Source organism: Enhydra lutris, unplaced genomic scaffold, assembly GCF_002288905.1.
Source record: "Enhydra lutris kenyoni isolate GAN:26980312 unplaced genomic scaffold, ASM228890v2 scaffoldscaffold57, whole genome shotgun sequence".
Classification (NCBI taxonomy): Eukaryota; Metazoa; Chordata; class Mammalia; order Carnivora; family Mustelidae; genus Enhydra; species Enhydra lutris.
The window spans coordinates 8,395,771-8,464,032 of NW_019154141.1; the positions used below are offsets into that span (position 1 = coordinate 8,395,771).

General features: G+C 54.8%; 3 protein-coding genes across 7 annotated transcripts; all 3 read left to right on the top strand.

Annotated features, from left to right (window-relative positions):
* Positions 1-13,973: 13,973 nt before the first annotated feature.
* On the top strand, positions 13,974-39,381 carry LOC111158067 (sodium voltage-gated channel alpha subunit 4). The gene is made up of 24 exons (XM_022519876.1): positions 13,974-14,246; positions 14,336-14,454; positions 14,591-14,680; positions 14,976-15,104; positions 15,576-15,667; positions 17,323-17,673; positions 18,086-18,149; positions 18,389-18,530; positions 19,317-19,526; positions 20,121-20,274; positions 22,158-22,396; positions 24,163-24,336; positions 25,109-25,465; positions 29,470-29,949; positions 31,801-31,933; positions 32,584-32,738; positions 33,289-33,462; positions 33,550-33,672; positions 34,981-35,259; positions 35,533-35,586; positions 35,889-36,026; positions 36,441-36,545; positions 37,099-37,369; positions 38,156-39,381. The coding sequence occupies exons 1-24, from the start codon at positions 13,974-13,976 to the stop codon at positions 39,379-39,381; spliced, it is 5,532 nt and encodes a 1,843-aa protein (XP_022375584.1).
* A 6,027-nt stretch (positions 39,382-45,408) lies between these two features.
* Positions 45,409-48,804, top strand: LOC111158187 (CD79b molecule). 3 transcript variants are annotated; one of them, XM_022520096.1, is made up of 6 exons: positions 45,409-45,576; positions 46,272-46,316; positions 47,174-47,476; positions 47,726-47,844; positions 48,115-48,156; positions 48,268-48,804. In XM_022520096.1, exons 1-6 carry the CDS (start codon positions 45,513-45,515, stop codon positions 48,364-48,366), a joined length of 672 nt encoding a protein of 223 aa, XP_022375804.1. In that variant the 5' UTR covers positions 45,409-45,512; the 3' UTR covers positions 48,367-48,804. The 3 variants fall into 3 exon arrangements, with proteins under 3 accessions (XP_022375804.1, XP_022375807.1, XP_022375805.1); XM_022520097.1 differs by having other exon boundaries at positions 45,430-45,600; positions 46,284-46,316; XM_022520099.1 differs by lacking the exon at positions 47,174-47,476 and having other exon boundaries at positions 45,426-45,600; positions 46,284-46,316.
* An 8,383-nt stretch (positions 48,805-57,187) lies between these two features.
* LOC111158084 (somatotropin) lies at positions 57,188-58,862 on the top strand. Of its 3 annotated transcripts, none has more exons than XM_022519912.1 (5): positions 57,188-57,248; positions 57,489-57,649; positions 57,819-57,935; positions 58,113-58,274; positions 58,557-58,862. In XM_022519912.1, exons 2-5 carry the CDS (start codon positions 57,566-57,568, stop codon positions 58,755-58,757), a joined length of 564 nt encoding a protein of 187 aa, XP_022375620.1. In that variant the 5' UTR covers positions 57,188-57,248; positions 57,489-57,565; the 3' UTR covers positions 58,758-58,862. The 3 variants fall into 3 exon arrangements, with proteins under 3 accessions (XP_022375620.1, XP_022375619.1, XP_022375618.1); XM_022519911.1 differs by having other exon boundaries at positions 57,196-57,244; XM_022519910.1 differs by lacking the exon at positions 57,188-57,248 and having other exon boundaries at positions 57,392-57,649.
* The last annotated feature ends 9,400 nt before the right edge of the window (positions 58,863-68,262 follow it).

The window sequence follows — 68,262 nt, forward strand, 5'->3', positions numbered from 1 at the left end:
GCAGCTTGTGGCAAGGCTGGGCTGCTTTCCCGGACAAGTGGGGAAGGCGGAAAGCCTGTCCCAAGGGGAAGGAGATGGGGCCACAGCACTAAGGGGCCGCTGGGGGGTTCAGGAGGGGCCCTGGCGCCAGGGCAGAGCGCAGCCCCCTCCCCCTCCCTGCTGGCAGAGCTGGCACCCGGGCCTCCGGGGAAGAGGGGGCGGGCAGCCACTAGTTCGAGAAGCCGAAGGTCTGAGCGGAGGTAGGAGAAGGGGTTTGAGAGGAGTGTGGTGTTGCTTATCAGAGAGAGGCATTTGTTCAAAAGATTGGGAAGTCCCCATCTAGAGGGCCCTGAGGGTGGGATGGGGGCTTTTGAGACTTTTCAAGAAGGCACTGGTGTGGCACAGAGGGCCTGAGCGCCTTCCCAGTCCACCCAGCAAAGGCTAACCATGTCTTGCGGCCCCTCCCCCTGCCCGGGGCACCAGGCCCGGGCAGCACAAGGGTTCACACTGCCCCAGGTGGGGAGAGGGCCGTCCAGGTGGATCCTAAACATGGCCCCGTCCACCCATACCAGCAGCAGTGGGGGCCTGCCTGGAAATAAGTCACTCCAGAGCCCGGGAAGGGCAGAGCCCGAGGGAGACTGGAAGGCCCTTGAGTTTAGCCTCTGTGGAAGAGCCAGCTTGAGGAAAGTAGCTGGAGACCAGTTTGAGGCCAGTCTGGCTCGTCTGGAGAGGGGAAGGGTCTGACAGAGAGATAGGAAGAGCCAATGGTGGGTTCTGTTGTCATTCTTCTATGACCAAGACCATGATTGCCTCCTAGGGCCCTGAGTTGGAGAGCTAAGGAGACCTCAGGGCGGGCAGTAGTGGGGACACAGGGGGAGGACCGGTTTTCCCAGGACCCTCCAGATTCCTCTGGGGTCATCCCCAGCCCCCTGGCCGTGGCTGGCGGCCTCACTCTTGGAGGCCACATTGTGGACAGTTGAGGTGACCACATACGTATTTGGAGCCACATCACCTGTGTGGGCGATATAAGGTCCCAGACATAACCCAAGGGCCCACTCCCGTGTCCATGCCAGGCATCTCTCAGGGGATCGGCTGGGATTTTTACTGGGGTTTTGGGAAGATAATTAAGGGTCCTTCCTAGGTGCCCCTGTCCCAGCCTGGCTTTGCTTGTCATTTCTGGTTGGGAACCTGCCCGAGGTGAGGGCTTAGGACTCAGAACCACCTTCCTAGCTCTAGGCTGCCCTGAGCATCAAGGCCTGCCTACCCATTTCCCTCGCCTGGGCTTCTGGGTCCCACGCTTGGGCCCAGGTCCCGGGGAAGCCCGAGTTCAATACTAAAAACGCACATCTCTTGGCCAGACTATGGAGGCGGTCCTGACAAGGGCCCTGCCCAGAGGCTATTCGGGCCCCCAGAACAGAGAAAAGTGTAGAGAGTGGCAGGGAGGGGGTGGGGGGAGTCCAGCTGGGGATAGAGTTCAGAGAAGTCTCCCAGGGCCAGGCACAGCCAGAGAGGAGACAAGGGATTGGACTTTACCGAGACGAGCAGAAGGGCTCTCTCCAGGTGACAGGAGAGAGATGCATTGATGGGAAATGAACAATCTGAGGCCTGAGTCCCCAGAGAGCAGGTAGGGAGAAGGGAGGGGACGGGGGGGTGGTCGTCAACACCCAAGGTGTTGACTCCTCTTGAGGAAGGGTTCAGGCTCCGAGGGTCCTGTTCCTTGTCCAAGGCACACAGCTAGTGAGGGGTGCTGAAGCTGGTGCAGGGCTGGGTGGGGGGCAGAGCTGGCCCCTGAGACTTGGGGGCGGTGCAGGGGGTTCCCGTGGGTAGCCTGAGGGCTGGGGCAGGTGCTGCGCCTTCGGCAGGGGTCCCCACTCTATAGCAGCAGAGACAGGCCGTGGTACACAGGGGCTCCTTTAGGAGGTGTGTTCTTATGGGGCTGGGGGAATCCCAGGTTCCCTCTACCTCCACCACCCCTGCCCCAGGCCTTTCACGTGCTCTGGCCCCCCTTCTGCCTCGTCAGCAACAGCTATTTTTATTCCCTGAGGTTTTCAGTCAACAGCCATCATTGGGGGATGGGGCAGCAGGAGGAGCAGGAGGGGCTCAAGGAGCAGACAGAGAGGGGGGTGGCAGGGAGCTGTGCCCCTCGACAGGCAGGCTGCCCCTTCCCCTCAGACCTTACTGCCCTCTGCCAGGAGCCCTAGCATAAATGCAAAGGACAGAACCACAATGGTCACCAGACCCCACTCTGTTTTTTAACTGGTTTGTGAAGCCAGGTGCCCCTGCCTGCCTCCCCCCTCCCCACAAGTTAGGTGCTAGAAGGACATGGTCCACGTAAGACCTGGGTGACAATGTAGCTTAGTGTTCAAGTGCCAGGGTTCTCCTGAGAGCCCCACGGGCCAGGTTTCAGCCCCAGTCTACTACATAAATCACCTCCACCAAGTGACTTACCTTCTCTATGCCTCAGTTTCCTTCTCTGTCAAAGGGCATGACGATAGGATCATGGTGAGGAGTAAGAGCTCGTGAATGGGAGGTGCCGAGAACAATGCTTGGCGTGTAGTCCGTTCTACATGTTAACTAGTAGTTAATGATCATGGCTCTTACCAGGCTGTGACTCTGATATCAATGTCTCATCTTGGGGCGGGGGGAGGGTGGGCAACGGAAGGAGGGAGAAGAGTTATGAAGGTGGGTCTGCCGGGCAGGAGGCAGGACAACCTTCCCCAGCGCTGGGCACCCTGCATAGCTGGGATGGGGGATACGTTTTTTTCCTATCTGGTCTCCCTCAGGTGAGGGAGATCCTTTCATAAAGTGGATGGCAGACCCCCTTTCAGGAGGGTCCACGGTTGACTCATGTTGCTGTGAGGACGGTGAATCCAAAAACCAAGCAGAGTCCCTCTGGCTCCCATTTCAGCAAGATCAGCTTGTGACTCCGGTCTCTTTGGAGGCTTGTAAGATCTTGATTGGCCTTAACTGGGGAGAAGGACCTTGTACCGGAATTATTGGTGGGGAAACATCCCTAGAGCGGTTTCCGGCGTAGAGTGGAGTTCTCCAAAAAAGTGGCAGGGCCCCGCTGGCTGAAGGGGCAGAATGACTCCGCCAGCCTTCCTTGTGGGTTTCCGGTGATGGGACTAGGGCTCCACAGGCAGCAAGAGGATCACTCTTCCTGGCGCTGGTGACTGTGACCCCCAGCTCCCGGGACCTGGCAGGTGTGGGGGGCCCCCAGCGGGCAGGGCTCAAAGCCCACCTTACCTGGATGGCTGGGGGTTGATGGAGGGAACAGGGAGCCAGGTGGGCTCTGATCAGTTTTGAATAGTCTTCCTGTCGCCCTCTTGGTGGGCCTGTGGTAGGAAAAGAGACTCTGTGCCACGATCTGGGAAGAGTAAGGGTGTGGGGCAGCGAGAGAAGAGAACAGAGGCAGGCATCTCCTGGGGTGGACCGCAGGTCAAGGCAGGCAGGGCAGGGGAGCAGGCCGGTGTGCGGGGGGTGGATCTGCCCAAAGGCGGGGGAGGTGGGCACAGATGTGTCCAGGAGAGGGTGTGCGTGCATGGGTTTGAGGGGTGACATCCACAGAACCCTGGTGGTCATGCTTGGGGGCTCCTGAGAGTGAGCCAAGCTAGCAGAGGGCAGGAAGCCCCAGGCCTGGGTGGAACGAATCAGCCTCCCCACCCTTTGGAGCAGCTGAGAAATGACTCATAGAAGCAATGTGTGTGTGTGTGTACAATGGGCTGCAAAGGGACTTAGCGGGTACATGAGGGTCGACTGGTCTAAAAGAAACCCATACCTCAAGGAAGTCTCTTTACCAAGCTGTTGACTTATGGTCCCCACTCCCACAATTCTCAACACACACGGCCCCAGGAGGCCTGATTCTAGTCCTGCCAGGGCCCGCCAGATGCCCACCCCAACTGGTACGTTTTAGGGGCTTGGCCCAAGGACCGTGGTCTGCCCTTTGAAGAGGACAGACAGGTGAGGGTCAGGCCAGCCCAGTCCCCCAGAGGGCTGGGAGGAGGCAGCGTTTGTAGGAGCAGGCATGTGGACCGGCATCGGAGAGCTGCGTTCAAATTCTGCGCCTGCCACTTGTCAGCTGGGAGGCCAAGCCTGGAACAGTGCCAGGCACTCAGTAAGCACCAAATGAACAGATCCATGACTGCTTTTCTTCAAGAAATAATCCTTCAGCCTCCACTTCGAGGCTGTGCATGTCAGCAGGCTGGGTGAAGGGGCTGAGGTCTGGGGCTGAAGGAACCAACCTCCTTCACTCCCAATGGACTCTTCCCCATGCTGACTGAGGTGGGAATTTTACGTCTTTAGACGAATTCCTTTGATCTGAAGCTCAGTCTTGGGAGGGGAAAGCCCTGCTTCTAGGGAGAAAACGCTTCCAGGCTTCCAGAGCTGCTGACAGATGAGCTGGGAGGGGTTAGAAAGAAGGGGACACAGTTCACAAAACCCAAACACAGCCCATTTGAGGATTTATTTCCCATTTGTGGGTTTTTTATTTCATCAGGCCCCAAGCCAACCAGAAACACTCTGGGTGAAGACAAAGAGGTTTGAGAGGAGGAGGCAAGTTGGCGAAAACTTTTGAGAGCTGTTGGGGGTTGGCAGAGAATGGATCTGACTCGGGGGGAAGGGGCTGCTGACATATCCTGAACAAGAAAACAAACTTGGCATTCAGTAAGTACAAAATAAATGTGGTCACCACTATCATACTTACCCCTTGCAGCGGACACATTATTAGGCTGGTTGATTCACGTCCCTAAAAAAAAGGGGAGGCATTTTTTGGTCCAGTGAGCCCCACATGGAAAGTACAATCATCATTAGCCCACCCCTCACCCTTGCAGCACCCCTCATGTGCCCCTGATTGTTTCCGGAACTCTTGGGGCTCCTGAGTGTCCGGAGGTTTCCACTCCCGGCTCCAGGCCTCCCTCCAAGACCTCTTAGAGCAGATTTCCTCTGCAGAGTGTTAGATCAGGAGTGGAGGGCACCTGGGGTGACTTCCTCCAGGGCCCGGGCCTGCCAACCCTTCAGCCCTAAGTACTGGCAGAGAAACAACACAGCTACCCCTTTCCCATCCCCACCCCCAGGCTGCCCCAGCTGAGAAAAACTGTGACTTGAGATTTATAACGAGGGGGCATAGGGATCCATTTTGCATTCCTGGAGCTGGGCCACAGTGGGAATGCAGGAATTTGGGAAGTAGGCCACCCGGATGCCCGGCGCTGTCTTTGGCCAGGATAGAAAAAGTTTGTTCTCTTCCAGTTTCCCAGAAAGTTCTGAGTCTGAGCCCTCACTGCAGATGACGCTTAAGGAGGGGTCTCCACTGGCCACATGGAGCTCTGAAATAATCTTGCTTCCAGTCCACAGAGAAACAAAACAGCCTGTCCTTGGACTGTACTCTGCTGCCCAGGGAACGACATGGTTGGTTGGCAAGAGGCACAATGACTGGGTCCTGAGCAAGGCCAGCAAGCTACCTGCCATCTCTGCATCCACAGGGATGGGCCCTAGTCCTAGAATGAACAGGGAAGGCTTCGAGGGACAGGTCACATCCATTCTCAATCTTCCAGGAGAGTTCTCATAGTGGCTTTTATATCTCAGGCTAGTATGGCATGGCTGACGCTTCTTGGAGGATCTCAGGCCAATGCAAGTGCAGTGAGGTGGGTTTCTGGATGTTTGAAGGACCGTCTTTGAAGGCAAAGTTTCCTAGGAGAGAAGGTTCTAGAAGCATGTGGTGGTGGAGGGTGGTAGTAGTGATGTCTGAGTCATGTTTTCAATAATTTGGGACAGTCAGGATCACAGACACCCAGCTGTGAGGGTGTTGAACTGAGAGGAAAAAATCAAGATCTGATAGGCTTTCACAAAGACTAGAAGTAAGGGGCACTTGGGTGGCTCAGTCGTTAAACGTCTGCCTTCGGGTCAGGACATGATTCTAGGATCTTGGGATTGAGCCCTACGTCGGGCTCCCTGCTCAGCGCAAAAACCCTGCTTCTCCCTCTCTCACTCCCCCTGCTTGTATTCCCTCTCTCACTGTCTCTCTGTCAAATAAATAAATAAAATCTTAAAAAAAAAAACCACCAAAACTAGAAGTGAAGAGGTGCAATGGACAAGGGGAACTTGTAGAATGTAAAGTCCAACACCTAAATTTGTATTAATCTTGCATCTTGAAACCATTATTAGTTTCAGGTTTGGGGGATTTTTTTGGTCAGTTCTTTTGGATTTTGTACCTAGATAATCATGTCATCTGTGAACGAAGATTCTTTTATTTCTTCCTTGCCAATCAGTATACCTTTTATTTCCTTTTCTTGTCTTATTGCATTAGCTAAGATTTCCAGTATGATTTTGGAAAGCAGTGGTAGAAGGCAACATCCTTGCCTTGTTCCTGACCTTAATGGAAAGCTTCTAGGTTCTCATCATTAAGTACTATGTTAGCTGTAGGTTTTTTGTAAATGTTCTTTATCAGGCTGAGGAAGCTCTCTACTATTCCTAGTTTACTGAGTTGTTGTTATTGTTGTTGTTGTTGTTGTTTTATTATGAATGGGTATGGCTTTTTGTCAAATTCTTTTCCTGCATCCCTTAATATAATTCTATGTGATTTTTCTTCTTTAACCTATGGATGTGATGGATTACGTTAGCAGATTTTCTAATGCTGAACCTGCCTTGCATACTTGGGATAAACCCCACTTGGTTGTAGTTATACTGATTTTTATACATTGTGAGATTTGATTTGTTAATATTTTGTTTGGGGTCCACCTGGATTTAAAAGGGAAAAACCAATTGCACAATTTATAGGATAGGGAAGGTCTAATTTGACTATAGCTCAATGAGGAAAATATCCAGGAGTGATTGCAAATTTCACCTTATGAGTAGGCTGCTGAAAAAATGAATCCTATCTTGGGATGAATGAATACAAAGGGTGTCTAGGCCGGAGGGAAAAGGCCTCTGTCTGTGGTCAGACTATGTCTGGAATTGGGTGTTCCAACCTGGCAGCCCCACAGAGAAAGACAATGCTGGGCTGGACCTGCTCCAGAGTGGAGCCGCCTCGCCCTCCTGTGTCCTTACACTTGGCTCCCTGCCTATGGACAGCTGGCCCCAGCCTGGCTCCCCGACTCCTGACCCTTCTTCCCCCACCCTCATCCCTGTCTGCTCACCACCTCCAGGCCCCCAAGATGGCCTGACCTTACTCACCACTTCCTCCCAAACTTCCGTTTCAATGCAAGTTCCGTTGGGGCTTCTCACTTACTAAATGGACTCTGGTCCTGGCGCTCAGGGAGCTGGGTTTTATTCTTGGTGTGGCCTCTCATTTATCACTCTCTAAAATTATCTTATTTGCTTCCCTATTTATTATCTGCCTTCTCCCTCAGGAATGCAAGCTCAATGAGGACAGGGAGTTTGCCACCGTTATACCGTTATACTCCTAGAACAGAACCCAGGACAGAGCAGATGCTCAAGAAATGTTTGTTGAATGAATAAATGTATGATCTGGGGGGAGTTGTTGCTCTTCTCTGGGCCTCAGGTTCCCCATCTGTGAAACGAGGGAGTTGGACTCCTTGATCTCTTGAGTCCTTGCAACTCCAACGTTCTTAAATTCAGGGGGAAGAGGTTGTCCGGAGCCCCCTGCTGGCCCTCAGCTGCCACATCTGAAGGACAGATTGGGGGTGGAGGCCAGAATCTGATTTCTGGCAGGTGGGAGGAAGGTTCAAGCTGTCACGTCGGCCCCCTTTACTCCAGGTTGTAGCTGGAAGAGCCACATGGAGATGTGCCATCATGACACCTAACCCATGATATGGGGCTCTGTGGCACTTGTCCCTGCCAGGAAGCCACTGTGCACACATCCCAGATAACCCTTCATTCTTCCACTGGTGTCCACTGCAAACAATATAGCTTGTCCTGTCTATTCTGGACACATTGAAAGGGTGGACAGAAGGCACATACTTGCCAACTAACTGTGGTCTTATCTCAACCCACTGCCCCTGTGAGGGGCTCTCCAAGGCTGCAAGGTGAAGTCCAGACTCCCATGCCTGAAAATCGAGGCTATGTCCAGTGGTCCAACCCACCTTCCCCAAATCCCTGAATAGATTCTCTGCCCCACAAAGACTGACATACCTGCAGCTCCCTACGTCCAGCCTCTGTCTTTGCTCTGGCTGCTCCCTCTCCCTGGAAGGTTCTTCCCCACTATTTCTCTGTGTTTATAACTTAAGCATCCTTTGAGGCCCAACTGAAAAACCCCTTCTTTCTTTCCCTGACCTGGGAGTAACCATTCATTCACACGAACTCCCACAATGACCTCCCCTCTTTAGGGCAAGCATCGTTTTCTCCTCATGTCATAGTTACATGTGCTCGTGTCCACCTTCCCCCATCCACCAGCTCTTGGAAAGTAGGATGCCCAACAGGTGCATCTTTGTGTCCTATTCAGGGCGAGCTCAGCTTCTGGCTTATGAACAGGATGGATGGATGGATGGATGGGTGGATGGATGGATGGATGGGTGGGTGGATGGGTGGGTGGATGGATGGATGGATGGGTGGATGGATGGACGGATGGATTAAATATATCAGAATCCATTTTATCCCTGGGCAGGTCTGTATTCAAGTCTTCATCCACTCATTCTTTTAGCAAACATGTCTTGAGTGCCTACTGTGTGCCTAGTCCCAGGACTGGCTATAGCGAGCTAGACAGACAGCTTGTGTCCTCTTGGCATTTCAGTCTAGTGGAGAAGACAGACAAAATAAATTAGGCAAATTACTTGTTTAAGTAATTATCAATTATAACATATGTGACGGAAAACACAAGAGACTGTAATAGAGAGTAGAGAAGGAGAATGCCACTTGAAGAAGAGACATTTGAGCCTAGGCTGGGGGTGAGCTGGAAAGGGGCCAGTGGGACTGGGGCAGAAGGAAGAGGGAGGAATGAGGAGACAAGGGTGGAGAAGGAGGCAGGGACTGGATCGCCCGGGCCTTGTAGGTCACTGTAAGACTTTTGGGTTTTGTTCAAAGCACAACAGGAAATTGCTGGAGAAATTTAAGCAGGAGAAACAACATGATTAGTTTCTTGTTTTTAAAAGATCACTGGCTCCTCTATGGAATGGATTTGCAGGGGGCAGGGCAAAAAGTTAGCAGGAAGCAGGCTATTGCAAGAGATTATTGTGATACTGTCCCGGGGGAAAAGGTGGAGGTCGCATATATTTTGGAGATAGTATTAATGGAAATTTGGATGGGCTTGGTGTAGAAGGCGAGGGGGAAAAAAGCATTCAGGAGGCACCCTGATGTTTGCCTGGAGCAACCAGATGGATGGATGGACATTTTCTGGGTTGAGGAAGACTATGGGTTGAAGAGTTGAAGAGCATAAATGCTTCGTCCCAGACACCATACATAGGTTGGGATACCTCTTAGCTCTCCACATGGAGTGGTCCAGTTGGCAGCTGCATACATCAGTCTGGAGTTCAAAGGAAATGTGATGCTATTCTTGTCACACTACTTACAGTCCTAGGAATGATGCCATCTAGACCCAGACTGAGCTCTGAGAAACTTTAGAGATTGGGGAAGAAAGAGGAACAAGCGAAGAAATTGAAAAGAAGCAGCCAGAGAGGTAGGAGGGAAACCATGGATGTACTCTCAGGGAGCCTGAGCGAATAGAGCCTTTCCAGAAGGGGGCTGCAGCCAAGTGGGTTGAATACTTGTGAGAGGTTGAGGGAGGTGAAGACAGAAACGTGTTCAGCAGAGTTGGCAGCAGAGAAGGTGCTAGTGACTTGACAAAAGCCATTTCAGTTGAGTGGGGGGGGATGGAAGCCAGGTTGGAATGGGCTGGGGAGTGAACAAAAGGTAAGGAAGTAAAGACAGCTGGTGTAGACACTTTCTAAGAAGTTTCTCCATGAAGGGAAATCGAAAAATAGGGCAATATGAGGCTGGAAGGGTGGTTTCTGTCACCACCGCCATTATTTTTGCGATGGGAGAGCCTAGTCATAGACAGGAAGAAGTTGACGGAGGTAGAGAGAAGATAACTAGAGAACGGGGTCCTTAGGAAGGCAAGAGGGGTCAGGGCTGAGCCCACATGCAAGGCCTGGCTTTGGTGACTCCTCATCTTCCCTTTTAGCAGGATGGCAGGGGCAGGGGCAGCAAAGAGGTTTTTGTCAGTTAGACGGTGTGCGATGCTATGTTCTCATTGGAGGCCAGGAAAAGTCACTGCCTGGGCGCATCCCAGGGAGGAGCGTGGAGTGGGGGTGTTGAGGAAAGAAGAGAAGGCATGGAGTAGTTTTCTCACAAATTGGAAAAGTGAGGGCACCAGAGAAACCTGTACTCCCAGGACAAAAGTGAGGGCACACATGACATTTGTAACCACGACGTCAGCTGCGAACCCTGTCCAGCCCAGCCTTTGTTCCAGCAATGTTCAGCCACTCAAGGGCTGAGCCAGAAATGGCACAGCTGGGAGATGGGCTGGGGCTTCCCCAGATGAGTGAGATGGAAGGAGAGAGAAGGCCGGAGTCAAGAGTATTTTCGAGGAAGGATTGTAATGATGGTGCTTATAGGTAAGCTGGGTAAGTCAGAGGGTTCTGCTGGAGAGTTAGAAAATGCATGGACAAGGGGGTGAAGGCTGGAAGAATCCCAAGGATCACAGTAAAGGGCACTTGACTGTGAGCTGAGAGGTAGGAGCAGGGGAGGGACTATTAAAGAAGATATGGTCTCTGGTCATGATTTAGATTCAGGGTGTGCTTACAGGAAAGAGGGGCAAAGGTGGAGGGTTCCTCCCATTCATTCATCCATTCATTTAATAACCTCTTATGGGGCACCTGGCAGGCTCAGTCGGTAGAGCATGTGACTTGATCTCAGGGTTAGTGCGAGCCCCATGTTGGGTGTAGAGATGACTTAAAAACAAAATCTCAAAAAAACACAAACACTTTTGTTCAGCATTAGGCACACGGGTGGTACAAAGGAGAAATTCACTCAGGGCATCCAGGGTGGGTTTCTGGAGGCAGTGGTTCTTGTGTAGGTTGAGACTAGAAAGACAAATTAAAGTTCTCTGGGGTGACAAAAAGGAGGGGTGTTCCAGGAAGGCAAGCAGACCATAAGCAAAGGCTCGGGGGTGGTTATAAAACAGCCTGGCCCATTTGAGAGATGGCGTGGCACAGCCAGAGTGTGGGCACGTGCGGGGCAAGGGAGGGTGGTAAGGGGGGGGGATGGGGTCATGGTGAGACTGGGAGGCCAGGTGGAAGGTGTGGACACACTACTAAGCAGTAAGAAGCCACTGAAGGAGCAGCCACGTTTGATCAGATTTGTGATTACAGAAATGTGGGTGGTGGATTACAGTGGAGCCCAGTGGGAAGTAGGGAGGCAGGTGGGGGGTATCTGGACAGAGCAGGTGAAGGGTGATGAAGGAGCAAGAGCCTGAAGGATGGAGAGCCCTGTGGGTGCTGGACCTGGGATCGAACCAGGTATACCACCAGCCAAATCCATGCCTCAGCTGGCCCAGCCAGGGACGGCACTTTCCCCCTCCTGGAACAAGACATCCAGACGCCAAGGGGCTTCAGGCCTGGTGAAGAAGGCAGGACAGGAATTTAGGATGAAGTACAGATTTTGAAGGGGGAGATGCAGACTCTGCCTGGGCCAGCTGGAGTCAGCAGGAAGAGGTGCGAGGCCTGCCTGTGTGGGTCCAGAGCCTGGCAGGGGGAGAGCCCAGGGGAGGGAAGAGAGGCAAGGACTGGGCAACCATCTCTAAACAGACCTGTGCCAATGGACCAGGCACCAGATTCAGTGGTGACCCCAAACCCCAGGCTGTGAGGAGTCTGGTGGGGGAGACAGATACCAAGGGACAATCCAGCAAGCAGGAAGTGAATTACCGCTGACCTTAGAGCTTTGAAGACTCTGGCTGCAGGAAGGGAGCCGTGACTCCACTGGTCTGGGGCCATCGAGGAAGTGGGACTGTCTCTTAAAAAAAAAGAGAGAGAGAAGGAGGAGGAGGAGGAGAAGGGGAAGAAGAAAAAGGGGAAGAAGGAGAAAGCGGCAGCATGAGGTGCCTGAGGGGCGCGGGAGGGCCAGCTGAGAAGAAGCCGCAGGATTTGCGCACTGGGGGGCCTCTGGGGACTCCAGCAAGTGTGGCTTCCATGAGGGATGGGGTGGAGCCAAACTGTCTCTGGTTGTCTGTCGTCCCACTTGGGCCCCCGTGAAGGGCAGAGTGGGCAGTGGCAAGCCAGAGGATGGTTGCCAAGCGAGGCTTGTGAACTGGGAGGGTGCCCAACAGCCACGGGCTGTCCGCACGGCCATCAGGCAGGTCGGCGTCTTCTGTCTGGCCGTGTCTGTGGGCCCAGGGGTGGAATGAAGGTGGGAAGGTGTGCGGCTGGCGGCAGGGTAGGACCGCGGGGTGTGCGCATGTGTGTATGCATGCGTGCTTGCACACACACGCTCCCACGCCCACAATGGGGCCGAGGAGCAGCTGAAGGATGGGGTCAGCAGGGATGAGCAGAGTCATCCCCGTGGAAACACGACTCCCTGGGTGATGGCAGGGAGCAGCTGGGCTGCCAGGCCAGGGGGCGTGGCCAGCTCTGCCCAATGGCTCTGGCCTCTCCCTGGGCCACCCTCCCCACCTGTTGGCCAAGCCCAAGGAAGTGCTGTGCCGGCTGGGGCAGGGACACTGCGCAGGCATCGGAGCCCGCTGAGAAAGGGCCACCATCCAGTGGAGCTCCGGGGGCCTCTGGCGGGGTCTGTCTGAGCCCCTTCGGTGGCGAGGTGGCTCTGGGGTGTCTGTCTGGGCAGGCCTTGCAGTGGCTCGTGTGAATGGGCTGCCGCGGTCCCCCTGTGCCTGCCTGCTGATGTGGGTCATTCCCCAGGACCTTTCAGAGAAGTGACCCACCGCCTCCCTTCCACAGGGAATGGGCTCGGGAGGGCTGGGCAGGAGCGGGGCCATCAGGAGAGGCCAAGGGACAGTCCATACTGTTCTCACAGGCCTCTAAAGCTCCAGGAGGGGTGCACCCAGTCCACACAGGGACCACCAGCCAAAAACAGTCCCTGGGACCTCTAGCCCTGTCTCCACCATTGAAACTGTCCATGTCATTATCCGCATGACGTTGCCTTTGTGTCCTCCTCTTCCACATTAACATCTGCAGGCTCTCCTGCTGTGGCCACACACACACACCCTATATCCTCCTGCTCCAACCCCTCTCCTTGCCCATGGGATAGATCCCACAGGTTCCGTGGGCAGGAACTGGTGGGACCCTCTGCAGAGCCTGGGTGCCTTCCTTCTTCCCTCTCCTAATCCAAATCATGCTTTCCCAAAGCTCAGGATATGGTAGCCCCCGCCCCACGTCTTTCTTTCCCCTTCCCTCCAGACCAAGGATGGTAAATACAGGCAGATCCACTACATTCTCTTCTCTCGTGCCCTGGCAGATATCACTAATCAATCACAACAGTCCTTTTCCACCCAGGCTGGCTGCAGCCTGGAGGGTATCCACCCGCATCTCCAGGCAGCCCATAGCAGCTGATCTAGGTCAGCCCTGAAGATGAAATCCATCTGCCACTCTTGCTTTAGGGTTGCTCCCACTAGGCCCTTCCTCTTGACCCTCAGGGCCTCGAGCACATTCACATCTGACTTCTGTCCGCCTCGCTGCGGGACAGAACCCCCTAAGCATAGCCAGCTGTGGTTCTCTCTGTCCCCATAGGCTGACGCCACCCAGTTCCAGAGCTTGGGCGCAGGAGGTGGTTGAAGGCACTGGGGCACTGGCCCCACCGAAGAGGACCTGGTGGTTTGCTGTCTGTCCGGAGGGCAGCCCACTCCCTGCTGGGGAGAGTGGTGCAGGCCCGAGGGGGGATGCTCTTGTGTCCAGCACCTGCCCAGGCCTTGCAGGCACAGCTCCCCATCCCGACAGGGCTTGCGCGTCGGCCCCCCCGGTCTGGCCCCGGGGCAGACAGGAGGTGAGTAGCAGACAGCAGGCCCAGGGCCTGGTAGGCGCCTAGCCCCCAGGGAGCGGCACACTGCAGCCTCCCAGGCCACCTGCCACCCTCCTGGCCGCTGAGCCCAGGATGCGAGGATGGCGAGCTCATCTCTGCCCACCCTGGTGCCTCTGGGCCCTGAGAGCCTGCGCCCCTTCACCCGGGAGTCCCTGGCGGCCATAGAGCGGCGGGCGCTGGAGGAAGAGGCCCGGCAGGAGAGGAACAAGCAGATGGAAATCGAGGAGCCAGAAAGAAAGCCACGCAGTGACCTGGAGGCTGGCAAGAACCTGCCCCTCATCTACGGGGACCCCCCACCCGAGGTCATCGGCATCCCCCTGGAGGACCTGGACCCCTACTACAGTGACAAGAAGGTCTGGGCCGGTAGGGTTTCCTCTCCCCGCCTGTCCATTGTCTGCCTGTCTGCCTGTTCCTGGGTCTCACAGCTCCTTCTCTGCCGCAGACCTTCATCGTCCTTAACAAGGGCAAGGCCATCTTCCGCTTCTCTGCGACGCCTGCCCTCTACATGCTGAGCCCCTTCAGTGTCATCAGACGCGGCGCCATCAAAGTGCTCATCCACTCATATCCTGCCCAAGCGGGGCGTGTGCCGGGGCAAGAATGGGCTGGGGGTGGGCAGAGCCAGGTGCTATAGGCGAGGAGGCCCTCCACCCACCTCTGTTCCCACCTGCTCCCTCACTTTCCTTGACCCTCCCCTGACGCTGTTCAGCATGTTCATCATGATCACCATCCTGACCAACTGCGTGTTCATGACCATGAGCAACCCGCCTTCCTGGTCCAAGCACGTGGAGTAAGTCTCTTCCTTCCTCCTCCTCGGAGGCCCCCTCCCCCCACCCCAACCCGGTCTGGGACATAGCCCACCCCAGGGGTCTGAAATCTGAGGGTGCCCCGTGTGGCACTGCTCTTGTCTTCCAGGAAGACACACACTCTTACTGTCCCCCCCATCAACACCGCACCCCGGGGAGGGGGTGCACACTGTCACTCTCACCAATCAACCTCCCGGGCAGCATATTCCATTTTTGTGACCTCCCTCCTGGGAGGTCCATCATGGCCACGCCTGGCCCTGGCCACCCTCTCCCCACCAGGTACACGTTCACGGGGATCTATACCTTTGAGTCCCTCATCAAGATGCTGGCCCGGGGCTTCTGCATTGATGACTTCACATTCCTCCGGGACCCCTGGAACTGGCTGGACTTCAGCGTCATCACCATGGCGTAAGCAAGGCCTGGAGGGCTTCCCAAGGCAGAAGCTGAGTGGGCTGACCCTCTGGGAGGGGCGGGCTGCAGGGGTGACGGGCAGGTGTGCGGTGAGCTGCCTCGTCCTAGGGGCTGCCATGGCTGGGGTCTGGCTTGGAGGCTCTCCCGATGCCTCCTCCACGTGCCACCACGCGCCGTGTGCCACAACACGCGGCAGTGCTGGACCCCGATCCCATGGGCCTCACACACTGGGAGAGCTGAGCTACCCAACCCCCACCCCCATCAAAGTTCCTGCACTGTCTTCCCCAGCTCTCAGAGCCGAAGAGAAACCTTGGGGCGTCTGACATGGCCTTCCCCCTAACCCCTGTGGTAACCCCAACCACAAGGATTCCTCAGGAATCCTCATTCTGGGCCTAGAGAAGCTGTGACTTCTGCCCTCATATCTGCTCCCAACTCTGACACAGTCTTCACCCCAACCTCCTGGCCCAGGTACCTGACGGAGTTTGTGGACTTGGGCAACATCTCAGCCCTGAGAACCTTCCGGGTGCTGCGGGCCCTGAAAACCATCACAGTCATCCCAGGTACTGGGGAGGTGCAGGGACCCCCTGCCTGGGCCAGCAGGCCTCCCCCCTATGCCCAGGCCTGGAACCTAACATTCAGGTCCAGGAGCCTGACCCAGGGTCACAATGCTCTGACACCAAAACCTGGACATAGTCGGGGGGGCCCCATGGCCAGGGAGGAGAAGGAGCCAGAGGCTGGAGGATGGGCGTACAAGAAGCAGCACAGCAAGGTGGTTAGAGCACAGACTCTGAGCCAGATTTCCTGAGCTCAAGTCTCATCTCCACCACTTTCTAACTTTGACCTCAGGCAACTGGTTCAACCCACCTATGACTCAGTTTCCTCCTCTATAAAATGTGTGTGATAATAGTCCCACTCATTGGGACTCTATAAAATGTGTGTGATAATAGTCCCACTCAATTACGAGGATTAAGTGTGCATGGATGTGTGTTAAATGAAATGAGCAGCTGGGCAGAGCAGAGAACTCATCCTGAGAGAGACAAAGGGAACGAGTGATGGAAAGTCCCAGCCCCGAGAGCTTGATAAGGAACACACCACATAACCACTGAGCAATGAGGCCAGGGCAATTCCAAAGTAATGCATCAAGAAGTATGAAATAAATAGAATCCAGATCACCCAGACCCTCAAAAAAGCACGTGGAAAAACCGGACAAGCTTCATGAAAGACAGTCTGAAAAGAGACGGACCCTGGGAGGAGGAGGATTAGGTGTAAATGCTGGAAAGCACCATCATTTTCGCCTAGTCCAACACCCGCAAATGTGTCTGAGGAAAGTGAGACCCTGACAGGCCTTGGGAGGGGAAGTACTTCCTGAAGGCCACATTGCTCACTGGTCACTGAGTGAAGGCCAGAGTACACTTCCTCAATGCCAGGCTTCCAGCATCCTCCCAGCTCAGAGAGTTTTGATAAGGCAGTGCTGAGTGCCTGTTTTCTGCATCAGGATAAGAAAAGGAAATGAACTGATATGGAAGTGAGAAATGCTCTGAATAGGCCCAAAGAAGAAGTTATGGCTTTTCCATAAATGACGGGACTCCATCTCTGAAAGTTTGTAAGAGTTTCTATGCCTTGTCTGTCCAAAGGGTCAGGTTGCAATAATATCTCCAACTCAGTCTAGGGCTGCTATTCCTTGGGTATGAATAGGCATTGTAAGAAAAAGGGTTCTGTTGTCAAGTAAGTTAAGGAAACATGGTATTAAAGTGTGTTTGTTTCTACAGGACTTGTCAGAGCCTTTGTTAGGATAATCTACAGTCATGCTCCAAGAGCAAAATCTAGAACTGAGACTTGCCCAAACATTTATTGAACCCCTTCTTTTTTAAGGGCACAACTGGGGAGATCAGTGTTGTGTAAAACAGTTTGGGAGTGTTGACTTGGTGACATTTATTCACCACCACCATGTGCCTGTGTGTTGTTCTATGAGTCAGGCAACAGCCTGGAAGGTCCTCATAGTGCATTCTCCTCATGGCCAAGACTCTGTGCCATTCAAATGCTCCATATCAAGGATGTGATGGGAGAAGAGTGGGCTCATTTGGGAAGGCTTCAGGGAAGTGGTGCCCCTAATAAGTCAAGCCCTGAAGGAGATGTGGTAGGCAAAGACCTGAGGGGGGCAGGAGAAGGAGCTTTCCGCCTGCCCATTCCCTACTCTCACACTCCCTCTGGTCAGGGCTGAAGACGATTGTGGGGGCCCTGATCCAGTCGGTGAAAAAGCTGTCCGATGTGATGATCCTCACCGTCTTCTGCTTGAGCGTCTTTGCTCTGGTGGGGCTGCAGCTCTTCATGGGAAACCTACGGCAGAAGTGCGTGCGCTGGCCCCCGCCCTTCAATGACACGAACACCACGTGGTACGGCAATGACACGTGGTACGGCAATGACACGTGGTACGGCAATGACGCTTGGTACGGCAATGACACGTGGTATGGCAACGACACGTGGTATGGCAACGACACGTGGAACAGCTATGAGAGCTGGGCCAGCAACTCGACCTTTGACTGGGATGCCTACATCAGTGACGAAAGTAAGAACTCACCCTGGGGAGGCAGGGGGGAGTACTCCTTCTTCAACCTGGCCCCTGGATTCCGGCTCTTGCCACACTGCTCACCCCTCAGTCGCGCTGCCCGCGCAGGTGCATGGGAGCTGCGCGCATGCGCACGCGTACACGCAAGCGCCCTATCCCGCCGGCTCTCTGTGCCCCTGCTGCATCCCGACTGCCCACCCCACAGCGGAGGTGCGGAGCTCATGGGGCCCGCGGCTCAGCTCCCTGTCATGTATCTACCCAGAGACCTTACTGGAGGGGCAGGGGCAGCCAGAGACCCTCCTCTTGGTGTATTGGTGGACACAAATGTGCCCACAGGCGTGCAACGGGTGCGTGTGTCCACGGTGTGTCCACGTGGGTGACATGTTTCCTTTGTGGCCTCTGACTCCCAAAGGGAACTACTATTTCCTGGAGGGTGCCAATGACGCCCTGCTCTGTGGGAACAGCAGCGATGCCGGGTGAGTGTACAGGGAGGCGGGGAAAAGGTGTCCGAGGGGTGTCGGAAGACGGGAACTGATTAGGGACAAGGACGTGGGGTGGATGGGAACGTAAGGAAAACCCATGGACGTGAAAGGAATCCTTCCGTGTTTGGGGGGCGCAAACAGAACTAGAGGATTTTTCCTCTTGGGATCCCCCGACTGTCCCTCGGCTCGAGTTCTCTTCCGTCCCTAAAGCCAGCACCCCGTTTTATCCGCAGGCACTGCCCCGAGGGTTATGAGTGTATCAAGGCTGGGCGGAACCCCAACTACGGCTACACCAGCTACGACACGTTCAGCTGGGCCTTCCTGGCTCTCTTCCGCCTCATGACCCAGGACTACTGGGAGAATCTCTTCCAGCTGGTAGGACTGCCACTGCCCTGCCTTGAAGCCCTGCCTCGCAGCCCAACCGCCACCTCCCCTTCCCCTACCCCAGCCTCCTCAGGGCAGGACCTGCAACAGGGCCCCCTCCTCCCTGAGAGCCCTCTCAGGGCCCCAGCAGACAGCTTCTTGGAGGCCTCTGACACTGGGGACCTGCCACATCTGAGGCACAGCCTTTTCTTCCTTCTCTACCTTTGCCTTAAGCGCTGAGATCTGTGCCTGGAATAGACCCCCAGGCCTCACAGCAACCAGTAGGGTAGCTTAGAAATTCAACATGGCCCCTACACAAGTATTTAGCTTCTACTGTTTGTATAGGTGGGCAGGTGGCCTCTGGAGCAGCAATGCCTTCTAACACGGATGATATTGATGATGATAATAATAATGGCAACTATTGTTTGTTGAGCTTGTATTAGATGCCAGGCACAGCAGCAACGGTAGGATTCAAGTTGACCCCAAAGTCCGCGTTCACCATTTTAAAAAATTTTCTTTTATCCTGGCTCTCTGATCTCAAGATATCTGTCTCTGGTCCTCAGGGCTCTCTGAGTCAGGAGACCAGGAAAGTCTGGGTCTCAAGTGTGTATTTTGAAGTTCCCCAGAATGTGGCTTAGCCTGCCAAAGATGGCTATCCCCTGCCTCAAGGTCCTCAAGTCACCAAGCTCTGTGAGCGACCCTCCCTGTTTCTGGGCAATGGGTGTGTGGAGAGGGGTGGTGGGTGAAAGTAGGCAGGGGGCCATGTTACACTCCCTCTCCTTCTCCCCCTCTTCCCAGACCCTTCGAGCAGCTGGCAAGACCTACATGATCTTCTTTGTGGTCATCATTTTCTTGGGCTCCTTCTACCTCATTAACCTGATCCTGGCAGTGGTAGCCATGGCGTACGCAGAGCAGAATGAGGCCACCCTGGCCGAGGATCAGGAGAAAGAAGAAGAGTTTCAGCAGATGTTGGAGAAATTCAAAAAGCAGCAGGAGGAGCTGGAGAAGGTCTGGACTCAGGGAGAGGAGGCCAAGGGTTCTCCTGGGGAGGCTGAGACTGGGGGAGAGGCATGGGGTAGGGGGCTGCAAGGCAGGGTGAATATAAGGCCCCAGGCTGGGGGCTTCGGTGGGATGAGAGGCATCCAGGCAGTAGAAAGAGTATTTTGCAGCTCTCTGCCTCAGTTTCCCTATAAACAGCAAGGGATCTGGAGGAGTTAAACCTGAAGTAACCTTCCAGCTCAAATATCTGTGGTCTTGTGATTCTTTCTGGGCAGGATATAGGTCCATGCTGGGGGAGAGGTGTGTCCTGGGGAGGCCCTGGGGTGAAGCCCCCTCATTGCCTCACCACTGCCTGAAGTGTAGGGTTTGTCAAGACTTCCAAGAGTGGGGGAGTCTTCAGGGATGAAGGTCTTCAGCCATTTTGGTTCCTACCCTGTCAATCCCATCACCACCGAGGTCATCCCCCAACCCGCACCAGGCTCAGCACAGGACAAGAAGAGGGACCCCATCCTAAAGGACTTGGAAAGAAGCTCTGGGAGTTTCTTAGTCCATCCACCAGGCTCTGAGGTGGACTCTGTGCCCACCACCCTTGATGATCCACAGGCCAAGGCCGCCCAGGCTCTGGAAGGCGGGGAGGCCGATGGGGACCCAGCCCACAGCAAAGACTGCAACGGCAGCCTAGATACCTCGCTCGGGGAGAAGGGCCCCCCACGGCAGAGCTGCAGTGCAGACAGTGGTATCTCAGACGCTATGGAAGGTGAGTGCTTGACACCCCTAAGGCATCCTATTCTGCTTGTCCTGCCCGTTAGGCCACTTGGACTCTTGGGGTGGGGGGCAGGTGGGGCCTGGCTGGGCCCAGCTTTAGAAGGACAGTAACTTAATATAGGCATCGAAGAAACGGCCGTGATAAATACAGTCCTGGCTTAGCCAGGCCCAGTTCTGGCTGCAAGGCCAGGCTGCTGTGGGAAGTGGGGGCTTCCAGGAGGGCCTTGGGGGTTGCCAAGACAATGGGGAAGAACAGGAGGATCATACTAACCAGGAAGGCCCAGTGTTCTAGAAACTGGAAATCCTGCTCCTCATATGTCTTCTGAGCAGAAACTAAAGGTCAAAGACAAACTCTGCCCAGGTAGAGGTCACAGATTCCTGCAAATCCCCATACTGTCCTACAAGTGTCAGGGAAAGAACAGGATAAGGTAACAAGGGCAGGGTGGATAGACACAAACACGGATGGATGGATGGATGGATAGGTGGGTGGGTGAGAAGATGGGTGGATGGATGAATAGGTGTATGGATGGGCTGGAAGATCAATGAACGGGAAGAGACATGGGTGTATGGATCAATGAGAGGAAAGAGGGGAGGGAGGGAAAAAAGAGGAGGGAGGAGGGAAGGAGGAAACAAGGGAAGGAAGAATAATGGAAATCCAACATGGAAGAGATCTGGTTCCCTTCTCAGGTCCCGCTCCCCTTCCTTTAGCCAGGAAGGACTGGGAGGGGCTAGTGGACTTTGAAGACCTCTAGAGGACACCTTCTCACCTGACTTTATATGACAGGCATCCAGGGATCTGCCCCAGAGCATGCCCCAGGGGTCCTCAGTGTCACTGGCTGAGAAGATCACTTAACGCTACCCTGTCTGGGACCGTTGTGAGAAGTTTTGGGTGTCAGACACTGTTTGAGTCACCTGAAGTGACTTGGGGGTCACCAGTTTGGGGGTGTGGCTGTTACTATCAGACTAGAATCCGCAGCCTTTGAGAGGCCCAATTAGCTAATTCCCGGGGGTGTCCCAGTCGTGTACTTGAACCCAGGTCTCCATGGGACTTCTCCAACTCTTTCCTCATCTAGAGATGGGGGACACTAATAGCACTTCTCTCATAAATTTCTGGTGGTAATGAAATAAGATCCTGCTGAGGCTGAGGACTCCCACAGGCAGCGGAGGCCTTCAAGACCAGCAGGAAGGGCAGCTTTATCCATGGGCCTGACAGAGCCCCTGGGCTCTAGAGCTGGGGGGGCAAGAACAGGGGATGTTTCCAGAAAGCCACTCTGGTGGGAAAGGCTAGACTGGCTGGGGACAGTGGAGGGGTCAGTTTTGCTGACAATGGGAGGGAGAGCCCTCTGGGGGATCCTTGGTTTGCTTTGAATGACACTGGCCAGCAGCAAGTGGAATGGGACCCAACCCTCTGCAGGGGCCTCCCACCTTTCCCTGGGGACCTTCAGGCCCAGCCAGAGATCAGGGGTCTCCTCTGCCAAAGATCACAGCCCTGGGCCATGAGCAGAAGGTGGGAGTCACTGGGGGGCGGGCTTTGTGAGGTATGCCAAGAAGGCCCAGCCTGAGGCAGGGCATTAAGAGAAGGGCTCCAGGTAGGGCTGGCTGAGGGGGTGGGGGTTTGAGGGTGGGAGCATTAATGGGTGGGGCTTTGGGGGTTGGGACATTGAGGGGGTTGGGGCATGTGGGTGGGACCTCCAGGGGCAGGTTTTGAGGGCAACACACCGAGAGGGGGGCTTAAAGTAGGCTTGGCCGAGGGGATATATTTGAGATGTGAAATTCAAGGGGCAGGCCTGGAAGGTGAGACATAAGGTCTGGGTCAGGGAAGGAGGACACGGGGGCTGGGGGTGCTCATCAGGTGTGTTTCTACCCTACTCCCAGAGCTGGAAGAGGCCCACCAGAAGTGCCCCCCGTGGTGGTACAAGTGTGCCCACAAAGTCCTCATATGGAACTGCTGCACCCCATGGGTGAAGTTCAAGAACATCATCCACCTGATTGTCATGGACCCCTTCGTGGACCTGGGCATCACCATCTGCATTGTGCTCAACACCCTCTTCATGGCCATGGAGCATTACCCGATGACAGAGCACTTCGACAACGTGCTCACCGTGGGCAACCTGGTAAGGAGGGGACAGGGAGAGGTGTCACTCCCATGCAGGATGGGGGAGGGGCCACCTGGGATGTATGGAAATATGGGGCACTATTGGGGGCATACGGGGACAAGCCGAGCTTATTCTCCCAGCATACAGGGGACAGGAACTGAGATATAAGGGAGGTACGTGGGGTGATCGATGGGATGTGGAATTTTTTAGGGTATGTGGAGGCAGAGAGAGTGGGATGAGGTGCTAGACATTTTAGGATCAGGATTCAGGGTGTCTGAGGTCCAGGCATAACATTTTAGGATCAGGATTCAGGGTGTCTGAGGTCCAGGCCATGCCCTGGATGGAGGCAGAGGTCGGGGGGTGGAGACATGAGTGACAGGTCTCTACCTTCAGAGGTTGTTGTGGGCCTAAGAGGGACCAAGGGACCTGAAAGTGGGGGCATATGGCCCTGGGCACCAAGGCCCAAGAGGTGCCCCAGGCATAGCCCCTCCCCCCAAGCCCACTGCCCACTACCATTTTCCCCAGCGTGGCCAGGCCTGCTCCCTGCAGGCCTTTCCTGCCTGGCTATTGTTGACACGCACTGATCCGCCTGCTTATCCCTGCCCATTAGGAGCATTATCACCTCGTTTCCAGCCCCGGTGGAGCCTGACAAAGGGAAAAAGCCGCCTCATCCTCCAGCCCTACCCCACCCTTCCCCATTCCCTTAGCATGTTTCCAGATGGCAAATGGGTGAGATGCTCCCCCGACCCTGAGGGTGAGGAGAGCCCAAGGAGAACGAGCTGTGGGGGCCTGTGGCAGTACAATGTGGGTGGCGTGGGCATCAGACCCTGGGCTCCCAGCCTGTGAGGCAGGCACGTCTATCCCATGGATCCGTCTGAGGCAGCCAGGCCAAACTGGGCTGGGGGGGCAAGGGTGTGCCCTGGGCTTGCAGTGCAGCTGCTGGGCCGTGCGTGATGGGCCCAGATTGCCACCTGCCCGCCCCTGCCTACCCCCTGCCCGCACTGCGCTGCCGTCTGGGCACCTGCTATGGCCGGGGACAGCTCCGGGCAGGGCTCAGCATGTGCCTGGGCAGGCTGTAGACCAGGGCAGCTGGTGCCCGGCAGGAGGGGGGCTGTGCTCAGGGAGTTTTCAGAGGCTAGGCAGCCCTTACACCCCTGTGCCTGGTTGATGGAGGGCAGCTCTGGCCTTCTGGATCCCTGGGCTTGCCCCTTTTGGCCCCTACCCTAGACTTCTAAGTCCACCAAGGTTTGCTGAGCTTCAGGACCCCTGCCAGTCACGGTAGAGAGGGTAGGGTGTAGAGACAGGAAGACTGAATTAAGTACCCCAAGACCTGGGTTTGAGGTCTGACTCATTCCCATGTGGGTGGCGTGAGCGAGCACTTGCCGCTTAGCTCTCGGAGTCTCAATGTTCTCATTTCTGGAACAAGGGACCATCGCTCACAACTATGTAGAAATTGGCATCATCCTAGTGAGGTCATGGCATCAACCACAAAGTGCTATATGAGTGCTATATACTATGACTGGGGTGAGGCCACAGGAAGTGAAGTGACTGGCCCATGGGCACAAGGCCAGAAGCGGATGGGTTCAGGTGTCTCAGGGTGGTACCCACTGTGCCCTGGGGCAAGACCATTCCACTCTTCACACACTCACGCATGCACACCTGTAGGCCGCGGGTACCACTGCCTGCCCCCACTCAAGGCTCTGCCAGGAGGTGGGAGTCGGGGGGGACCCCCCAGGCCCCGTGTAAACTGAGGCTCTGTGATGTGGACCCTCCACCCCCCACAGGTCTTCACTGGCATCTTCACAGCAGAGATGGTGCTGAAGCTCATCGCCATGGACCCCTATGAGTACTTCCAGCAGGGCTGGAACATCTTCGACAGTATCATCGTCACCCTCAGCCTGGTGGAACTGGGCCTGGCCAATGTGCAAGGGCTGTCTGTGCTCCGCTCCTTCCGACTGGTGCGTGAGGCCCTGTGGCCAGGCTGAGGAGGGGCTGGGTGGGGGTATGCAGGGGGGATGGGAGGAGGGATCCCCAAGAAGCCACTGGTGCATGCCGCTCCACCACTCAGAACCTTCCTGACTGGAAATGGGGAGAAAGAGAGCCCCCTCCCTTTATCACATAGGGCTACCAGGGACCAAAATGATAGCCCTGGGAGCTGACATTTGGGCTTGACTCCCAGGGACCTGGGTGACAGTGGAGCAGAGACCATACTGCAGACCTGAAGGCTGGGGCTCGGGAAGCTCATTAGTAGTAGAATTGGGAGTCCGGTTTAGGATCCTTTCCACCACCCCATAGGAACACTTCTAATTTTTCCAAACTTTGTTACGGGACCTGTCCTTCATCCACAAACATATAAAGTCTACCGAAATCTGTGTGCCTACACCCACTCCAAAGGCCATCAACATTCCAACAGCCATCAACATCTCTCCCTTATTTTTTGTGGGGGAGGGGATGTGAAAGCAAATCCTGACATATACTGTCTCTGTAAATACTTCAGCCAATATCTTTAAATGATACAGTTCATTTCTTTTGAACACATAAAGAGGATGAGGTGGTCGGATAGGAGGATTCCCATTTAACAGAGCGGCAGACCGAGGCCTCAGCTCACTCACGGGGCAGGGATTTGAGTTGTTCTGGAGAGTTGTTTCTCCCGAGGATGGGGCTCCCTCGGGTCAGGCCGGGTGGGGGGAGGGGGCTGGGCCTCACTGGCGCCCGCCGTCCTGCCCCCAGCTGCGGGTCTTCAAGCTGGCCAAGTCGTGGCCGACGCTGAACATGCTCATCAAGATCATCGGCAACTCGGTGGGCGCGCTTGGCAACCTGACGCTGGTGCTGGCCATCATCGTGTTCATCTTCGCCGTGGTGGGCATGCAGCTGTTCGGCAAGAGCTACAAGGAGTGCGTGTGCAAGATCTCCTCCGACTGCAGCCTGCCCCGCTGGCACATGCACGACTTCTTCCACTCCTTCCTCATCATCTTCCGCATCCTGTGCGGGGAATGGATCGAGACCATGTGGGACTGCATGGAGGTGGCCGGCCAGGCCATGTGCCTCACGGTCTTCCTCATGGTCATGGTCATTGGCAACCTAGTGGTGAGTTGGGCCCGCTGGGTGGCTCCTCTCCCCCCCCCCCCACCACTGCCAGGAAACCCAAGCGGAACATGTCACATTCAATGAAGTCCTTTAAATTGGGCTGTCTTTCCAGGGCCTTTGCCCCATGCAGTTAAACTGGTTTAAATCACTGCCACTGAACTGTGGTCTGCCTCCCCCACCCAAAAGGGCAATTTTAAACAGTTTAACACTGTGGCTTTCCAATTTTAACCTGCTTAAGAATCACCTGGAAGTTTCTTAAAACCCAGATAGATTCCTGGCCCCACGTCCCCAGAGTCTGATTCAGCAGCTTGGGGGCCAGGGCCTGGGAATCTGCCTTTCTAACCAGCGCAGCTGTCACAAGTCCAGAGGCGGACACTGTGAGTAGTACTGTTGAAACCTAGCATTTAGGGCAAAGTAACACGACAACTGGAGGCAGACCCACACTCCAGGCCTAGCTCCGCTGTCATCTGTGTGACCTTGAACGAGCGACTGCTCTGTGGTCAGCTGGGTGCGGGAAGGTGGCACGCGGGGTTGGCTCCAGAACTCCAGGGCCTCCTGTCCCTCTCTCACCCTCTCACCCTCTTCCGTTCCTGGCATCAGGCCCCGGGAGTAGGGAGAATCCAGAGTATGGCATAAACGGCCTTCATCCTGCCGCTTTCTGTGGCTCAGGGCTTCCCTGTGGGGCTGGTGCTGGGGAAGAGCCACAGGGGGCCCCATTACGAGCAGGGGTGCGGGCTGCCGTCACGCTGACCAGCATTTCTGTGGCTGGGGCCCCAGTGTGGCCTGTCTCTACACCCTGATGCCACAATTCCTGCCCTGCTCAGGGTGGGCAGCACTCCTGCCAGGAGCCTGGTGCCCAGCTGCTCCCATGGCCGACGCTGCCCTGGGCAACAGTGGGGTGGGAAGACGCACGTCCCCACGTTCTGCAAAGGCCGGTGGAATCCTTGGGCTGCTAGGTCAGCACTTCTCAGATATCGCTGAGCTCCGGCTGGGGCGGGAGCCGTCCAGTGTCACCTCCACTGAAGTCCTGAGCCCCCAGGGACAGTTAGGCAGGAGAACCCCAGGGCCTGGGGTGTGGGGGAGAGAGAGAGAAGATGCCCCAGCAGAACGGGGGTGGGATGGCGTGGGTAGCTAGCTCTGAGTAGAAGCTTGTGAAGGTAAAGGTTAAGGCCCAGCACGACTGAAAGGGTCTGTAGTGGGTTTCTGTCTGTACGTGGGTAAACTCAAAAACATTGCAAGCCCCTGCTTTTCCACATACTGACTGGGAAACCCTGAGACATTATTTAACCATCTCTCTGGCCTCAATTTTTCTCACGTGGAAAATGGGGATGGTGACAGTGCTGACCCACTTGAGCACATGGTCTGAGCGCCCAGCAAAGCACTTGGTCTACAAGGCGGGGGCTAGGGGGGGTGGGTTGCGGGGAGTGGTGGTTCAGGTCTTTGCCATAGGGGTCACCCCCACCCTCCCCGAGGACTGGGCTTCTGCCTGCGCAGAGGGCTTTCCCTGCCTTATCCCTAATGCGCTCCCAACCCCGGGAGGGAGGTCACGTTGGCACCGAGCTCCGAGAAGCCACTGCAGGGGACCACACAGCTAGTGTAAGACTGAGCCCGGGCTAGAACCTGAGTCTGCGTCAGTAACAGCAGCGGGGGTGAGAATGACAGCGTCAACACGGGCAGTAACGACAGTGACAGCTGACCTCCATGTGCATTTGCCCAGCATTCTGAGCGCCTTCTGTGTGTCTGTCTCTTGATGCTCGTCATCACCTCAGGGGACGTGCTGTTTCATCTCTGCTTTTTAGACAGGGAAGCAAAGGCTCAGGGAGGGAAGCTAGTAACCTGCACAGGATTGGAACCCAAGCAGTCTAGAACCCCTGCACTGCCTCTGTGTGCCTGTCACACAGGCGTGTCACCCCACACACACACACATGCACGCACACGCACGCGCGCGCGCACGCACACCCCACCCATACTCCTTCCCAGCCCAGCTCTGCCTTGATCTGCCCTCGCTTGGCTCAGGGGGAGTAGAGCAGCCCAGGGAGGCGTCACCAGCAGCTCCTTGGGCACTGTCCCCGCCTACTGCCCCCCCACCCAGGCTTCCTGGAAGCCAGTGTCTGCTAGAGGGCACTGGAGGCATCCTGCCAGTGAGTGTGGGGCCCCATGCCCCCTGCATTGTGGCACTTGGGCACTTGCTCTGGGTTACTGCGAAGAAGAGGAAATGATGAGGGCATAGGTAACCCACCCCTCAGAGCCCCTGGGGGAACATGATGTCCATCCCCCTTCCCCCCAGTCCTCTTCCCCACGCCTTGCCTGACGCAGCTATTTCTGTCCTAGGCAGGCGCCGTGTGCAAACCCTCCTGACCCAGAGAGCAGCTAATTCCCATCTCAGATGTGTTTCTGAACACTGGATGCCTCCCCCCCCCACACCCCAGCAAAGGGAAAGAAAGACCCATAAATGTTGGTTGGGGGCAAAAGAAAAGCGGCTAGAGGGCAAGGAGATGGGAAGGAATGCCCCCCGCACACACCTTCTCCCCAGTGTGTGTATTTATAGAAATACGTACTTTAAAGGCATTCTGCTAACATGGTAGTTAAGGTGATGATAAAAAGGCCTTGGAGGAGTCCCAGTGAAACCAGGCCATAAGAGCCACATGGAGAAGTCAGCCGGGGGTGGACATGTACAGGCTCCCCTACTCCTTCTTGTCCACTTATACAACTAGCCCTGTCCCTAGGTGCCCAGAGTAAGTCCCGGCCCTGCCTCCGGCTGGCAGGAACCAGGACCCCCCACTGCAGCTGGGTTTCACTGTCCTCTTTGTTCCCTGGGGAAGGGAGACTGGTGGAAGGCAGAGCCACTAGGAAGGTAGAGGCACAGCCTCTGGGGCTGCCATTCACATTGTAGTCTAAATGAATGATGTCTTCCAAAGTTATGTAATGACTGGACACCTGGATTCTAGCCCTGACTGTGTTGGATGTCTCAGGGCATATCCCTCTACCTCTCTGGGACTTAGTTTCCTTATCAATAAAATGCTGAGCTGACCTCAGAGCTAATCATACTCTTCCCTATACCTTATACCTTCTGCCCTTGCACACATGACAGCCAACATGTTTTGAGTGCCTACTGTGTGCTCTACTTAGACTGATCTTTCAATCTTCACAACAATGCAAGGAGGTAGGTACTAGAACCATCCCCATTATACCCATGAGGAAACAGAGGCACAGAGCAGCGATATGATTTGCCTCAGGACACATCACTAGTACGCCGGGCTTCAAGGCCGAGCAGCATGGTTTCAAAGCCTGCGCACCCCAGTCTCTACTACCACGCAAACCCACCGCACTGATCTGGTCAAAGGTCTGTCTGTACTAGGTGAGAGCTCCCTGACATCACAGTGGGAGAGGCTCAGCAATGGTCTGTCTCTGGAAAATAAAGCTGGAGACTGGAGGGGTAGACCAGTATTAAACCTTTCAGCAGGGAAATGGGAGTGGGAAGAAAGCGAGGTGGAGCAGGGAATCCCGAGAAGAGAAAAGGGGGTGACTAGCAAATGTCCTTCCCAGAGCAATAGGGTACGTTGCTCTGAGCACCAGGGAGCACAGGCTCTATTAACAGACAGGAAAAGAAGGCTCAGCTGATTCAGGGTCCCAATAAGTCCTGGAAACTCAGAAACATGAGCCCTGTTCTTTGTTCTGCCTTCCCAAGCAGCGGATGTGGAGGACAGAGTCCTGGAAAGAGTCCTTGTCACCCAGTGGGCCTCTGCAAACCCTGCCTCTGACCCAATCTTGCAGACTCCTGGCATGTGCCTAAGCCTCAACTTCTCTTTCTGCAAAGTAGGGCCTATAGGAATGCTCCACCTCCCCGAGCAGTTGTGAGGATTCCATTAGGCAATAACCTTTTAAATGTCCCCATGTGGTAGGTCTGATCTGGAGGCCTGAGGCCCCTCAAGCTGGCTAAAGGTGGCACCCTCAGCGGACCCCCTGAGGCTGAGCTCAGGTTCCTCCCAACCCCTGCTTCCCAGGTCCTGAACCTCTTCTTGGCCCTGCTGCTGAGCTCCTTCAGCGCTGACAGCCTGGCTGCCTCCGACGAGGATGGCGAAATGAACAACCTGCAGATCGCCATTGGGCGCATCAAGTGGGGCATCGGCTTTGCCAAAGCCTTTCTCCTGGGACTGCTGCATGGCAAGATCCTGCGCCCCAAGGACATCATGCTCAGCCTCGGGAAGCCTGGGGAGGCTGGGGAGGCCGGGGAGAGTGCCCCAGAGGACGAGAAGAAGGAGCCACCACCCGACGAGGGTGACAAGGACCTGAAGAAGGACAATCACATTTTGAACCACGTGGCCCTGGTTGACGGTTCTCCCCCCAGCACCGAGCTGGACCACCTCAACTTCATCAACAATCCCTACCTGACCATTCACGTGCCCATCGCCTCCGAGGAGTCCGACCTGGAGATGCCCACGGAGGAGGAGACTGACACATTCTCAGAGCCTGAGGATAGCAAGGTGAGCCCATCCCAGCACCCAGCTTGAGGGGCCCAGGGGTCAGATAGACATGGCTTCAAATTTTTGTGTGACCCTAGACAAGTCACAAATCCTGAGCCTCGGTTTCTCCATCTGTAAAATGGGTGTATGGCACCTCCCTCAGGGCAGGGTCGGGAGCAGTAGGTGAGAGGCTGTGTATAAGCACACAGAAGGCTCTCTGTGCATGGTGACTGACAATTAACTGGATGGGACCTGCCTGTCCTTGCCCAGTGTCCCTTCACTCTGGCTCTGCACCTCCACCTGGGCCCCCCCTCACCAGCAGGTGGTGCTCTTGGACAGGACGTTCCTATCTGTGGTGCCTTGGCTCCAGGGTTAGGACCCAAGATGACCCTCTTAAGGCTCCTCTGGACTTGAAGGCCCTCCGGTTACCTCACTGGAGCTGGTCCCAACCTCCCAGGGTGGGCCAAAGTGCTGGGTCTGGACTGGGGACTCTGAGGGGTGGAGGGGGATGGGGGGCCACAGGGGCTGGGTACAAGGAAAGCAGAGAGCTGGGCAGTCTCAGCGGTAGCCCTGACCCACCCATCCAGGAGATGCCCCTCCTCCTTCCTCTTCCCAGCAAGGGTGACAGAGGGACTTGTAGTCATCCCAGGAGCTCAGGCTGAGGCTGGGGCCTCAGCCTGAGCCTCTCCAGGGAGTGGACTCTGAGCCCCAAATCCCATCCTCCAGCTCTGGCAAGGGAAGGGCTAGCACCTCGGGTAGGGCAGGGCCCCTTCCCCATCTCCACCATCTCGGCCCTGGGCCTGGCTGGGCACTGGAGTCTCAAAGAATTTTGCCCTGAAAGCTCTTGACTCCTTATTCCCCCGATATGTGTCACGCTGACTTACCAGGGGGCCAAGTGCCTGCCAAGCTATAAATACCCAGGGAAATGTGGCACCGACCTCGGTATGAGGAGCGGGGGTGGGGGAGGGCAGGAGAGCACCCAGGGCCAAGGCTCCGGGGACTCTCAGGGGGGCAAACAAGGCTCCAAGGGTGATTGTGGGAGTTGGGACACACAAATAGGGCAAGTGGCTTAGTGGGTGCCCTGGCTGACCTAATGCCTGCCTCGGTTTCCTTTTCTGTCAACTGGGCACAAGGGGACCTCCTTAATTTTCTCGTGCCACTCTGGATCCAGAGCTGTCCTCTCCATCTTCCCATTCAGGGACCTCAGCTCCAGCCATGAAGGGGTTCCCTTGAGGAGGGAGGCTAGAGCCAAGAACGTGGCTCAGGACAGGGGGGGGCCTGGCAAGGCCAGACACTCGCCTCCCCAGTCTTGCCCCACTCCCATTGGATTCCCTGTGCTCCAAGCTGGAGCTTCTGCTGGGGAAAGTTTTTCATCCTTTCTGGGCTCCTCAGCCCAGCAGACCCTGGACATGGGAAGGCCCAGATCTTGAGGACACTGCGTGCAATTCCCTGCAGGCTTTGGCAGCCCCGGCTCCATTCTGACCCCTTTCATGCTCCCTCAAAAGCCCCTTCAGGCCTCTTATTCCTCCACTTCCCCAGCCTGGCTCAGCCACCCCCCCCCCCAGCCTCCTCCCTTACCTGAGGCCCTCACCTGCCTCCTTCTGTCCTCACCATCCCTTCCCAGGCCTCAGCCCAGCCCTGCTCCAAACGGAAGTGCGTGAGGGCAGGACCATAGCTGCCTTGGTTGCTGTGGTTCTGCGAAGGCCACAGCACTGGCTCCATAACCCGGGGCTCAGGGAATGAATGAGTGCTGAATGATGAGTAGGTCAGCTCCACCCCCTTTCTCCTCTCCCTTCTGGTCCCCCATCCTGACCTCCTCCATTCACCTGGTGGGAGAACGCAGGGTTCACGTCACCCTGTGGTCCCCTGCAGAAGCCAGCGCAGCCCCTAGATGGGAACTCCTCCGTCTGCAGCACTGCCGACTATAAGCCCCCTGAGGAGGACCCCGAGGAGCAGGCTGAAGAGAACCCTGATGGGGAACAGCCCGAGGAGTGCTTCACGGAGGGTGAGGGAGAGCTGTGTGCGTGCACCCCTACTGCCTCCCCTGGCGCCTCCGCCAGCCCAGCAGCCCCTGGAAGGGACAGACTAGGCCAGGGCCTGGGGTGCAGGTGACATCCCGGCCCAGCCCCAGCCACCTGCCTCCTTGAGGACATCTCAAGACCATGTGCATCACTGAGAGCAGGCAGAGCCTCCCCGCAACCCCCCATGCTGCCATGCCCTGACACAGCCTGGGAGAAATACAGCCCCAGGGAGGGGCACCAGAGCCCGAATGCCTCCCAGCCCCTGACCCCCTGAGCCTCAAGCATGTGCGGTGGGTGCACACCAGGCCCTGCGGACTGCCGCACGGAACCCCCACAAGGCCCTGAGTGTGACCCAGTGCTTGGGAAGGGCAGGTGCTCTGGAATGGCTGCTCCAGGACTATTACCCTCCTCGGCTTCACCAGCAGAGAGAGGCCAGCCTGGCCCTGCAGGAAAGAGCCCTGCACACCCCCTGCTGCGCCCAGGGCCTGGGCTGGGCAGTGTGAAGCCTGCCAGGGAGGGGTGGGGAAGATGGGCTCAGCCAATCTCGGGAAGGGGGTGGGAGCATGCTGCCTGCGGGTCTGGGGCCAGCCCCCAGTCCTGTGATGTGGTACCCTTGCCCCCTTCCCTCCCCCAGCCTGCGTGCAACGCTGCCCTGTCCTCTACGTGGACATTTCCCAGGGCCGTGGGAAGATGTGGTGGGCGCTCCGCAGGGCCTGCTTCAAGATTGTCGAGCACAACTGGTTTGAGACCTTCATCGTCTTCATGATCCTGCTCAGCAGCGGAGCCTTGGTAGGCATGCCCTGGGGGGTGGGCGTGGGCAGCGGCAGGTGCCAGGCCCAAAGGAGGCCCTCCTGGGACTCCCTACCATTTCATACCATGGGAGGGATGAGACCTGGGCGGTCTCAGCCCCAGAGAACCCTAAAGGGACTCGCTTGTGCTTGCGGGATATGACGCAGAAAGTTGTTCATTTTCGTAAAGCGACAGGCAGGGTCCAACTCTGTGTGCACCCCCAGTGACAGGTGGCGGCCAGGGCAGAGGTGGGAAGGCCCTGGGAATGTTGAGTGAAGGGGTGGTCAGGGCTGAACATGTGTCACAGTGCAGGCCCCCAAGCAGGTGACTGAGTGTCACCCCTGGGGAAGGGCTGCTGAGCGGCTTCTCTCTGTGGGGAAACTCGCTTGCCCTATGGGCCCCACAGAGTCTGGGAAAAGCCAACAGCCTGGCCTTGGCCTGGTCCCAGTCCAGACCCCGGGAAAGCCATGGCAGTAGACTGGGTGGGGGCCGGGGCTGCCGCCCCCGCCTCTGTAGCTCCGGCCACCCCCAGCCATGCTGGCATCCCCAGGCCTTTGAGGACATCTACATCGAGCAGCGGCGAGTCATCCGCACCATCCTGGAGTACGCGGACAAGGTGTTCACCTACATCTTCATCCTGGAGATGCTGCTCAAGTGGGTGGCCTACGGCTTCAAGGTGTACTTCACCAATGCCTGGTGCTGGCTGGACTTCCTCATTGTCGATGTGAGTGTGCCCCGCGGCCAGATCCCAAGGCACCCCTGGGGCAGAGGAGGCCCTGCCCGCCCTGACCAGCCCACTCTCCCTCTGCAGGTCTCCATCATCAGTCTGGTGGCCAACTGGCTGGGCTATTCGGAGCTGGGACCCATCAAATCCCTGCGGACCCTGCGGGCCCTGCGTCCCCTGAGGGCCCTGTCCCGATTTGAGGGCATGAGGGTGGGTGCCCAAGGGGGCTCTGAGGAGGGCTAGGGTTTGGGGGAGCAGCCACCGCAGGGCGCGGTGCGGTGAGCACAGGTCTGTACTCCAGCCACCACTCGGGGAGGAGAGGCCGGGGACTCTGGGCCCTGCTGAAGGCCAGATTTGAGGACTCCCAGACATCCTTCCATACCACCCAAATGCCCCTTCCACCGCTCAGCCCCTCCTTAGCTCATCCCTGCCACCTCTGGGGGGCAGCAGAGGCTGCATCAGCTCCTAGGAAGGGCGCTCCTTCCCTAGGAAGGAGGAAGAAGGAAGGCAGGCCCGTGGGTGTCGAGATGTCCCTCCCCGGCCTCAGACCCCAGCTCACCAGAACTCTGCAACCTGGACAAGCAGGCAGGGCCTGGGCATGGGCTCTGAGCCTGCCCACCCTTCCATCAGGCCCTTGAGAACAGAAGTGACAGTAAATAATAGAAGCTTTGGCCAAGACAATTGGGACTTCTCCAGCCAAGAGAGGTCTGTTGGGAATAAGACCCACTCACAGGGACAGATGTCTGTGCAGCAGCTGGTCGCAGGCCAGCAGGGCGCTCAGCCAGAGGGGCTCCCTCCTGTTCATGCAAGGGGCCAGCCAGTGCTGGGTCCTCCTGCCTCAGAACCAGGGACTCCTCCTCCCCAAGGGGAAATGACCTGCCCATGCAGCTGGAAGGTGCCCCGGCCAAGAATAGAGCTATACCCCAGGCATCACCAGGTCTGTGCCGCCCACTCTGTCTGGAAGTCATGAAACACCTTCTCCTCAGAAAGGGCGATTCTCAAGATTAGGCCAACCCGACAGAGTGAAGCTAGCCTGTGCAACCAGGGCTGGGGGTGGGGCACAGGGTCCTTCTCCTTTGAAGACCCCGATGGCTTCTTTTCTGTATCTGTGTCTCTAATGCTAGGAACGGATGCAGGGGGCCGGGTCATGGGGGCTGAGTTTCCTATGGGGGCCAAGAAAGGAGTGTTTGTCTCCTGCCTAGTGACCCGTGGCCAGGCTGCTTCCAGAGAAGCCTAATGCCCTGACTCTGGGCTGATAGCTCCAGCCAAGCAGAGAGCCCTCTTCAACCACTAGGCCCGCAGCACCCCTACTCTACTCCTCACTTCCCCACCCCCACCCCCAACATAGAGCCCAGCAGACTTCTCCCCCAGGCCGGGCTCAGAGCGACCCTCTTCCAGGAAGCCTTCCCTGAATAACCATGCCCAGCCCTGTCTGGTCCCCTTAGTGTAGGTGGGGAGCCCTGTCCCAAAGGAGCCTGGGTAAAGATCTGGCAACAAGCCCTCGCCCCGGCCCCCCAGGTGGTGGTGAACGCCCTCTTGGGAGCCATCCCCTCCATCATGAACGTGCTGCTTGTCTGCCTCATCTTCTGGCTCATCTTCAGCATCATGGGCGTCAACCTGTTTGCCGGCAAGTTCTACTACTGCATCAACACCACCACCTCTGAGAGGTTTGACATCTCCGAGGTCAACAACAAATCAGACTGTGAGAGCCTTATGCACACAGGCCAGGTCCGCTGGCTCAACGTCAAGGTCAACTATGACAATGTGGGTCTAGGCTACCTCTCCCTCTTGCAGGTGGTAAGTGTAACCCGCTGCCCTTGCACTAAACTGAGATGGAAGTGCTCCCAGATTCTTACTGTACCTGCACCCACTGCTACTCCTCGTTAGGAGCCCACCCCCCCTGCTTCCAGTGCTGTGGGACCCTGAGGTAATATTTAGACCTCTCTGGTCTCTATGTGATGCCTGCCCTGTGGGGCTCTGGGGAGGACCAGGCTAGGGTGAGGAGGGAGACTCATGGATGGTAGAAATGGGAAGCAGCCCCTCTCTTCAAACCTAACCACACTCTCCCAGGCCACCTTCAAGGGCTGGATGGACATCATGTATGCGGCGGTGGACTCCCGGGAGGTGAGTAGGGCTCACCGAAATGTGGCTGGCAAGCAAGGCAGGGGAGAGGGTGCAGACCAGAAACACAACCATCCCCGGCCCCATGCCACCTCCTGAGGAGCCCCCAAACTCAGCAGCCTGAGGGGTAGAAGGGTCCACCTCTGGGCCCTAGGATGCCCTTCCTGCCAACAGTGAGATGGGGAGTGGGGAGCAGCCAACATTCCCCCCAACCTCTCCATCCCATCCCATCCCACCCCCATCCCGTCCCATCCCGCCCCATCCCTGTGGCTGTCCCATCCTGTCCTGTCCTGTGGCCTCTGCAGAAGGAAGAACAGCCCCAGTACGAGGTGAACATCTACATGTACCTCTATTTTGTCATCTTCATCATCTTTGGGTCCTTCTTCACCCTCAACCTCTTCATCGGTGTCATCATTGACAACTTCAACCAGCAGAAGAAGAAGATGAGTGTCCACCCACCCTCCCTGGGCTCTATCCTCCCTCTCTTCGCTCCCTGGTCCCTTCGCTCCCTATAGTCCCACATGCCGCCTCAGCCCCTACCGTGGGGTGCCGGTGGGATGACTGATGCAGGAAGCTTGGGTTCAGATCCTCCCCGGCGACTTTGAGAAAGTGACTTGGCCTAGGCTATGAGCCAGTGCTGGTCCTCTTCCACACTCTGCTGTCACCCCACTCCCCTCCCTCCTTTCTCTGGACCCTGCAGACCCCCTTCCCCTCCCTCCCTCCCTCAGCCCCTATCTCTGGGCCCTCCAGGTCCCCTTGCTGGTGTGGGGGCTGCTTTAAGGGTGGTGCCCAAGGTGGGGAGGCCTTGAAGACACAGGAGAGGAGCCCTCAACCTTACCGGCACCATCCCATTATACTTTGGAGGGAAAGACATCTTTATGACGGAGGAACAGAAGAAATACTACAATGCCATGAAGAAGCTTGGCTCCAAGAAGCCTCAGAAGCCAATTCCCCGGCCCCAGGTACCAGCCCTCTGAGCCCCTCTTCCTAACAGCCTGGATGAACCTTCCACCCAAGGGGGCCGATGGGGACCAAATGCAGGCTGCCCTCTGCCCACCAGGCAGTGTCCCTACTGTGAGGCTGGGGCCACCTGTGGTGAGGCTGGGGCAACAGTGGCCTCAAACCCCAGCCACTGGTTTGCCCCTCACCTGACCTTGCACAGCCCGCCGTGTCTGCCCATCCCTTTAGAGGGAGGGAGGCCCCTAGAAGTGGGTGGAAGAGGATGTCCAGACACCCTCCCTGGTGAGCAACAATTCAGGAGTAGGAAGAGAGGTTGCCAGGGGAACCTGAGGGGAGAAAGGGTCCTGGAGGGAGGATGCAGCCCATGGAACCTCCAGAACATCCTGTCCGGACAGGTCTCCCCTCCCTGCCATGGCCGATTCTACCACGAGTCCTGACACCCCTCTGTCATGCTGTGTGTAACCCCATGGCCCCGGCCTGTCCACACCGTGTGGGTCCTGACCACTACATCCCCACATTCACCCTCCGCACCCTCACACCCTCCTTGTGCTGTAGAACAAGATCCAGGGCATGGTGTATGACTGCGTGACCAAGCAGGTGTTCGACATCACGATCATGATCCTGATCTGCCTCAACATGGTCACCATGATGGTGGAGACGGACGACCAGAGCCAGCTCAAGGTGGACATCCTGTACAACATCAACATGGTCTTCATCATCATCTTCACCGGCGAGTGCGTGCTCAAGATGCTCGCCCTGCGCCAGTACTACTTCACTGTGGGCTGGAACATCTTCGACTTCGTGGTCGTCATCCTGTCCATCGTGGGTGAGCGGGGCCGGGCTGGGCAAACCCACCCAGGGAGGCCTGCGGCTCCCATCCTTGCGCTCACACACCTGCCCTTGCACCTGGAAAGCTCGCACACGCATGTACACGGACACACATGCATAGGCTGCTGGCGTCCACACCATGCCCAGAAAGCACACGGGCCGGGCTCACACGCAGGCCGTCAGCTGCACACCCACGACACACTTCTAAAAACGTTTGCTCCGTTAGTAGATGCACACTTGGCTGCCGAGGTGCCTAGTGGAAGACAGACGGTTCCAGTATCCGTACACACACAAGTGCACAGACGTGTGTCAGTGTGATAGCAACTAACCACTTATTGATCATTTATGATTTGCCTGACACTGTGCCGTCCCAGGAGGTAGGTGCTGTTACCACCTCTGCTTTACAGGTGAGGAAGGTGAGTCACAAAGAAGTTAGGCTCAGAGTCACACACAGAGCTGTCCTCCCTTTGTCTCACCTGGGGCTTCTACAAACAGCCTTGGGAGTCGGCTTACCCTCAACCCCATCAGCCTGGGCATACATATCTCACCTCTTTCCGGCTGTGTCAGGGTGGAGCGGAGCTCCCACCCCCAGGACCCTGGGAGAGCCCGGCCTCATCGGTCAGACCATTTGGGCTGTGCTTCTCCTGCTCCCTTCTGGGGAACAGCACACCAGGCCAGGCTCCCTTGAGCCCCACATGCCCCCTCCACCCCCCCCACCCCGCACCTGCTCCCTGACCCCGCCTCCCACCCCAAGGACAGAGCTCCTCACTCTTGCTCTCTGCAGGCCTTGCGCTCTCCGATCTGATCCAGAAATACTTCGTGTCACCCACACTGTTCCGAGTGATCCGCCTGGCCCGGATCGGGCGTGTCCTGCGGCTGATCCGGGGGGCCAAGGGCATCCGGACTCTGCTCTTTGCCCTCATGATGTCCTTGCCTGCCCTCTTCAACATTGGCCTCCTCCTCTTCCTCGTAATGTTTATCTACTCCATCTTTGGCATGTCCAACTTTGCCTATGTCAAGAAGGAGTCGGGCATCGATGACATGTTCAACTTTGAGACCTTTGGCAACAGCATCATCTGTCTCTTTGAGATCACTACATCAGCTGGCTGGGATGGGCTCCTGAACCCCATCCTCAACAGTGGGCCCCCCGACTGTGACCCAACACTCGAGAACCCGGGCACCAGCGTCAGGGGTGACTGTGGCAACCCTTCCATTGGCATCTGCTTCTTCTGCAGCTACATCATCATCTCCTTCCTCATCGTGGTCAACATGTACATTGCCATCATCCTGGAGAACTTCAACGTGGCCACCGAGGAGAGCAGCGAGCCCCTCAGCGAGGACGACTTCGAGATGTTCTATGAGACGTGGGAGAAGTTCGACCCCGATGCCACGCAGTTCATCGAGTACAGCCGCCTCTCAGACTTTGTGGACACCCTGCAGGAGCCGCTGAGGATCGCCAAGCCCAACAAGATCAAGCTCATCACGCTGGACCTACCCATGGTGCCAGGGGACAAAATCCACTGCCTGGACATCCTTTTTGCCCTCACCAAGGAGGTCCTAGGCGACTCTGGGGAAATGGACTCTCTCAAGGAGACCATGGAGGAGAAGTTCATGGCTGCCAACCCCTCCAAGGTCTCCTATGAGCCCATCACCACCACCCTCAAGAGGAAGCACGAGGAGGTGTGCGCCATCAAGATCCAGAGGGCCTACCGCCGGCACCTGCTCCAGCGCACGGTGAAGCAGGCATCCTACATGTACCGCCACAGCCAGGACGGCGGCGGGGACGGTGGCCCCGAGAAGGAGGGCCTGATTGCCACCACCATGAACAGGATGTATGGCCAAGAGAATGGGAACAGCAGCCTGCCGGGCACGGGTGAGGACAGGGGCTCGACGGGGGACTCTGGACCGGCCATCGGGCTCATGCCCATCAGCCCCTCAGATGCCGCCCTCCCTCCCTCCCCGCCCCTGGGGCAGACAGTGCGCCCGGGGGTCAAAGAGTCTCTCGTCTAATAGCAGCAGCGAGGTGGCCCGCTGAGCCTGGCACAGCCCCCCCAAAACCCTCATGGTGCCTGCTAACTGAGGGAGCAGGCTTTGAGTCTGCGGCTGATTGGCTCCCTGGCTGGGACAGGATTTGGCCACACTGGGGCTGACCCCCCAGGCCGTGGAAAATGGGAATTGCACTCGAAGACCACCCTGGGCCTGAGGCTCTCCCTGCGTCCATGGTTTCTCATTTCAAGTTGTTCCACCTCCTCATGGGCCCTGCTGCCTCTCCTCTTGGGGGAGGTCAGAACATCAGAAATCTCTGCCCCCCACGTGGGGGAGGAGTCTGCCTACAGTGGAGGGATGAGCTGCCCTCCTCCACCAGAGTCTTAAGGGCTATAGGCCTCTCCCCAGGAAGTGGCTCAGGCTCCCCAGGCCTCTCCCGGATAAAGATGTCTTAACCTCAGTGAGAGCAGACTCCTGACCCAGAGCCTACCAGCCCTCCCCTGCCTGGGATACAGCTACGTCCTTCCAGACCACAAGTTAACTGGAGAAGAGAAATGTCACTGGTCCACAAGTGGTTCCCTGAGTCTGGCTGGCCACTGGATCCTGATGCATCCGGCTGGGGTTGTGGCCCCTGAAACCATGTCCCGCTTTGTCCATTGTGCAGCCCCTGGCTCCCCCGACCGTCCCCTGGGGGAAGAGCAGGAGGGAGGGTTCCACTCAAGGATGGTCTTCTTCTAGGAAGCATGGAGGGTTGATAGAGGTGGGGTCCCGCCAGCCGCATCACTGCCCTGGAGGCTTCCTTGGCCAGAGCACCCAGACCTGGGGCAGGGGCAGGGACCCTGGAGCCCGGGGGTAGGTTTCTGTTCCCTCCCTCCCGCTTTAGCACCACAGGGCTCTCTGTAGCCTCACTCAGCCTCCAGATCCCCTCAGCCCCTGCCACACCCATCTCTCCCTCCCTCCTCATCCTTCTCTCCCCATCCTCAAAGTGATCCTAAGAGTGTTGTCCTTGAGCCCGTGTTAGATTTTAACACCGGGATGTGCACAGCTCCCCTGGCTCGGGCCCAACCTTCCAACTTCCTGCTGCCTGGCACACCAGACAGCATTTTTATTGGCACCCCTGGTCCGGGCATGGCCGCGCCAGGCCTCTTCCGGCTCCCGGAGAACAGATGGAGGCCGAGCTCAGAGGAGGCATGGAGACACCTCAGGCATCACTGGATTTGCTCACTTGTGTGTGTACCTTGGGTCTGCTTCATGCCTGTGTGTACAGCTGTGTGTGCATTCGAGTCCTCAAAGCACTGTGTCCTGCCTCTGCGTGTGTGTGTGTTGTCTCTAGTGTCCGCGTGCCCCTGTAGTCTGACTGGTGTACGCGTGTGTTTGTCCTGTGCAGTCCTGTCCATGGGGTGTGCCTGTGCTGTGAGTGTGTGAATGAGTGTGAACGTGCATGGTAAGGTTTGCACGTTGAGTCCCCGTTGGCCTTAGTTCCTCTTCTCTCTCTTGTTTCTTGTGAACAGTTTGATTAAAACTCAGGAAGCAGCAAAACCTCCAAAACAATGTGGCTGTGGGTGTGGGTCTGTGTATGTGTGTGTGTGTGTGTGTGTGTGCGTGCGTGTGCGTGTGCCCACAGGCTGGAGCCTCTCTTTCTGTCTGCCTTACTCTCTGGCCTCCTGGCCAGCCACTGTCCCTTCCTCCTATTCCCTTCATCACACCCATTGCCTCAGCCCCACTCCCTGTGTCTTGCCTATGTCCTCCATGGAAGGAGGCCCCACTCCTTCTACCTTCCCACAACCGTCTGTCTCTTCCTTTAGAAGATACATCCTAGAGAGGGCAGCCTCCTCCCTGACCAGTACCCTGTCCCCTGCCCTTCCCCCAAACTGGGGTGTCCCCAAGAGCCTCCGCATCTGTTGAACTGGATATTCACCCAAAGACCGCATGGAGACTACAGGCTCTGGCCTGTGGCCCCCTGTCCACACCTACACCCATCCCCACTCTGTCCGGGTGGGAACAGACCCAGGCCAGGCTCCTTTGTACAGTTCTTATAATAAACCTGCCACCCCACAACCCCCCCACCCCCCGTGCCTCACCTGCAGGCTTCTTCCTTCTGCACCTCCTCATGTGGATGTTGACAGGGTCTGAGGGCTGCAAAAGGCAAGAAGGGCTGGTGGGGATTGGAGCCAAAATGGGGAAGACTTGGGGAGCCTCAGTGTGGGTAGAGGGCAAGATAAGGAGGGCCCCAACTCCCTTTCTGGCCCAGTCCGGCTCTCTCCTGACCCCCTCCAAAAGGAGACTTGGACTTTGAAAATGAATAAAGGGAAACCTCACTAAAACGGAGTCGGGAGGTTCAGCAGGAGGAGCTCTCAGTTTCCATCACTTCTCTTCAATTGCAGACCGATTGGGAAGAGATGGACCTTTCATGCACCTACCATTTTACTGTCTGGCAGGGGAAGGAAAGACTTTCCTCCTTCCCCGGCAACAGCCCAGCCAGACACTCACAACTCAGCCAATAAGAAGCCACCATACTTCCAACTCCCACTTCACTCCGATGGACTTTTCGTTTACAGCAGCCTTCCCAGTCTCCCCTTTCCTCTATAAAGGAGCCCGTCTTCCGCCTTGTGGCGGTGCCTCCAGTTTTACCCAGTTTGCTTGTGTGGCGTGGCAATTCTCTGCTTTCCCGAATTAAGCCGTCTTTTGCCAGTAAGATAACTGGCAGTTTTATTTTTAAGGTTACAGCTCCAACCTCTTATCAGGAGGCCAGGCTAGGTCAGGGGTCATGGGCCCCTCTCCAACAGGCAGTGCCACAGTCCCTCCCCCACCCATGACGGTTCCCAGGAAATGGTACTGGGACCCAGTAGCCCCACCCCCTCCTCTCTGGAAGCCCCCTTCACTTCTCTGCACCCCCCAGAGGCCCCAAGGTGCCTGAGGGACCCATGGTGTGAACGCTCCCTCCCCACAGTTAGGGATACTGTCTCCAGAGGACCCGACCTATAATAATGAGGAATATGACATAGTGAGCTAAGTCCGCAAGCCTGGTGAGTGAAATACAATTTTATATATAATTTTGTTTTCTACAATTGATTTCCGATTTCCAAAGCTTTATTTGTACAAACGAGGAAACACTTAGTCCTTTACAATATTTCTACACCCTCTTTTCCTGGGTACTCAGGTTACATGGACCCTGTGCTGGCTGTGGAGCGCTGCCACAGGCCATCCTGATGTCCCTCAGCCATATTCCTGAGGCCCCTTCCCTCCTTGCTGTTCTCTATGCTTGGGGAGAGGGGTTCAGCATCCCTGTAGGGTTCTGAGCCCTTAACCAGGGTACTGACCTCCCTCCCTGGGACGGGGGTGCTCCTTCCCAATCTAAGTTTCTCCATACTGTGCCTGGGGCTTCTCCAGCTCTAAGGACAGGAGAGCAAACAAGGAGCCCTGACCCACCCTTCTCCTGAGCCTTGAATAGTGGAGGAAAGAGGCAAAATACTAGATGAAAAGCACAAGCTAATATTTCAAATTCATCCCCTCCATCAGCTATCAGCTGGCCCCAGTGCCTTTGCAATTGCCCCCTGGGGTGGGGTGGGACCACTCCTCAATGAGAACTGCTAGGTAAGGGGTTGGCTTTCTGGCTGGTACCCTGCAGGGTCAGGAATCAAACCTGGGTCTGCTTTCTGGCTGGTAGGCTGCAACAACCCACCTCCTTCTTAGCCAGTGGGCCTCCACCCTCCACCCACAAAACAGCAAGCCCAGCAGAGCCAGGCAGAGTGGAAGGGTGGGGAGGGGCACTGGTCTGAGCCTCTCCTTCCAAACTGAGGCTCTGCCCTCTCCCACCCTCTCCAGGAGTACTGGGGGTCCCTGACCTCTTGCTTACTCAAATTCCTAAGCCTCTTGTCCCCTCTCCTTCCACCCCCATCTCTTGTCTCAATGCTGCCTTCCTGGAAAGGGGAGGTGGAGGCGGCCAAGTGTCAGGGTGTGCAGCCCAGGGTAGCTGGGGACAGAGGCAGGAATGGGCTTATGGGGCCTCCTGTTCCAGGAAAGAAAAGGCGTCACGACCCCAGATAGAGCTCTGTGCTGTTGTCATCGGAGAAGGAACAGCACAGCCCTAGCTGTGACAAATAACCCCACAGGCGGTGGGGGCCCCACTGCTTCCACCCACTCCTGAAAATGGATCCCTGCCAGGCATGAATGGGAATGAAGTCCAAAGGACACATCTGCATGCCTGCCCACAGGGGATGTGGGTGTGTGGATGTGTTTGGAAAATGCCATCTGCCCCCCAACCTCCATGCCCCGCTGTAGTCACCCTGGGCCCTGGGCCCAGCTCCTGAGCAGAGTCCACACCATGCAGCCCAGGCAACACACCGGTGAGCAGTCACATGCACATACACACGGGTGTACCCCAACCCTTCCCCAATCATCTTCCCAAATTTGGGGCTGCACTAGGTCCAAAGCTAACCAAGGTCTCCCTCATGAGGAAGTATTTTGCTAAAGGAAAAAACCCCTGGATTTCCCCCATTCCTCTGGGGGTGGGGTCTCCAACCAACCACCCCCCCCCCACCGCCCCAGCACAAGGGGCCTGTGGTCCCCAGGCTAACCTCAGGTGATGTTTATATTCCTGGGCTGTTTGTTCTGTGAACTGAACACCTGACACCTTTTCAGAGAAATGTTGTTGGCTTGTTGTTGGTTTTTTTTTTTCCATTTGGAACATCTGGAAACAGCAAGAACATCTGGGACTGCGAGGAACGAGCTGTTCCTTGGATGAAAGCTTAACCCTTCTGTCCCTGTTTTCTATAGCTCTGGTCCTGGCTGGCACTCCTTTGCAGTGGCCTGTACCGTCCAGGTAAGGCCTGTGGCAACCAGGACTGAGGGGGCACCACCCAGACCCCTGCCTTTCTCATTGCCAACCCTGGGGCATGGAGCAGGTCCACATCTCTCTGAACCCCAACAGATCCTCTGGTAACATAGGCTGTTTGAAAAATGGAGAGTGGCAGGAGAATGAGATGTAGACAGAGGACACATAGGCTTCAGCCTCTTTCTTCCCCTCCTGGGAGTTGGGAGAAGAGAGGGATTGAGAGGACAAGAGAGAAAAGGGGGGAGACATAAAACTAAGAGTGAGCTCAGCTGCAGGGCTGAGGTATGCAAGCCTGCCTTGTGTGGCTGTGCAGGTTGTGCACTGCACAAGGGCAGCCCCGGCCCCCAAGGTGCCAAAGTTGTGTCTGACCCAGGGACATAAAAACAGAAACTCAGACAAGTTTCTGAACACTGTGGTTCCATCCACCACTCTACTGACTGGCAAGATAAAGCCAGAGAGCCTTCAAGTGTCAGAACCTGGAGGTTTCCCCACACTAGCCTCTTGTCCCCCACCCCAGACCTGGGAGCTTTGGACAACTCCCTGGAGTCCCCTGATTGCTGAGTGGTGGTTTTTTTCTAAGCTATCTCTACCTAAGTCCACCCCCTTTTGCAGCTTCTAGCAAATTCTCTCACCAAGTGAGGGAGGGAGGCCTCTTGCCAGGGTCTGGACTATGTCTTCTCCCAAGTAGCTACCACATCTGGCTCTTGCTCAAGAACCTCTGTGGCTCCCTTCCTCCCCAGGGTCAAATCTTCATCAATCCCCACCATGGCTGCCCGCACTCCAGCTGAGAGGCCGCACTCTGGGCTCTCCGGGAACCTGGGCTAGGCATGTAGCAACCCTCCCCCAGCACCCCTGCTCCATCTTTCCTTGGTGCCTCTCTTCCTGCAGAGTGCTGGCTGTCCCAGAGCCGAGGAGCTGTGCTCACATTCACCCACAGGCCCCAGATGTGTTCAGCTAAGGGTCTGGGAACCTAGACTGTGCAATGGAAGCCTGGGGACCCCAGGACATGACCGTCAGTGGGGTGGGGACATGGGGAGGGAAGCACAAGCTGCCCTCGGGAGACTTGGCAGCCCTTGCCTCCAAAGGTCATCCACTGTGGTATCCTTTGAGCCTTAGCTGCACAGCTGACAAGAGAGCCCAGCCCTCCCCCAGGGTCCCGAGAGAGCTGGTGCCTCCCCTGGGTCCCTATTTGCATGGCAGGAAGGGGCCTGGTGGCGAAGAGGCAGGGAGGGGACAGGCTGCAGCCCGGGCAGTTACACGTTTCCCACCCAGGAGCGTCTGTCCTAGTCACCAGCTTGGAGTCCGAGGTGGATTGGTGACCATGGCCGGGCTGGTGCTGTCTCCCGTGCCCAGCAACTGTCTGGTGTTGCTGCTGCTGCTTTCAGGTACGCCCCGCCCCCACCCCGCCGGCCCCCCAAACGAGGCCCACTGGTTTCACTCTCTGTCACTGGCTGTTTGGTTGTTTCTACCATTCTGTGTCCTGCTCCCTCCAACCTCCCCATTCTGTCTCTCACACTTTCTGCCTCCTGCCTCACTCGGACTGCCGTGGGGCCTGGGTCTGTGGGGATACCATGCTGATGGGCTCAGGGGTTTGTGGCCCCAGCCCCTCTCCTGCTTGGAGGGTGTCAGGCTGAGCTGGGGTGAGCAGTTGGGAAGGAAGAGAGGAGTATGGTTTACCCCAGTCCCCAGAGAGCATTGTGTGTGGGGAGAGGGGGTTACATTGTGTGTGGGGAGAGGCGCTGCCCCCAAACAGACGCTGGGATGTGCACATTCCAGAAATGGTCCCCTGGTCTGGAAGACAGGACAGTCCTCCAGTTGTGACTTTCCTCCTATTTCATCCAGGTGCCTGCTCAAGGCCAGCCGACAGGCCAAAGGCAAAAGGGGGACTTGGAGGTGGATTTCTGGTGACTTCCCCACTCCAATCTCTCCAGAGCAGTGCCAGGGAGGGCTCAGAGGTCTTGACCTTGATGTCCTGGGAGGAGGAAGTGGGTCTAGGAATGCGGGGGGCCGCAGGGGTGGGGCGGCCAGTTTCCAGTGGGGAGCCCTGAGCCAGCCCCGCCTACTTCCTCCCACCCAGCAGGTGTGCTAGCAGCCAAAACAGAAGACAAGCACCGGGATCCCAAAGGTCAGTAACTTCCCCTGCCCTTGATGGGGCAAGTGTGTGTGTGTGTGTCCAGTGCTGGTTCCTGTCCCAGGGGCTGTCCCATGGCTGTCCCTGTGCCCTTGTCCTCCTGGATCTCCCCAGCCAGGACACCCATCTCTAGGCTACCATAGGGTCTCCATCTCAGATGCCTGGCTCCGAGGGCCCCGCCAGCACCCCTCCTGCCATCTCTCACCCTCATTAGACTAAGTGCTCCAGTCCCAGCAGCTAAGGGGTATGGCTTAACCCAGGGTGAAGGGGGGAATTGTACCGAGGACTCAGGCTGGGTCTGTCTAGTTGGGGAGTCGGACTCAGCAGGGGAAGGAGCCTGTAACCTTAGGGGCTCTGACAGGTCACAGGGCCTCAGAGATTCCCAGGGACCCCTCACTGGGAACACTGGGAATGATGCAGGAGGGGGGTTCTTGGAGCAGGTGGGTGGGGAGAGCTTGCCAAGCTGAGAAAGAAGGTTTAGGAATCAAAAAGTGGGAGCACCAGGCCAGGTTGGGGGCCGTCCTATGGGCCTCTGGGCCCCAGTGAGTGAGGCCCAGATCATGCTGCCATATGGGCATGGAAAGGTATAGGAAGGTTCCAAAGCCTTTCTAAAGGAAAATCAACTGTTGAGGTGGGGGCAGTCGGAAAGGGGCGGGACCCAGTGGTTTGGCCTGTAGCCACTCATGTGGCCCAGCTCCCACACACCTCTGCCTCCTGACTGTCCCACACCCCGGAGCAGACGAAGAGGGGGCGCTGAGCCAGGGGAGTGCCACAAGGGGAGGGGCCCACAGAGGGGCTGGCAGCGAGGAAGACACACCGCAGGGTGCTGACCCCAGCCTTGGCGCCCACAGGAAGCACTTGCTCCGGCATCCGGCAGAACCCACGCTTCATAGCCCGGAAAAGGGGCTCCACGGTGGAAATCAGGTGCTACACTGAGGACCTGGGGACTGTGAGCTGGCTCCGGAAGCGGGAGATGGACTCGGAGCCCAAGCTGCTGCTGGACGAGGGTGACATACGGCAGACCCAGAACGGCTCCATCGCCACGCTCACCATCAAAGGCATCCATTCCCAGCACAGCGGCATCTACTTCTGCCAGCAGAAGTGCCCAACGGGGTTCCCGAGCAAGGGCTGCAGCACTGAACTGCGAGTCATGGGTGTGTTTGGGGCCTGTCCTCCCACCAGGGTGGGAGAGGGGGCCACAGGGCCACAGAGCCTTTGTAGAGCCATCCACACCCCAGCCCAGACTCCCACTGGTTGGGGGGGCCACACTGTGAAGGTGGCCACGGCCGTAGATCTCCCAGGAGAGCCACTGAGGAGGTCCTGAGGGGCGCAGGCCCAAGGAGGGGGCCCCCAGCCTCACCGGCCCCCCTCACGGCCCCACCGCCCCCGCCACCTCCCCACAGGGTTAAGCACCTTGGCACAGCTGAAGCGGAGGAACACACTAAAAGATGGCATCATCATGATCCAGACCCTGCTCATCATCCTTTTCATCATCGTGCCTGTCTTCCTGCTGTTGGACAAGGTGACCACAGCAGCCGGGGTGGGGGCGGCCCTGGGACAGGCCAGATGTGGGCAGGCTCTCCATCTCCCCAGCCCCAGAGCCCACCCATTGACTCGTCTCTGCAGTCTCACCTTCATCCATTCAGTTCTGAGTGCTCCTCACCCCCTCACCCCTCACCCTGGCCCCCAACCCCTCACCCCAGCCCCGTCTCCCCGGCCCTCCCCAGCCTGGCCCAGTTGCAGATGGGGTGGGGGCAGCTAACGCTCTGTTCTCCATCCCCTGCCCCGCCAGGATGACGGCAAGGCTGGGATGGATGAAGACCACACCTACGAGGTAAGGCAGAGGGGAACCCCGCGATGCTGAGGGCTGTGGGGTGGTTGGCGACACCGTCCACTGGTGTGGTCAGAGGGGAGTCAAGGCCTGAGCACCGTCCTGTGTTTCCAGGGCCTGAACATCGACCAGACGGCCACCTATGAGGACATAGTGACTCTGCGGACAGGAGAGGTGAAATGGTCAGTCGGTGAGCACCCAGGTCAAGAGTGAGGGGCCGGCCCTCCCCACGCCCCTGGGCCCCGCCAGCCGGGCCTGCATTGACTGTGTGAGAGCCGCCTCCAGCTCCCAGCTCATCCCCTCTTCCCTGGACCTCGGTCAGCCTCCGAAGCTGGCCCACCGCATCTGCCTGCCTCCCCGCCGTGGCCCCTGGTCTTGCCACAGAGACTGGAGCAGAAGGGCCGTAGGGCCGAGCAGTGGTTTGGAGTGGAGAGTTCTCTGGGGATAGACTGGGCCCAGACTTCTGGGGGTGCTGTGTGGGGATCCAGCCCACGTTCAGAATGCAGAAGGCAGAGGCTTGTCTGGAACCTGCGAATGGACTCAGGCAGACCAGCTTCCTGCAGAGCCCAGGAAAAGCTATGGGCCCTCCCACTTGGCCACAGATGGGCCACAGAGGGCTACATGCCCCTCCCACCCTCTCCTACCCTTTCTCATCCTCTCCCATCCTCTCCCACGCACTCCCACCCTCTCCCACTCTCTCCCACCCTCTCCCATCCTCTCTCACCCTCTCCCACCCTCTCTTACCCTCTCCTCCCTCTCCCACCCCAGGGGGCTCCTAGCCTTGATCCCATTCTCCCATGGAATAAACAGTGTGTAGAGAAACCACACACAGGCTTGTGACATCTATGGGTCTGGGATGGGTTAGCATATCTCTCTGGGCACAAGTGTTTGGGCCTCTGTGGGCCTGTAGGGTGTGGGAGAGGATGACTGCCGTGGGTCTCATGGACCTCTCCTGGGCTCACTAGGGCTTCTCTCTGAAAGTCTGGCTGGGATCTGCAGTTACGCCCTTCTGGCTTTCCCTAGCTGGGCCCAGACGGGAGAAAGGCTGGTAGCCCTTTTTGGCAGGGACGCCTTCATCCTGCCTTCCCTTTAGCCCTCAAGCAGCACTTGGGTCCTGCTCTTTAAGACAGGGCTCTCAGCCTTGAAGGAGCTTGCCCTCGCCCGCCCATCCCAATCCTACTGTCCTTGAAGGCCCTCCATCTGCGAGAAGTCCTCCGACATACCCCCAGTCCCTGCCCAAGCCCCGTTTGTGCCTTGCGCTGCCCATGCTGGCCTTTGTTCTCCAGTTAAACTACTCCCCACCACACCTGAAAATTTTGTTTTTAAGTTTGACCCAGAGCCATGCAAGAGAGAGATCCCTAAAGAGGGAGGCTTTGTGGTGGTGAAGTTTGGGGGTCCTTAGGTGATTCCTTCGGCCTTTCCCAGCAACACATCAGAGGCCCCCTAAGGCTCCAACGTCCCTACAAAATGATCCCTAGGGCCCTACAAACTAGGACCCCAACCTGCCATCCGCAGAAGTGACTGGGAACAGTTCCCAGCTAGGAGCTTAAGAGCAGTGAACCTCCGTGTGCAAAGCCAGGTGTCACTCAGCTTCCTGTTGACCTTGGGGGACCCTGAGACACCTCTTTGCCACTCATGCTCTGGATTCAGGCCAGAGAAATCCCTGCCCCCAGGGAAGTGCCAGTTTAACTGGAGAAGCAAGACCAGCATGTGGGGACCAGTAAGAACACCCACCGGTTGTTACCAGCTTCCCCCGCTCCACCACCCCCCTGGACCTGCAGCGGGGGCGGGGCAGGGGGCTAAGGTTCCCGCACCTGCGGTTCCCAACACTCCCTGTATGCTTGGCTCAGTGGCGCTCCCCGGGAGCCATGCTGGGCAGGCCAGGCAGGGCCCGCTCCCTCTGTGGCCTCCGTGGCCTCTGGGTGGCCCGAGGAAAATGATTTGTTTTGGCATCTGCCTCCGCTGAGCCGGAGCCCTTCCTCTCCTGCTGCTTTGCATAGTGGCGCTAATTCTGTCCTCCTGCCTCTGCCAGGGACCCTAGCAGCCGGGCTTGGGGTGGGACGGTATCTTCACTTCTCCCCCCAGCAGGGTCTCCCCTGACCTGGGGCTGCCCTGAGTCTAGGACCGGCCCTGGCTTTACCAAAAGACCAATACTTTTGAATCACTGAGTTTTCCTAACATTTGACAGGCCTGTGGGCAGAGAAGGATTTGAACTGTAAGTTCTGCCTCCTTCCCCAGACACCCTAGAGGGTATTTGCCCTCATGGTTATGATGTAGAAGCCCTCCCTGGTCTCTTTGTCTTTTTTTTTTTTTTTTTCTTTGTTTTTGTTTTTGTTTTTCTGTTTTAGGGGCTTATGCTCTGGCTTTGGTCATATCTAGCTTACGGGCCCCTGGCCCCCAGCACTGACGAAGGCAATGCAGGTGAAGCTGCGTGAGGCTGCTAGGCGTGATGAACGTCTCAGGTCTCAGTTGCTTTATCTGTAGAATGGGAATCGTAAAAACTTGTCTCAGGGCAAGTTTTTGTCAGGGAACCAGATGCTGATCTGTTTTTAAGAAAAAACATTGTCATACAGTTAAATTGACTTTGTTTTCTTTCCGTGTACAGTTTGATGAATTTTATCGTATGTGCAGACTTATATAACCCGCCCCCCCAATGCAATCAGGATATGGAACATGAACCAAAATCTTTTATTGGGCCCCCAAGATACTTACATAATGAGAACTTCTGAAATGCCAATAAAATTGTATCGGACAGCCCCATGTTCATGTACATAATCTTGCATAAGCCCCGCTGTAAGCCTGGAAGGGGGCAGCATCATCCCCATCTGATAAATGAGCTAATCAAGGTTCAAGGAGGTAACAGTGGGCCAAACCCAGAGCTCCTGGGGCATGGGACACCTTCTGATGCCAGGCCCAGCATTCTTCCCAGTCCCTCGCAGCTGCCTCCCTTGGAGGAGTGTGCAGTACGGAGACACTGAGGAGGAAGTAAAGAAGGAGGAGAACCAGGGAGGAGAGAATCCTGGGGCAACATTGGCCATCTGCAGACATTTCCCATTGTTCTCAGGTTCCAACACATGGGGACATGAAACCTAGCCCAGCTGGAGTTGGTTCCATGGGGCCATCCTTCCAGGGGTCCCGCTCTGGCCGGCTCCCCGAGGCCTCCCCTTCCACAGAACACAGCCCTGAGGCGCCTTGGTGGGCACAAGCCCCACTGCCCACTGGGGGAATCCAGCCGGGTCCCTCGGGGCCCTGCTGTAAGCATAGGCTGGTTCCTTCTTCGTTCTAGCTTGACTTCCGGCCCCTTCGATGCAGGTGCTGCCAGGCTGGGGGTGCTCTGACCTGAGGGCTTGGGTGTTTTTTCCAGCAGAATCAGAGGTGAGAGAAAAACAAAACAAAATGTCAAAAGCTACCGCTGTGTGGGTGTCGCCGGTAGGTAGTGTTGGAGTCTCAGGCGGGGGTCTGAGTCTTCTGCGAAGGCGCTACAAAAGGCCATCCTGGAACTCGGGGTTTGGGATTCCCAGATTCCGTCTGTGAGGGGTCTGCCCTTTAGATGACCCTCGGGGCTGGATTCAGGGCCCGCGTCTGTGAAATTCCCGGGTGTGTCTGGCTCTCCACGGCACCCCTGGTTCCGGCACCCTCAGAATCTGCTGGGGACTCCGTCACAAACAAAAACAGAGCAATGGCAAACCTTCTACTTGGGATACCTCAGCGGCCCCTCCAACTCCAGAGCCTTTACCTGGAAACCTAGATGACTCCGCAGAGCACAAAAATTAACCTGCCTTACATCCCAAGTTCAGAGCATAGTTTGTTAAAGCACATTTAGATGAATCCTAGTGCATTTCTTAAATTAAAAAGAAAATAATAAAGATCTCTTTCTCTCTTACCGAACCCCACTTTTTTTCGGGGCGGGAGGGCGGAGGGGGTAGTGGCGCCGGACGCCTCCGGAGGACCCGCTTAGGGCTCAGGCTCTGTAAGTCATGAGTCTGTGTAGAATATTTGTGTACTTGTGATCAGGATGGGCATGCCACCTTGTCTATTTTTTTCATTTAAGTTTTTTCATGCATGTGGTGCTGTGCACTGTTAGATCTTGTACTTTTTATGATTTTTTTTTTTTTTTGGTACTTTAGATTCATTCTCTAAGGAAGACACAGAGACACAAGCTGGCCTCCCTGACCAAGTCTGGGGGCGGGGGGTGGTATTTGCATTCTTCCCTTGGCATTTTCCCCACGTCTGCTCACTCCACCTAGCATGTGCTGGTTGAGATCCTGGCTCTGGGACTGTGCCCTCTGTCCATTGCCCCTTCTTCCCAGGGTTTGCTCTCTCCTCTTTATCTTAGCCGTTTCCTTCATGGCATTTTTCACAATGTGAAATTTCCTGGTATATTTTGCCATTACGTATGTATGTGTTTGCTCTTGTCTCTCTTCCCCTTAGACTGTAAGCTCCAACAGAGAAAAAACAGTGCCTTTTGTTCATCTGGGCATGCCCATCTGCTGGGTATGCTATCCAGCATGTAGAAAGAGCGACGACTACTTCTAGAACCAGCTAATGCCTGAAGAAGAGAATGAGTGAACGAATGAATAGATAATAGGCAAGAATCCACCCTCAAATGATTTACAGTCCCACAAGGGGCATAAAATGTCCACAAATAAGCACTGAATCAGGTAAAAGGAGTCAGAGGTGATTTCCAATTAAAGGCACCAATCAGGAAAGCACCCCAGAGTTCCCACAGCTGCTGGGCACACCTGGCTACTCACTACTACTTTTTCTTTCTATCTTTCTTTTTTAAGATTTTATTTATTTGAGAGAGTGAGAGAGAGAGAGCGGGGAGAGGGGCAGAGGGAGAAGCAGACTCCCTGCTGAGCAGGGAGCCCTACACGGGTCTCGATCCCAGGACCCTGGGATCATAACCTGAGCCAAAGGCAGTTGCCCAACCGACTGAGCCACCCAGGCGCCCTTTCACTACTTCTTTTTCCAGGGGACTGTCTTCCTGGGGAATAATCCCCGAAGTGGACATTCATAGGGCCACCTACGGAGGCTGTGAGGCACTCGCAGATGGTTCAGAGGTTCTCAGGGTAAACAACCCTCTTATCAGCCCACAGGAGTGCCTACCCCTATCCTATGCCCCACCCCCCAACCCCTCCAAGGCCCTTCCTCCATGCTTGAGCCCTGTGGCAAACCCAAGGGTCCAATGAGATAAAGGAAGTGAAAACATGATGCACACTGAAACGTGCAATTCACATGTGAAGGATGATGTGATTTGGTTCATTAAATCGGGTTACATCGGGTTGTTTTTTTCTGCAGCTTTTCTTGGTGTCAGTGGACCTCATTCTGGGGTGAAGCTCTTTCCGTTCAATTCCCCCCAGCTTCACTGAACATCTTCTGAGCAGGGACTTGACCCTCCTCTGTTAGCTTTGTGCTGAGGAAAGTTCTGTCCATGCACGGCAGCGCCCCTGTCTTTCCAGGACGAGGGTTCTAAAGAGTCCCATGTGGTGGGAAGATGGGGGCCTTGGACATCTGTCACTTAGGAGCCAAGAGACCATGGGCAAACTTCTGTATTTCTTTGAGTCTGAGTGTCCTCATCTGAAATGGGTGTCCCACTCCTATCAGCCAGGACAGAGCCTGGCACATGGTGGGCTCTCAGAAATGTTGTTCTCCTTCCCCGACTCCCCTGACGAAGCCTTTGGGAACCCCCACATAATATTCTCTAGAGACCTTAACCCAATGCGGAATGATTGATGTGGTGCTGGGACTCATGCTGAAGCAAAGAGGAGGCGGAGTTACGTCCCAGGGACAATCCCAGCGTCTGGCCTCAAGAAAAGCAGCACTGAGTTCGTGGTGGGAAATGTGGACCTCAAGTGACCAAGGTGGCGGGAGTGGAAAGAACTGCCACCAGTCCCTCTGAGGCTGTCCCTGAGCCTGCAGTAAGTATGACTCCAAGAAAAGACTCCAGACCCCATGGATTGAACCTCAGTGGGGTCCCTGAAGCCTGAAAGAGATCACTTTCAGATCAAGAGCCGATCTGTAAGCTTCCACAATAGGTACAGAAAACCCCAGATTTCAAATCTGAAAATATGAAGGGCTTCCAAACACACTGAATTTCATGGATTCCAAGATGATGGGCAATTCATCTTGAGCCTTTTGAGGCTGACCCCAGAGATGCTAATCACAGCTTCTTCCCACTGGCCACCACGCGGAGGCCATGGTTCTATATCTCTGAACCTGGAGAAGCCAGGGGTCTGGCCCCGTGGTGCCCCAAGAAAGGGTGGGTGACTCCCCAGCACTAGAGGGAAAATCTCTAGTCTACCTCCACACCCTTCCATTCTAGCTGCCACTGTGGTAACCCCAATGGGGCATCCTCAGGGACCTCCAGAGTCCTGTGAGCCAGTCTAGTTCTGGGGTCAATGGAAGTGGGTTTGGTGAGAAAAGAAGGTCCAGTCCCCTGATCTGGCTGGTTCCATCTGTTCTTGGCAGTACCCTACCTGAGGAGAACCTTAGCCACACCTCCCTTGTACCCATCTTGTGTGGTTCTTGAGCAGTCCCCAACTTGGGCTCCTGTACCCTCACTCCTAGGGGAGGCCTGAAGCCTCACCATGGTCCACAGTTCACATACAAGTTCCCCCACCATGAGCTAGAAACTGGTCATGAAGGGTTCCACATCCGTCCTCCACAAGGTAGAGGGAGGGGGGAGGCAGAAGGCTGTGTGGAGCTTGGAGAACTTCCTCCATTTTGCTCCTGGCCCCTCCTCTGTAGTAGAGCTGCAAGGAAGAGCGGAGAGCCTTCCCCATGCCCCCCTCTTTCTCAGGCCTACATCTTTAATGACAGCCCCCTCTAGCCCTCCCTCAGCCCTGCCTAGGGAAGAGCTCTGTGCATCCCAGTGCCTTCCCCAGCAGACAGTGAATCAGGGCACAGCTGGGCGATAATTCTGGAATGATGGGAGAAAAGGAAGCTGTATCCTAAAAGTGGGAGGTGGCAAGAGGCCAACACTTGCATCCTGGACCACGAGGGTGTGGCTTTTCAACATTGGTTGCCAACACCATAGCCAACGACCTCTAGAAGGGTTTACTGGTTCATTTGTTTATTTTCCCACAGGGCAAGTGCTAAATGTTCTTAGACTCAAGAGGTGGAAGGTGTACAGGGAGGGGAATTCCCACTCTTAGTCCTGGGGGTGATCTGATGCTGGAGGCCTGCAGAGGCCACAATGTCCCCATGCCCTGGCCTGGAGGCTGAAAGGTGACTGTCCTACCCAGCCTTCCCAACCGCCACCTTGTACGGCTACCTGGTCTCCAACATGCACCCCATGTCTGGCCCAGTCTTGCGTGGGAAATGAGGGACCACAGCCTGCCTCGTGGGGGAGGACAAAGTGAAGCAAAGCGACCCTCGTGATGAGGGGCAGGATCTCCATTTTTGTTTTTGTTTTTTTAAGATTTTATTTATTCATTTGATAGAGAGAGGGAACACAAGCAGGGGGAGTGGGAGAGGGAGAAGCAGTCTTCCCTCTGAGCAGGAGCCCGATGCGGGGCTCGATTCCAGGACCCTGGGCTCATGACCTGAGCCGAAGGCAGATGCCTAACCGACTGAGCCACCCAGGCGCCCCAGGATCTCTGTTTTTTTTTTTTTTAAAGATTTTATTTATTTATTTGACAGACAGAGATCACAAGTAGACAGAGAGGCAGGCAGAGAGAGAGGAGGAAGTAGACTCCCTGCTGTGCAGACAGCCTGACGTAGGACTCGATCCCAGGACCCTGAGATCATGACCTGAGCTGAAGGCAGAGGCCCAACCCACTGAGCCACCCAGGCACCCCAGGATCTCTGTTTTGGGAGACATTTAGAAGATACAATAACTGAGTGGCCCACCTAGTCCGTTCAGGAGAAAGGGTTTGGGATGATCAACAGGGGAAGAGGAAGGTTTGGGAGGTCAACTTTGGCTGAAGTAGGTGGCAAGAGCAAGCCTCTCTAAGCCTCAGTCAGCTCCTCTGTAAAATGGGGAGGCAATAATTCTGCCTTCACAAGATGAGGGTCAAACGTGTCACAACGTGAAGAGTTCTTATACGAATATTAAAGGAGAAGAAAGACTGGGAGGTAACTGAGGTGACTGGAGAGAGCATCTTTGGGGGTGCTGTACCCGAAGTTCCAGTGTGGGGACGAGACCCAAACTCTCAAGGGCTCTTCCGAACTGGAGATCTTCTGGCGGTGACTGGGTTGGGTGGGGGGTGTTGGGGGGGAAGCCCCAGGAGCCTGGGTCTGTCCCTGGCACTTCTCTTCTTGGTTTGCATCTCTATAGCAGGTTTGAGGAGTTGGGGGGAGGGTAACGACTCAGCTCCAGCCACCTAGAGGTGCCCCTACCTCAGGAAAACGGGGTGGGGGCAGGGGCAGACAGTGTGGGGCTGGGGCCCTCTGGAGGTCCGCGTTCAGCACCATCTGCCCCAGGCCAGACCCAGTGGTCCGATGGCGGGAAAGGGTGGGGGGATGGTGACAGCAGCAGAGGTGGAACCTGGGGCTGAATTGTACCCAGAAACCCCAGGATCCTGGGCTGTTCTGGGTTCCCTTTCCCCAAATACACGCTCTCCCTGGTGGACAGGGGGCAGCTGTACAGGGAGGAGGAACAGGAACAGAAGGGGAGGTGCAGCCCTCACAACACACCCGGCCTACACGGCCCCCCATTCGGGGACTGGTTGGGTCCTCCTCCCCTGGGCAGACCACCCCATGATGGTGCCCTACCACATTACACCTGCCACCTGTCCCTGGAAATGAGGACAGATTGGGTGGTCTCCCCAGCGGAGACCCTGTGTGCACAATCCTCAGGGCCGGTGACGGTGGAGAGGGGAAAATGTCAGGGACAGCCTGGGGGACATGACCCCAAGAAGAGCGGGAACAGGACAAGAGGGAGGAGGCTCTAAATTATCCATCAGCACAGACCGGCCACTGGCCCAATGCATAAATGTATAGAGAAAATAGGTGGGGGCAGAGGGGGAGAGAGAAGGGACCAGGGTATAAAAAGAGCCCGCAAGGGACTGATTCCAGGATCCCAGCACCCAGCTCCCCAAAGCGCTCAGGGTCCTGTGGACAGCTCACCTGGCTGCAATGGCTGCTGGTAAGTCCCCTTGGCCTTGTCATGTACTGAGGGGCAAGGCAGGGGTGGGGTGGGGGGCTGCCAATGGTTGGGGGCGCTAACCCTGGGCTCTGGGGCTGCTGGAGGGGAGCACAGACGGCTCTGCCCAGACGTTTGGCCAAGTGTTAAATGCTCTCAGCCCCTGGGGGGAGGGGAAGGGCTGGCAGGAAATGGGCATCTCGTCGTCTGGGCCCCAGCCTTGCCCTCTGTGTCCCTCTGTGTGCAGGTCCTCGGAACTCCGTGCTCCTGGTCTTCACCCTGCTCTGCCTGCCCTGGCCTCAGGAGGTGGGCGCCTTCCCGGCCATGCCCTTGTCCAGCCTGTTTGCTAACGCCGTGCTCCGGGCCCAGCACCTGCACCAGCTGGCTGCTGACACCTACAAAGACTTTGTAAGCTTCCCAGGAATGGGTGCTGGGGGTGGGGCAGGAAGGGGTGACTTTCCCCAACCCCTGGGACGCAAGGGGAGGAAACTGAGGAGTGAAGAGGTTGTCCCCTGAGCACACACGGAGGGGGCCTCCGAGTCAGGCAGTGAGGAGGACCTGGGCATCCTTCCTCCAGGAGCGGGCGTACATCCCCGAGGGCCAGAGGTACTCCATCCAGAACGCGCAGGCCGCCTTCTGCTTCTCAGAGACCATCCCGGCGCCCACCGGCAAGGACGAGGCCCAGCAGAGATCCGTGAGTGGCCCAGGGCGGGCCGGCCGAGAGTCATGGGCCTCCCTCCTTCCAAGAAGGGGGCCCCTGCTCTCCGCAGGAGTCGGGCCCCTGGGGCGGAGGGGGCACTGGGTGGCAGGGCGGCCGGGGGTGGGGGAGCCGGGCCGAGGCCAGCCGGCCCACCGCCCCCTCTGCCCGCAGGACGTGGAGCTGCTCCGCTTCTCGCTGCTGCTCATCCAGTCGTGGCTGGGGCCCGTGCAGTTCCTCAGCAGGGTCTTCACCAACAGCCTGGTGTTCGGCACCTCGGACCGAGTCTACGAGAAGCTGAAGGACCTGGAGGAAGGCATCCAAGCGCTGATGCGGGTGCGGAGGGCGCCGCGGGTCCCCTCCCCTGGGCCTGCTGGCCCCGCTGGCTCCGACGAGGGGCGGGGGGTCTTGCAGGGGCTGGGAGACGGTGCCCCTTCCTGTAGAGCAAGCAGTCCGACCGTGACCCCCGAGAACGCTTACTCGGTTCCTCCTGGGAATCCTCCATTGCCTTCTCTGATCCCTGGAGGGGAGGGCCGCTTGCGGGAGGGTGGTGGGGGGAGTCAGGGAGGGAGCAGCGGGCGACGCCTGGGCCTCTCTGTCCCTCCTCCCCTTCGGCAGGAGCTGGAAGACGGCAGCCCCCGGGCCGGGCAGATCCTGAAGCAAACCTACGACAAGTTTGACACAAACCTGCGCAGCGACGATGCGCTGCTCAAGAACTATGGGCTGCTCTCCTGCTTCAAGAAGGACCTGCACAAGGCCGAGACCTATCTGCGGGTCATGAAGTGTCGCCGCTTCGTGGAAAGCAGCTGTGCCTTCTAGTTGCCGGGTTTCCCTTTGACCCCGTCCCCACAGCCTCCCCTGACTCTGGCAAGGGTCTCTCCCGTGTCCACTGTGCTTTCCTAATAAAATGAAATTGCATCACAGCGTCTGAGTGGGCGTCATGCTATCAAGGGGGGGTGCGGGCAAGTGGCTGGCTGGGAAGACAACCGTTGGCATCCTGTGGGGTCTGCTGGGGAAGATAACTGACCCCATTCTCCCTGGGCTAAAAAGAAACTGACACGTTCACTCCTGTCCATGGCACATCAAGTCCCCTGCCCAGGCCCCAGGCCCCAGGCCCTAGCTCACTGGGCAACCATAGGTCAGGAGCACCCTCATAAATTCCCTGGAGGCGTTCTTCCCTCCCCCATGGGCACCACAACACCAAATCTAGCCCCCAAGAGCGGGAAGAAATGGAAAGCAAGACAAGCTGTTAAGTACAGAAGCAAAATGCCCCAACATGGGAGAAAACGACGAGAGAAATCAGAATTACTTTTGTGCAGAAAGTCTAAGATGAAGACACAGTTAGACCGTCCCACTCTTGGGAAGCGGAAACAATGCAAAACAGCTTTAGAATATTCGGGATCTGAATGGTGGCAAGGGAAGTGGAGGAAAGACACTAAATCAGGGTTGCAAATTAAGTACCAGCAGGGGCCAGGTAGATAATTATGAAAGTAAGGAGGGCTGGGCATGAGGGGATAAGTCCTAACTGACACTCCACTTCCGCATCAGGGGTACAGCCGAGATCACAGGGACTGGAGCAACCTGAAGAATTCAGGCCCCAGTGAAGTTGGGGGCCTAGCCAGACTTCGCCCTATTTAGGACCACGGGGCAAGGTTGTTAAAGCTTCTGAATTCTTTAAGACACACAGGACATACAGACTTTCACGTGAAATCTGATTTTTTAAAACATTAGTGACTAATTCACATTAAAAACATTTTTAAAAATATTTATTTATTTTAGAGAGAGCGTGTGTGAATGGGGGGAGGAGCGGAGGGAGAGTCAGGGAGGGGGAAAGATCTCAAGCAGACTGGGCACTGAGCCGGAAGCCTGACTCGGGGCTCGATCTCACAACCCTGAGATCATGACCTGAGCCGAAACCAAGAGTTGGACACTTAACTGAATGAGCCACCCAGGCGCACCCATATTGAAAACATTTTTAAGGGCAAAAATGAACCCAAACCCATTTGCTCTTCAAGCTGTCAGTGAGTAATTTGTTCTAAGGGCAGTGGATTGGGATAACTTGTGAGAGAATGAATCAGAAATATTTGGACTTGAATTTAGGCTCATGAGTAGATTCCTTAGCCTCTCTAGGATCCAGTTTTCTCACCTATAAAATGAATGAAAACAAATTGCCTTGCAAGGCTGTGTTAAGATTAGGTAAAATGGTGTTTCTGCGGTGTTGACACATTACAGCCCTCAAGAAATTGCCGCTCTTTTACACTGAATTTTGGAGTGTTCCATGTTTTCTGATGGAATGTTTAAATACTTGTTATCAAATCAAATTCTGTTTTGCTAATAGCTTCTCAACTGGTTCTTATTTCCACATGAACTTACAAAGAATGAAGTCTTTGGTCACCCAAACACCTTCGCTAAGTAGTGCCTTACAAATCAATACTTAGATGCTCAGAGGAACTCTAGTATCCAAACATGATTTTACAAAATCAATAATTCTTTTATAATACAATAGTCAGTGTCCTAATTAATCTTTATGAAAAGTTCAAATCTGTATAAGCTATGATGGATTTTCTTTAGAACAAGACCCACCTGTATTCGTTTTGGGTATTTTACATTTAGTAAGTTCTTGGGGAATGGTTGAAAGCTGGAATTATCAGAACCCCAAGCTCCACTTCTTAACTCAGAAACAATTCTTCTGCCATAGATCATTATTTTATTGTCTGGCTTAAAATCATGGACTTTGGGGGTTGGAAGGGGTTCATAGGTCACCCTAATTCATTCTAATTTAGGAACTCTTATTCCATAGCATCACTTAGAGATAGTACTCACTGGGTAGCACTAGTGTGAAGGGAGTCACTATCTCACAAGACAACTCACTCTATTAAACCGCTCTGTTTTCAGAGAAGTATTTCTTATATTAAGCTGAAAAGCAATATTCGTGTATTATCCCTCATTTGATCTCATAACTCTTTGGAAATCTCATATTCTTCAGAAGTTGAGGTAATGAGCATAAATATAATGACCTCTTAGCTTGCATAAGTGTTTGAGAAGGAAATGTGAACCGTCTTTAAAAAGTACAGTGTTTGTTGAATGAATGTGGCAGGAGAAGGGTGCCTATGGAAAGGGGTAAGCTACTAGTGAAAGGGTTCTAAAGTGGGGTTGTCATGACAGCAGTAGACTGCAGGGGGAGCCACAGTCCTGGCATCGTCGCCTCAGCTCCTTTTGGGTTTCGAAGAATCCAATCTACCAACGCTGGTTGAGAGACACTAACTGATTTTGCAAAATTTTATAATTTTAAAAAGACCTGAAATGCCATCTCCCCTAAACGTCTTGATTTGACAAATGTTATTCTGCTTTTCAGCTTTTCAATTAAGCAGTGGATGCCACCCTCCATCACAAATTAGAAACACCTGAAATGTTTTCTAAATAACTCTTGCAGCATCCTCCATTCCTTGCAATTCTGATTTAATTGGTCTGGAAGGGATGCAGAAAGGGGTGGTTTTAAAAACCGAGTCTAATGTGCAAGCAAAGCTGAGAACCACTGAGTTAGGGACAGCAAAGATCACATATCCAGGTCCACCCATGATGAAGACCTAGGTCAGTCGTGTTTCTCTCTGTTTCTAATTCTAAACAGTCCTCTAAAATTTTTTTAACAAGCCAGTAACAAAAAGACAAGTGCTGTATGATTTCTCTCAGGAGGTACTTAGCATAGTTAAGTTTATAAAGACAAGAAAGTAGAATGGTTGGTTACCAGGGCTGGGGGAAGAGGGAATGAGTTGTTATTTAATGGGTGGAATATCAGTTTTGCAAAACGAGGACTTCTGGAGACTGGTTGCAGTGTGAATGTACTTGACACTACTGAACTGTACACTTAAAATGGTTAAGATGGGGGGCACCTGTCTTGCTCAGTTGGTAGAGCACCTGACTCTTGATCTTGGGGTTATGAGTTTGAGCCCCATACTGGGTGTAGAGATTATTTAAAAATAAAATGCTTTTAAAAAATGGTTAAGATGGTAAATATTATGTTATGTATATTTTACCACAACTTTAAAAATTTTTTTTAAACTTTGGGGCGCCTGGGTGGCTCAGTGGGTTAGGCCGCTGCCTTCCGCTCGGGTCGTGATCTCGGAGTCCTCGGATCGAGCCCCGCGTCGGGCTCTCTGCTCAGAGGGAAGCCTGCTTCCTCCTCTCTCTCTGCCTGCCTCTCTGCCTACTTGTGATCTCTCTGTCAAATAAATAAATAAAATCTTTAAAAAAAAATTTTTTTTTAAACTTCAAATGAAAAATCTTCCCAAAAGTAAGATCAGTGAGATTTCGCGAAGAAACAGTTCAACAGCCAGAGCTCAAGTAATCTGGAACTCCCCCACCCCCACGGAATAATGTTTTTCTGACTCCATGTACTCTTTTAAATTTACTCTAACCTGAATTTCTTCTGTGAAAATCAATAAAAAGAAACCTAGTTTAGAACGGAGTTGGGAGGCCAGCAGGGGGAGCTCTCGCGTCCTGCCACTTGGCATTCGCAGATCCAGCAGTGAGAGATGGACCTTGCAGATACCACTTTACTATCAGGCAACCAGAGGGAAGACTTTCCTCCTCCCCCAGCAACAACCCAGCCAATGAGAGACACTCACAATTCAGCCAATGAGAAGCCACCATACTTCCAACTCTCACTTTACTCCAATGGACTTTCTGTTTACAGCAGTCTTCTCAACGTCCGGTTTCCTCTATAAAAAGGCAGTCCTCTGTCTTGCAGTCTTCCGTATGGGTTTGTTGTGGTGTCCTTTGACTGAATTGTCACTCTTTGTTATTCCCCTATAAACCCATTTTGCTGGTAAAAATAACAGGCATTTTATTTTTAAGGTTAACATTAATGCTTGTGAGTGGGAACCAGAGAAGCTGTAACAATTTTGAGGCTAGGGAGCAAAAGGGTGCTGGTACCCGCAGAGCCAATCGGGCTCACTGCGCCCTCTGGGACCTTGGAGTCTGAGGAGGGTAAGTTTTCCCCCTGGATTTTGAGCTCTGCTCTCTTTGTGTTTGAGTTCTCCAGGCTTTATTCAGGATCTGTTTTAAGATCTCATTTTTTCTGAGAGTGTTCGCTTGGCCTTCGGTCTCTTTTCCAGAACTGAACCGTTCCTTTAGGATTAGGCTGCCCTTCGGTCTGACTTCTGTTTGGAACCAGACTGCTCCTGGTGTAACGGTGCCTGTTGGAAGTCTGTTGGCCTTTGGTGTGACAGAGATCAGACTCACTACAGCAGAGTTTGGGGGCCGTTATCATTTGTCCATCTTGGCCTCGCTACCACCCTCTTTATGGGCAACATCTTCCGGTAATACTGACAGAATCCACAGTGCACCTTCCATCAGGATTCCAATGGATTTCTCAGAATTTCTTCTCAGGTTGGATCAATACTGTATAAAGAAGCCCTTCAAGGCATCAAGGCTATAGTAGAAGATTACAAGGCTTGGAGCCTCATTATCCCCTGCACTAGTCCCTGTAATACCAGTTTTACCTGTGAAAAAGCCCAGTGTCTGAGGATGGGGGTTTGTCCCCGACCTCTGAGCAATAAATAACATTGTTACCGCTTGGCACCTGTTGTTCCTAAGCCCCATATGCTACTGACATCCATTCCCTCTGAAGGCAAATTTTTCACTGTAATTGATCTATGCAGTGCATTTTTACCATTCCGTTGATAAAGATAGTCCATGCCTTTTTGCTTTCACTTGGGAAGAATGGAAATTCCCCTGGACAGTAAGCCCCAGGGTTACACACAGTCATTTTTACTTTTCACAAACCTTAAAAGCTGACTTGGGTGATAGAAAGTTTTCTGCAGGCCCTATTTTGTTACAATTTGTATATGATTTACTTCTCTGCTCCCTTTCTCAAACCTCTTCACAGGAGACAGCATCCACCTGCTAAAACTTTTGGCCTTAAAGGGACATAAGGTCTCCAAAAAAAAAAAAAGGCCACTTGCTCAAACTCAGGTTCAACACTTAGGACATCTAATCTTGAAACAAGGACTACATTTAGACCCAGACAAAACCCCTCACAACTGCCTGACACTGACAGATTACCTTTTGACACCCTCCCCCCCATGGAAATATACAGGAAACACCTCTAACCAATGCTGGTTTTTCATGCTTTACTGATATTTCTTTCTTTCCTTCTTTCTTTTTAAAGATTTATTTATTTATTTATTTATTTGACAGACAGAGATCACAAGTAGGCAGAGAAGCAGGCAGAGAGAGAGGAGGAAGCAGGCTCCCCACAGAGCAGGGAGCCCAACGCAGGGCCCAATCCCAGGACGCTGGGATTGTGACCTGAGGTGAAGGCAGAGACTTTAACCCACTGAGCCACCCAGGCACCCCATCTTTCTTTTCTTTTCTTTTTCTTTTTTTTTTTTTAAAGATTTATTTATTTTAGAGAGAGAGTACAGGTGAGGGCAAGTGTACTGGGGGGTGCAGGGGCAGAGAGAGAGAAAGTACCATGCAGACTCCACGTTGAGTGTGGAGCCCGATGTAGGGCTCAGTCCCATGATGTCAAGATCATGACCTGAGCTGAAATCATGAGTCGGATGCTTAACCAACTGCACCACCCAGGTGCCCCTTACTGATGGTTCTTATTTAAAGGATGGTAAATTTTGTGCTGGGTTTGCTATAGCAGCTCCTTTTGAAGTCGTTGAGGCCGGAGCTTTACCTTTATAATTCAGCCTTACTCCAGCTTGTAATTTAGCTTGTTAGCATTTATACTGATAGTTGGTATGCTTTGGGGGTAGCTCATGACTTTGGAATGTTATGGGAACAGGAAGGTGTCTCTACCTCCGATGGAAATAAAATTTAAAATGGTTTCTATGTCCCCAAATTTTTAAATACCATACTTTGCTGGCTGCTCTGGCTATTAGTAAGGGTCCTGGGCATTCAAGACTCAGCTTCCTGGATGCCACAGTAAACCACTTCACTTATATTTCTGCCAACAGGAGTGCTAAACTTCTGTCATGTTCCAAAGTGATGTTCTCCCAGTTGATAACTTGGAAAAGTTGACCAGAGATACCCAACAGTTGGCCCCAAAGAGGGAAAGACAATATTGGAAATCTAGTCATTGTTGCCTCATTAAAAAGGGGGACCTCTGGTTTGGACCAAATAACAATCCAGCCCTACCAGAAGTTCTAAATTTCCTACTCCTTAGCACTGTACGTGCATTAAACATTGGTCTACTAGACGTAATAGCATCCATGCAATATTGGTGGGGAAATATTAACAAGGTCACAAAAAGAACCTACCTCCCTTGTCCCATCTGTCTAAAGTATAATTCAGGGAAACCTGTGTGTACAAATGGATTTCCTGCAGCTTCCCTGTCTTGTGGGTATGTCTAAGTCATGGTTTGTATGTTTCTCACTAGTGCCATGCTTTCCCTTTTAGACAGGCCAATGTTCTGTGGCTAAAATTCCATTAGAAAAAAATTATCGGGCACCTGGGTGGCTCAGTGGGTTAAGCCTCTGCCTTCGGTTCAGGTCATGATCTCAGAGTCCTGGGATTGAATCCTGCATCAGGCTCTCTGCTCCGCAGGGATCCTGCTTCCCCCCCCTTCTCTCTCTCTGCCTGCCTCTCTGCCTACTTGTGATCTCTGTCTGTCAAATAAATAAATAAAATCTTTTTTTTTAAAGATTTTTTAAATTTATTTATTTGACAGACAGAGATCACAGGTAGGCAGAGAGGCAGGCAGAGAGAGGAGGAAGCGGGCTCCCCGCTGAGCAGAGAGCCCGATGCGGGGCTCCATCCCAGGACCCTGGGATCATGACCCGAGCCGAAGGCAGAGGCTTTAACCCACTGAGCCACCCAGGCGCCCCATAAATAAATAAAATCTTAAAAAAAAAAAAATTATCCCTGCCCGGGGAACCCAGAGAACCCATTTTGCCAGTCAGGTGCTCCAACAAGTCGGTGCTATTGGCTGGTTTCAGAACGCTTTTCATTGTTCATACCATCCTCAATCCTCCAATCCTTGGTTGAATAGACTAATGGCACTATTAAGACTCAATTGGCAAAATTTGAAGAAATCCTTCAAATACGCTGACCAAAACCACTGCCATTATACCTAAATCTCAGATCTACCCTCTCCGGAACTCAGACTCTGACCCTTTGAGGTTGTCGCAGGATGTCTGATGCACCCGGCCCCTGCCTCCTCTGTCCCCCAGTAGACAAAGGAAGATACACTTCAGTATTGCAGAGGCCTAACTGCTTGGTTAACATAACCATGCTTTGGTACAGCTGTCTTTTCATGGTACACTCCTGGGAGATGGTGACCTTAAGCCTCATGCCCTGCAACCCAGAGATTTCATCTTTTGGAAAAGACCCCTCCAAAAAGACTTTCTTCATCACTGGAAAGGACTTTATCAAGAACCTTCTAATCAGCTCTTATGCCACCAAACTCCAGAGAATAGATTCTTGAATTCACGTGACCTCCTAAAGAAAGCCCAAACCCCGACTGGACCCGCATGCCCTCTGGTGACCTGAAAGTAAGATTGCCCAGAATTGAAGCAGATGACATCTAATGAGACCCCTTTTCCAAGACATCAGGGTGGGCCTGTATACATTTTTCTCACCATTGCTTCTTTTTCATGGAAGGATAATTCCCTTGTCTGCATTTTCTAAGCCTGTGCAAAAGGGGGAAACCTTTTTTGATTATGGGCTTTTGGAAACAGCCTCATGATGATCCCAGAACAAATGAATCTTATACTTGCTTTTTCTGAAGGATTAGAAGGTTCAGAATTCACAAAAGGCTTCTTTTATCTGAATTGTTAACTGAATTTAGACTCTTACCCAAATTCATGGTCTCTGAACTTCAGGGTCTCTGCAACCTTAGAGGCTATTATCAGTAACACATTTGGTTCAAATAGTTCTTTTGAGATAACAGTACCGTTCTTTTTTTAAAGATTTATTTATTTATTTATTTATTTATTTATTTATTTATTTGACAGAGATTGCAAGTAGGCAGAGAGGCAGGTAGAGAGAGAGGAGGAAGCAGGCTCCTTTCTGAGCAGAGAGCCCGATGCGGGGCTCGATCCCAGGACCCTGGGATCATGACCTGAGCTGAAGGCAGAGGCTTTAACCCACTGAGCCACCCAGGTGCCCCAACAGTACCGTTCTTAAACAGCTTTCAAAGTTTGCTCTTTTGCAAAAAGTGCACTGTTGCTTCATGTTTATACCTGCACTGTATCTTCCCAACTGCACGGGGCTGATTCTCTCCATGTGCTCTTGTAGGAGCCACAATTCCCCTTTCATGATTGCTTTAAGTGGAGACTTTGCCTTCACCGGGAGAACCTTTCTCCCGTAAGTCTGAATGAATGCAAATAAATTTCTCAGCTACTTTCAGACCTAGAGTCCTTGTTTAGAACCATTGTATGATGTGGAATTGTTAAATTCCTTTTTCTGTTTTGTATCATTATTTTGAGTTTTTGTATTTTGTTGCCTATCAGACTTTTAAAAACGATGTACACAATAAAGTGAGGCTGGCTGGCCCTTGGTGATGATCTCCAGTGCTTACAGTCTTGACACATATGGACTACAGAGGGGAAATACCTGAGAGTTAGCCCTCCTAACATTCCTTGTTACCCAAAAGTGGCTTGAGTGATTTCCAGCTGCTACGCACTTTCCTACCAACTTAGAACATGACAGCTAGGAAAGGTCCTTCGTGGTACCGAGGGACAAAATCACGAAATGTGGAGAACCTGACTCTTGACCAGTGATGCTTTCAAAGAAAGATCTTGATCATAAAGGGGAAGTGTGAAAACTAATCAAAGGAAATCTTGTTTAGAAAGGAATTGGGAGACCAGCAGGGGGAGCTCTCATACCCTACCGCTTGGCAATTGCAGACCCGACAGGAGACAGACCATGCACCTGGATATTGCTTTGCCAATCACTTAGGAGGAAGAAAGGCTTTCCTTCTCCCCCAGCAACAGCCCAGCCAATGAGAGACACTCACAACTCAGCCAATGAGAAGCCACCATACTTCCAAGTCCCACACCTCTCTACAGGTTTGCCTAGGGTGTTGCTACAGCTTGTTTATCCTGGATTGCAAATCTCTGCTATTCTCTAGTAAACCCATTTTTGCTGGTAACATAACTGCCAGTTTTGTTTTTAAGGTTAACACATCAGCATTGCTGAAACATGTATATTGTTTTGATCCTTTATACAGATTTGAGATCAGAACTGACCCTTTCCCCTTTCTTCACAACTCCTCAGAATGACCGGATCTGGTCTTCTGGGTCAAATAAACATCCCACTTAGCATCGCAGCTTTAATTCGGGAGGCCCCAGCAAACATGAAAAATACTTAAAGT

Coding starts and splice junctions, on each gene's coding strand:
- LOC111158067 (XM_022519876.1), top strand. CDS start 13,974: ATGGCGAGCTCATCTCTGCCCACCCTGGTGCCTCTGGGCCCTGAGAGC. Junction 33,463..33,549: donor TGGACTTCCTCATTGTCGAT/GTGAGTGTGCCC, acceptor CTCCCTCTGCAG/GTCTCCATCATCAGTCTGGT. Junction 33,673..34,980: donor CCCGATTTGAGGGCATGAGG/GTGGGTGCCCAA, acceptor CCGGCCCCCCAG/GTGGTGGTGAACGCCCTCTT.
- LOC111158187 (XM_022520097.1), top strand. CDS start 45,513: ATGGCCGGGCTGGTGCTGTCTCCCGTGCCCAGCAACTGTCTGGTGTTG. Junction 46,317..47,173: donor CAAGCACCGGGATCCCAAAG/GTCAGTAACTTC, acceptor TGGCGCCCACAG/GAAGCACTTGCTCCGGCATC. Junction 47,845..48,114: donor TCTTCCTGCTGTTGGACAAG/GTGACCACAGCA, acceptor CTGCCCCGCCAG/GATGACGGCAAGGCTGGGAT.
- LOC111158084 (XM_022519910.1), top strand. CDS start 57,392: ATGCTCTCAGCCCCTGGGGGGAGGGGAAGGGCTGGCAGGAAATGGGCA. Junction 57,936..58,112: donor ACGAGGCCCAGCAGAGATCC/GTGAGTGGCCCA, acceptor CTCTGCCCGCAG/GACGTGGAGCTGCTCCGCTT. Junction 58,275..58,556: donor GCATCCAAGCGCTGATGCGG/GTGCGGAGGGCG, acceptor CCCCTTCGGCAG/GAGCTGGAAGACGGCAGCCC.